Raw genomic sequence first — 72089 nt, forward strand, 5'->3', positions numbered from 1 at the left:
GTTTTTCATTTGTTAAAACTAGTCCCAATATTTTTATTTTTTTGAACAATTTAATTTTTTTAAGTGAGGCGAGCTTGTGGACTAGTTTTAAACACAGAAAAACTACGTTAAAAAAAAAGAAGAAATGAGAAAAACAAAGGGAGAAGCAGAAGAGAACGAAAAATATAAAAAAAATGAAAGTTAAAATAACATAAAAGAAAAAAATTAAATTACTCAAAATAAAAAATATAAGGATCAATTGCAGAATTTAACCTAAAATTTTCGTTTGAAATGAAGATTTAACGTGTCACGTCAGCTTACCGCTACATCATTGATGACAATTAACGGCTCAGTAACTAAAATGTTACAATACAATAACATAAATAATTAAAACATAACATTTCAAATATAAGTGATTAAAATATAATCTGAGGCAAATAAAAACTAATTATTTTAATAGTTTACCTTATTATTTAAGTTCTTGATTAATTTAATCGAACATCAACTCGATTAGAGAAATTATTTTTCTTTAATTTTAATATTGTAAATATTTTATATACTATTATTAATTTATTTCAAATTATAGATTTAATTATGTGATTTCTGTGTGGATAGAGATAGAATTGTCGTGTTCATAGAATTGATGGAATATGTTGGATGGTTTAATAGAAGGACAAACCGGACCCTTGGACAAGTTTAGTTAAAGAATCACCGAGTCAACCCCAAACCAAAATATCTCTCTCTATTCTGCAACTATCTAAAGTGGATATGGTTTTCACATGCACCTTCCCTTGTAATCCTGTATTTCAATTCCAAAGACTATTTACAAGGAGCCGTCTTCAACAACACCACTCAGCCCCTCCATTATCACCTTCCAATCTCAAGCCTTCTTCTTCTTCTTCCTCATCTCATCATTATAGCCATACTTTTTCTCTCATTCAAGACTCTGCTGTTATTGCATGCCTTCGTGCCAACAGGCAAACAAAACCCTTCTCTTTCACCATCTTCTTTTCATTTCTCCTATATTTTTAACTCGATTGCTTTCATTTCCATGTTTGGGATGATGGGTGTTCTCTTATTTTGTTTGAATTCTGTATCTGAAACTCTCTTTTTCCCATCTTTTTTCTTTGTAGTGCTGAGCAGGCTATGGAAGCTGCTCGTGCTGCGGTTAATGGTGGCATTGCAGTTGTAAGTCATAGCAAATTTTGATGTTGCTGTTGAGTAATGAACATTGCTTACTGCATATCTGGAACACAAAATGGGTTTTAAAACTTATGTAGAAACTGAATCCTGTATTTGGGTTTTATTAGCAATATGACTTATTTAAATATTTTCTTCTCTTGATTTGCAGCTGGAAATTGTGAGATCAACCCCTGGTGTTTTTGAGGTTGCTTAAAAATTCCTTTTTTTTTTCTTGATTTTCTGCCCAAATTTACCATATTGGATTGAGAATTTATGGTTTCTTTTCTCTGTTCTTCACAGGTCTTGCAGGCTCTGGCTAATGAATATCCAACTAAGGCCTTTGGTGTAATGATCTTACTAGTTGCATAATAATCACAGAATATATATGTTATTTGGACTAGGCTGTGAGTTTTGTATATGGGTACTGTTGAATTCTTTTAAAGTTTTTTTATCTGATTGGAGGATCTTTAGAGGGTTATATTTCCATACTCATATCCGGATATGCTTTAAACATGAATAAGGATCTTGAGTGTCAAATGTGGTCGAGAAAAGCTTTGTTGCTGCAGCTCTTCTTTTTCTTTGAAGTATTCGTATTTAACATCATTTGACACATTTTCGGATATGGGTGTGGAGATATGATCCTCCAAGAACCTGAAAAACTTTAAAAGTTGGAGATATCCGAGTCCGACATTTACCCCTATCTGACACTCCTACCGGAGTCTGAGTAACATAGTTCAAATGACCTTTTTGGATTATTTCTGAGGTGGATAGAAATCTTGCAGGTTGGGACGGTTTTAACTGCTGAGGATGCTAAAACTGCTATAAAGGCCGGAGCCAAGTTTCTTATGAGTCCTGCTACGGTGAATGTATATGCCCAGAATTCTTGAATCCTTTGTTCTGTCTTTTACTTCATTACTATGTTATTCTGGTTCTTCATCTTTCTTGAAATATGTGTCCGACAAATATCCGTACATAGGTATGAGGATATGATCCTCAAAGGACGCTTAGCACATAAAAAATGTTGGAAAAATTTTGAACATTTTCGTGCCTGACACTCGCATGTTATCATATGTTTAAAAAGCTCCATTATGCTATGCTGAACATTCATACATGTTATCAGGACATTCTAGATGATGTTCGAGACACTGATGTTCTATATATGCCTGGTGTAATGACCCCAACTGAAGTAAGAAACACCTCTTTCTCAGTTCAACCTTTTTTAGGCTTCGGTTTCTCAGTGAACCTCATTAGTTTATGCAATTATTTTTAACAGATGGCAACCAATAGATTCATATGATGTGTGTTCATACATACGTATGTACAAGAGGCACTAAATTGGTTGAAAATGTGGTTTTTCAGATATACTCTGCTCATAATGCTGGTGCCAAGATTGTCAAGGTGAGTTTCTTCTTGATATTTACTGATATTTAGGATCTCAATATTGATTGAAGGAATTATGGCCATCTAATACCAGTCCCTATTTTACTTTGATTCTTCATTGTCTTCAAAATACTCGTGTCCAACATATATTCCTTCATAAGTATGAAGATATGACCCTCTAGTAACTCTCCATATGCATGTGTATATATGTGTAGATATATTCATGTACGCATAGGTTCTTATGCGGTTTTTTACATTAATATGTTTAAACAGATTTATCCTGTTTCCGCATTAGGTGGCGTACGATACATATCAGCAATTAGGAAGCCTTTTTCTCACATCCCCATGGTTGCTTCCCAGGGCATAACTATAGGTCAGTACTTTTAGCTAACATGTTTGTGAGTTATTTCAAACATCTTCCCATTTGAAAATTGTATTTTAATTTGAAGTATTCGTGTTCAAAATCTATATTCAATACATTTTCATATGGGTATGAGGATATGACTGTTCAAGGATCTTCCAAATACGTTAAACTTTTTTGAAAAATTGAACACAACAATGAACTGAAGCATAGCATTTACGATAAAATTGTTTTGTACCATTTTTCAATATCATCCACGTAAGATATTTTCTTAAATTTGATACAGATTCAGTAGGTGACTATATCGCTCAGGGAGCTATATCAGTCGTTTTATCGGATGCCATTTTCGATAAGGAGGCGATGAGCCAAAACAACTTTGATGCCGTAAATCGACTTGCCACATCTGCAGCTTTGCAGGGCAAAACTGCTGTAGAAAGGTTAGCCTTTTCCTTAAGTTTATCTGTTCTTTATTACCTTTCTGCAAGTTCTTCTATATCATTACTGTTTCAGTGCTGCTTTTGCTTTGGCTTGTAGTAAATCCTATGTCAGAACCTGCATTTCTTCGATTTTTCATTTTCTTAAAGTATTAGTGTTCGACACTTGTATCTAACGCGAATATGGCTAGATTTTTTTGAAGTTCTTTTATGTATTTGGAAGATCTTTGGAGGCCATACCCCCATATCCATATGTTAGATACGAGAGTAGAACATGAATCCTTAAATGAAAATGAAAAGTCGGAATAACATAAGCTTCTAGCATATTTGATTTTCCGAAAAGAAGCAAAAAGTTCAATCTAGGGATAAAGAAACTTGAATGGATCAGTGGATTGTACTGGTTGAATTGAGAACTGAAAAACTCGGTCTAGTATAGTATACTAACCTTGGAAGTTGTTTACTCAAACTTGAGTGTAAGCATAGAATATGGGTATGTAACCGGCAGCAGCATGTTCAATCTTTCTAAAGTTTTTCTGTACGTTTAAAACGTCCTTCAAGGATCGTACCTATATCTGAATATACATTGATTCGATAAATGTTTCAAGAAAAATGAAGAGTTGGGATAAGAAACAGCCAACATACTCAAACAATTTCAAATGTTGTATTTGTTTAATGTGGTTGACTGATGTGGGATTACTGCAGGAAGAAAAGATAAAACATGACTGCAAAGGAATACTTACCGAACAAACAGGTAAAGCCGAGCTCTTCTTTCTGATGCCGATGTCTTTCATGTGCCCGATCTCCGAAGCACAGACATTTTTGCTATGGAGTGTTCAAGCGTCGGATACATGTTCGACTCGGAACGCAATTTTGATATAGTAAAATATGTATCATACATCCAAGGACTAATCAAAAAATTTAAAATAAAATCACTCATGATTTTCTTGTTTTTTGGCATTATAGGTTTTTTTTTCTTTCTTTTCTTTTCTTTTCTTTCTGTTATCAAACGTGAATAATTAGAAATGTTTATGGGTCGGGTTTATTAGTAGTATCGGTATCATAATTAATATTTTATATATAATTTTGATGATTTAATCATTTTTCCAATGATTTAGTGTGTGATTAATTCACGATATCGAATTCAATTAAGAAAATTATAATAATATAAATATGTCTTGACATGAAATAATTGAGTCATACAAATTAATTAGAGCTTAAACCTTCCTCATTTATTCGTTGCGAATAGAAATTATTACAGTAGTCTTTATGCATTATTATATTGTGGATCACATTTTTGGTCCTTTATTGAAAAATGGGCAAAATAGCCCTTCCATTAAAATTGTTAAATTTGTATCATTAAATGTTTATTTTGGTATTTTATTTATAATGCATAGTAATAAATTTAGTCTTCAACTTTTATACCCTTAATCAATTTGGTCCTTACTTTTTATTTGGAAAAAATTAGCCATCATCAAATAATTTAAAATTTATAAAAATCATCAAAAATTATAATTTTAAAAAATATATAAAAGTAAAATTTTTTTTAAAATATATGGAAATGCACTTAAGCTCACGTCCTTCCACAGTAATAATAATCTCAATGCCAATCAGTAATAATAATTAAAAAAAACTAAAACTTTGAAAAAGTCATTAAAAATAGACATGATCTCCATCATACCAAAGAAACCTTTATTATGTCTCTAGTTATAAGGAATACCCAAAGTGGGTGGCAATTTAAAATGGAATCGTTGACTTTGTTTTGAGAAAGAAAAAAGTTATTGAATTTATTTCTAACCTCTGATTTTGACCTCAAATTGTTTGAAAAGTATTACAACTATTTTGATATTTTTATAAAGTGTAAATTATTAAAATGGTCTTTTTTATTTGTCTTAGGTTACATTTTAGTCACTTGTGTTTGAAATGTTACGTTTTAGTCACTTATATTATCGTGTTATATAATTTTACAATCACCCAATTTGTCGTTAACGGTATAACGGTAAGCTAATATAGAATGTTAAATCATCATTTTAAACAAAAAATTTAGGTTAAATTATGCAATTGGTTTTGAACAATTTACTTTTTTTTTCTTTTGTGTTTTTTTAACTTTCCTTTTTTTTTCCATTCTCTTCTGTTTCTCCCTTTGTTTTCCTCCATTCTCTATTTCTTTTAACGTAGTTTTTTTTTATGTTTTCCATTTGTTAAAACTAGTCTCTATACTTTTATTTTTTTAAACAATTTAATTTTTTTGAGTAAGGCGAGCTTATGGACTAATTTTAACAAATGGAAAACATAGAAAAACTACATTAAATGAAATGAAGAAGGAAGGAAAACTGAGGGAGGAGCAAAAGAGAATGAAAAATAAAAAAAAATGCTCAAAATGGAAAATTATAGGGACCAATTGTAGAATTTAACATAGAATTTTCGTTTAAAATGATGATTTAACATGTCATGTCAGCTTACGGTTACATTGTTAATGACAATTGACGGCTCAGTGATTAAAATGTTACAACACGATAATATAAGTGACTAAAACGTAACATTTCAAACAAAAGGGACTAAAATATAACCAGAGGCAAACAAAACAAAAGTGACTATTTTGATATTTTACCATTTTATAATATAAATAAATTGAATGAATAATTTATTTTTTTAGTGATAGATTAAATAGAAAGTAAGAAATAACATATTATAAATTTGGTTTTATATAAATGAATCTCTCCCTGCATAATCTATGAATATTAAAGAGAATCCATTATTTTGTTTGGAAACCACAAGGAAAAGAAATGGAAATTACTGTACATGCTACCAAAATACAAGGAAAAGGGAAGGAAAGGTTCAGGAAAAGAGATGGTAATTCATCTTACATTATTAATTTCACCACAAATTAGGGGAAATAATTTAGTTTTAAAAAGTCATATTCATTAATAACATTTGAATATTTTCATTTAATTATTATATTATTTAAAAAATTAAATAAATAAATAAAATTATTCCTTTTCATTTACAATTCACAAAATCATCAAAACTTTCAAAACATTAACCTTATTAATTATTAACTCTATTAAAATTTAAACTTATTTAAATTAATTTTAATGGTATAGAACTAATTTCCTTCCTCCAAATCCTTTCTAGATGCTGCACTTATTCCATGTTCATACTTTACAACCTAAGTCTACAATCAATCAATAAATAATGTATTGACTTTGGCAAGCTTATAAATATACAAGCTTTGCACCTCCTTCCTATGCATTAATTACAATCATTTACTTTCTTTCCTTTTTCTTTAACCTTTTCTAAAGATGGATCTTATATTTTCGTTAATTAGTTTTTGGGTATCTTTTATATTTGTTTCATGATTTGGGTTTGAAATTCGTACTTATTCTTTCTAATAATCGTATTTTATATTTGTACTAATTAATTAAATCTTATTGATTGCGAATTCTCTTATGAGACTTTGTTGAATTATGAGCCTAGTTTCTCTCTTCTACTTGGCATCTCAAATTTGTGTACAAACTATGCAAATATAGTAAGCATACGAAGAGAGAACTAGGTTCATAATCTATCAAGTGTCATTTATTCGCCTGTCAAAAATTTACAATTTTCAAATTCAATCATAAGCGTACATTGATATTATTAAGAGGAGGAGCTGGAAATTTCAAAAAAAAATAAATTATAAGCGTTAAAATAAGTAATTATTTTTTAAATGTTCTTAAAGCATAACTTTGTGTTATCTAAATATTTATTTTTTTAATTTTACGGGGAAATGAAACTAAAAAGTGAATGGGAAAAATCATACTTTTGGTGGGTTTTTATTACAAATATTGGATGAAAAATAGTCTTTAAGAAAAGGAAAATAATAAAAAAATGAGTCCTAGAAAGAAGGAAAAGGAAGGTTCCATCAAGGGTCCCCCCCGCTTTACCTTAAGTGCAAAAACGCCTCCGCTAAGTAAATTCCGAAAACACTGATCTCATCTCTCTCATTTTCCTCTCTTTCAATATCCTCCGCCGTCCCAATGGCCCCACCGCCGTCTACGCCGTCGCTTGACTCCCAACAAATCCAACAGTTTCTCTCCTCCGTCCTCTCCCAACGCGGCCCTTCTTCCCTCCCTTACACCGAAGACTCCAAATGGTTGATCCGCCAACACCTCCTTTCCCTCACCTCCCGCTACCCTTCCCTCCAACCCAAAACCGCCACTTTTACCCACAACGATGGCCGCTCCGTCAACCTCCTCCAAGCCGACGGCACCATCCCCATGCCTTACCAAGGCGTCACTTACAACATCCCCATCATAATCTGGCTCATTGAATCTTACCCTCGTTACCCTCCCGTTGTCTACGTGAATCCCACGCGCGACATGATCATCAAACGCCCCCATCCCCACGTTTCTCCCTCGGGGTTAGTTTCGATCCCTTATTTGCAGAATTGGATTTACCCAAGCTCTAATCTTGTTGATTTGGTCGTTAATTTTTGCTCTGCTTTTTCCCATGATCCCCCGCTTTATTCCCAACGTCGCTCCAATCCTAACCCTAACCCGCCTAATTACGGGCAACAGCAGCAGCCACCGCCACCGAGGGTTGCTGCCGCGGGTTATCCGCCTTCGCCTTATGGCAGGGCACAGCCGTCTCAGACGGAGGATGCTGCGGAGGTTTACAGGAGGAATGCGGTGAATAAGTTGGTGGAGATGGTTCATGGAGATATAATTAAGATGAGAAAAGAAAGGGAAGCTGAAATGGAAGGGTTGTTTTCAGCTCAAGGAGTGTTGAGAAAGCGAGAGGAAGAGGTCAACAAAGGGTTGAAAGAAATGCAAGATGAAAAGGAAGCTTTGGAACAGCAATTGCAGGTTGTTTTGATGAGCACCGATGTGTTGGCTGGTTGGGTTAGAGAGAACGAAGGGAAAATTAAGAACTTGGGGAATAACAATGACAATGTCCACGTCGACGAGGTGTTTCATTGTGCCGATGTGCTATCCAAGCAAATGTTGGATTGCACGGCTGCGGATTTAGCCATCGAGGACGTCGTTTATTCGTTGGATAAAGCCCTGCAAGAAGGGGCGGTGCCATTTGATCAGTATTTGAGGAATGTGAGGTTGTTGTCAAGGGAGCAGTTCTTTCATAAGGCTACTGCTGCCAAAGTTAGGGCAGCTCAAATGCAGGCTCAGGTTGCTAGTATGGCTGCACGAGCACCGCATTCAAATTACGCCCCATGACTGGTTATTGATTTGTTTTTGTGATTTGTCTATAAGTGGATCATGTTTTCTGATATAGCTGCATTTTTTTTTGTCTACCTAATTGAATATATGTTTCCTTTTATCCTATTCATATGGGAAAATTTATTATTATGATGTGAATAATGTGCAGCCTTCTCCCATTCTCATAATGAATTTGGGCTCTTTAGTAGACTTGCATTGGTGAGGAAAACTGGAATAGAAGCAGACGTTGAAGAATGCTAAAAGAAGCATTTACTTTTTGTATTCTTATGTTATCTTATCTTTTGACATGCTTTCTATGTAAATGAATGATCCCTTATTTTGTTGTATCACTGGTTGTTTAACTTATCAGCTTTTTACTTCAATGCATCAAGTTCATGCTGTGTTACTTATGTTCGTGGGAGCTAAACTCTTTATCACCCAATTGCAGTGAGGTTTATTAGATATTGCCTTGAGACTTTGTTATCTTTTTTTTCTTTTAATGAGGATGGGGTATACTAACATTGCACTTTGAGCAGGGGGAAATTGCACCTACTGATCGAAGCAACATGCAAAGTAGAAAAACCCTTCAAGGTAACATGAAATCTGCAATAATGCATTTGTCCTTAATTCAGTGCTTGTAGTCATGGTATTTATATGATTCTTCTTCCAATGGGAGTAATATTCTAATGCCACCCTAAAAATTAGGTACTTACTTAGAGCAGAGAGATTGAGTCCTACTTGCATGGGCTAGGTTCATTCTAGGCCCATGTTTGGCATTCCTAGCCCGACTTAAAATATAAGACAAATTTTATTGTTGATATTTGTAAATAGTTTATCTAAATCCATTTAGACCCATTTATATATGTACACGTGTTATTTTACCTATAAAGGTTGAGGCTTTAGGATTTTGATGGCTTAGGGCACGTTTAGTTCGCTGTAATGAAATAAAAGTATAATGGAATAGAGGCGTAATAATAATTCAATTGTTTGGTTGAATGGAATGGAATAGAATTGTAATAGTATTTTTGTGTTTGGTTGAATGGAATGAAGTTGTAATAGCATAAGGAAAAAAATTAAAATGACTAAAATACCCTTAGCAAAAATTTTTTTAGGTAGATGATTATTGTTATTAAATTTTAATAAGATTATTAATATAAATAATAAATAATTTAATCATATTTTAACATAATTATTATTAAATGTAATTTAATAAGAATATATAATTTAATAAAATTCTTAATATTAAATATTTTTATATGAATTTACTAAAATCATAATATATAATACTATAAAATATAATTTAAAATAATTATTATTAAATATAATTTAATAAAATATATAATTTAATAAAATTCTTAAAATTAAATATTTTTATATGAATTTACAAAAATCATAATATATAATACTATAAAATAACTGTTATTAAATATAATTTAATAAAAATATATAATTTAATAAAATTCTTAATATTAAATATTCTTATATGAATTTACTAAAATCATAATATATAATACTATAAAATATAATTTTAAAAAATTATTATTAAATATAATTTAATAAAATTCAATATAATTATTCTTATATGAATTTACTAAAATCATAATATATAATACTATAAAACATAATCTACTTTATTATTTTTAAACTGCAATACATATTTAATGTGCTAAAATATCATTAGTGAAACAAATAATTTAATTATTCTACAATAAAAAAATATTAGTAGTAATAAATAACTTGAGAATTATATTTTGCATAAACATAATATTCATATATTAACAAAAGGTTACATGAAATTCTATGTCATAATTCATATGTTATACAGTTTTTCAACATCAAAAAGTTAGAACATTGTAATGACATACCATCCCAAATATTACAAACAGAAAAAGTTACGAAAATATCAACAGAACCATGATTTTTAATGGTCTGCAAGAAATTTTCTGACCCATTCCAACCGCACATCAGAAGGTAAACTAAAGAAAACGAGCATTTGAGTTGGATGATCTGGAATTTTGCTCAATGCTCGATAGCGCTCATCTACAGTTAAACATTCTATTTCACATAAGGTTGGATATAAATTTGTAGCTTTTTCTTGGATGATCTAGAATTCTTCTGACTTTTGTTGAACTACCACATCGGAGGCAATACTCCTACTGATTTGTTCGCCAATGGCCCGCATATTTTCCGCCAATAAGGTGGCAGATCATGAAATGAAGAAATATGATCATTTGCATCAAAAAAAAATTTCTTCTTTGAAGATGTGGAACTCCTTGGTTTCTATATGGTTGTGGTTCTGTAGTAGAAACATCCATGTTATCCAAAGAGACATCAGCTTCGCAGTCATAGAATTCGTTTCTTTCTTCATTAATATTTGTAGTAGGTACATCCTGAACATTTATTTCTTCAATAACATCAGCGGCTGTTTGAGCATCTTTTCCAGTCACTCGATCTCTTGTGTAAATGGCAGTTTGATCGTAGTAAGGGAAACTACGATGTCTGAATTGACCGGCTTCTTTATGACTCTAAAAATGAGGAAATCATATTAGTTATAAGTTTGGTAAAAATAAGATAATAAAGGCTTGAAATAATTCTTACATTTAAATAAGAGTTCCAAACTGCATCTTCAGCAACAACGAGCTGCCTATGCTCATCCTAACCAAAATCACTATTGTTTTGGCCATTAAACATGTTATACACGATTAACCAATCCCTTTTGAGTAACATAATCCTCGATTTAATATTAGGTCTAGCCTTTAACATTGCATTGGGTAAAGCATTTTCTAACATTTTTTTCAACTCGTTTAAATAATCGACTTGGAATCCTGTATCAGCATTAAAGGTTCCAACATTGTGCAAGTCCACCATACAGTAAACCAATGCTGCATCTTCTTCTGGAACTCATTTTCTTTTGGTTCCTCGAGAAGTTTGGGAAGAAACATTTGATTCTGAAACACCTAACATAATTTTCTTAAAAAAAACAAATTAAAATTAAGTTTAATATCATGAATCAAAAGGTAAACACTTTGTGTCTATTAAAATTAATAAATGCTTGACATAAAGTGTTGAACTTTTGATTCATGATATTGAACTTAATTTTAATAGACACAAAGTGTTCACCTTTTGATTCATGATATTAAACTTAATTTTAATTTGTTTTTTTAAGATAATTATGTTAGGTGTTTCAGAATCAAATGTTTCTTCCCAAACTTCTCGAGAAACCAAAAGGAAATGAGTTCCAGAAGAAGATGCAGCATTGGTTTCCTGTATGGTGGACTTGCACAATGTTGGAACCTTTCATGTTGATACGGGGTTCAAAGTCGATTATTTAAACGAGTTGGAAAAAATGTTAGAAAAGGCTTTACCCAATGCAATGTTGAAGGCTAGAACTAATATTGAATCGAGGATTAGGTTACTAAAAAGGGATTGGTCAATCGTGTATGACATGCTTAATGGCCAAAAAAATAGTGGTTTTGGTTGGGATGAGCATTGATAGTTCGTTGTTGCTGAAGATGCGGTTTGGAACTCTTCTTTAAATGTAAGAATTATTTCAAGTCTTTATTATCTTATTTTTACCAAACTTATAACTAATATGATTTCCTCATTTTTATAGAGTCATAAAGAAGCCGGTCAATTCAGACATCGTAGTTTCCCTTAATACGATCAACTTACTGCCATTTACGCAAGAGATCGAGCGACTGGGAAAGATGCTCAAACAGTCGCTGATGTTGTTGAAGAAATAAATGTTCAGGATGTACCTACTACAGATATTAATGAAGAAAGAAACGAATTCTATGACTGCGAAGCCGATGTCTCTTTGGATGACATAGATGTTTCTGTTACGGAACCGCAACCATATAGAAACCAAGGGGTTCCACATCTTTAAAGAAGGAAAAAAAGAATTTTGATGCAAATGATCATATTTCTTCTTCATTTCATGATGCTGCCACTTTATTGGCGGAAAATATGCGGGCCATTGGCGAACAAATCAGTAGGAGTATTGCCTCCGATGTGGTAATTTAACAAAAGTCAGAAGAATTCTAGATCATCCAAGAAAAAGTTACAAATTTATATCCAACCTTATGTGAAATAGAATGTTTAACTGTGGATGAGCGCTATCGAGCATTGAGCAAAATTCCAGATTATCCAACTCAAATGCTCGTTTTCTTTAGGTTACCTTCTGATGTGCGGTTGGAATGGGTCAGAAAATTTCTTGCTGACCATTAAAAATCATGGTTCTGTTGATGATATTTTCGTAACTTTTTCTGTTTGTAATATTTGGGATGGTATGTCATTACAATGTTCTAACTTTTTGATGTTGAAAAACTGTATAACATATGAATTATGACATAGAATTTCATGTAACCTTTTGTTAATATATGAATATTATGTTTATGCAAAATATAATTCTCAAGTTATTTATTACTACTAATATTTTTTTATTGTAGAATAATTAAATTATTTGTTTCACTAATGATATTTTAGCACATTAAATATGTATTGCAGTTTAAAAATAATAAAGTAGATTATATTTTATAGTATTATATATTATGATTTTAGTAAATTCATATAAGAATAATTATATTGAATTTTATTAAATTATATATTTTTATTAAATTATATTTAATAACAACTATTTTATAGTATTATATATTATGATTTTAGTAAATTCATATAAGAATATTTAATTTTAAGAATTTTATTAAATTATATATTTTTATTAAATTATATTTAATAATAATTATTTTAAATTATATTTTATAGTATTATATATTATGATTTTAGTAAATTCATATAAGAATATTTAATATTAAGAATTTTATTAAATTATATATTTTATTAAATTATATTTAATAATAATTATGTTAAAATATAATTAAATTATTTATTATTTATATTAATAATCTTATTAAAATTTAATAACAATAATCTACTTAAAAAAATTTTTGCTAAGGGTATTTTAGTCATTTTAGTTTTTTTTCCTTATGCTATTACAACTTCATTCCATTCAACCAAACACAATAATACTATTGACACCATTTTTTGATAAAACGGGGTCGACTTGGATTTTGAAAACAAAAACGAACATGGGAGTCGCCACCAATCTTTTTTGATGAGATGTGATCGGGTCACCTCGAAAAACGGTTGTTTTTAATAAACAGTTTAGATTTATTAAAACAATGCTTTTGGTCTGCAAAATTCAAAAAAACAGGTTCGAGAGTCGATTACGTACGAGGAAGGATTAGCACCCTCGTAACGCTCAAAAATTGGTACCTAGTTAATTAATTAGTGTCGAATATTGAAAACTCTGAAGAGTTTCTAAAAATACGATCCTTAAAAAAAACTTGTATAAATCAAATTACATATTAAGACCCTCTCATTTTGAAGAGAAAATGTTACACCCAATGAGTTAAAGCATGATATTTTACCTCTTCAAAAATAAGATTGTCCAAAAAATTCATGCAATAAAATTTAAAAGGATATTTAATTGTTTAAGTCAGATGAAAAAATCGCAGCCCAATACGTTAGGGTATAATTTCTCAAAATTCTAAACATTGAATATTGTCTTTATTATTTTTTTAGAAAAATTCTCATCTCGAGGAAACATGTCAAATCTAATGTGTTAGGACACAACGTATTGAATTCCCGATAATAAGCTTTTTATTTATGTTTTTTTTATTAAAGAGCATACTCAATTATTTAGATTTAACGAAGAAAATTAAAACTCAATACGTTAGGGCTCAATCCTCTCGAAGATCTCAAATATCGAGTATTGCCTTTATTTTCAAAATTTTCTTTTTTTTTTTATGAATTTGAGTAAAAAATGATGTAATGTTAAATTTGATATATGAATAAATTCCGCATTAATAATGACAATAATAAATACGACGATGTGAGCATAGATAACACGAGCAACCACAACAAAAATAAAGAGAAAAAAAATGACAAATCGATTACATATAAAATAACAAGTAAATAAACAAATAAAATTAAAACATTCTCAAAATAATAATAAAAAAAAGTAAGTAAATAAATAAATAAATAAAGAAAATGAATAAAAATATGAAAATATAAAAAAGATATATAATTATGTACATATATGTATGTATATAAAAATTATAAAAAATATATATATAAGTATGTATATATATATTCATGAAAATAAAAAATATGTATATAGATATATATATAGATATGTATATAAATTATAAAATATAAGAAAAAAATATATGAGTTTGTATGTATATATAAATAAGTTATAAAAATATATATACGTGCATATATATGTATATATATAAAGTATAAAAAGTATAAAAGTATGTATATGTACATATATATATAAATAAGTTATAAAAATATGTATGTGTATATGTATATATATTATAAAAATGTATGTATAATGTATATAAATTATGAAGTATAAAAAAGTGTAGGCGTATGTATATATATATGAATCAAAGATATGTATGTATATATATAACTAAATCTAAAATTAAAAAGGTATAAATGAATAACTAATAATAAACATGATAATAATAATAACAATATTAAAAATTATAATAGAAAAAATAATGATAACATTATTAAAATTAATTAATTTAATAGTAAAAATATAACAAAAAAGGGACTAATTTGAACTGAAAACAGAACTTTGGGGGGGGGGGGGCAAATTCGCAAATAAAATAAAAGAGGGGCAATTTTTCCTTCTTCCCCAAAACGACGTTGTTCCAGAAAGGACCAAATTGAAATCGCGACAATTTACAGGGTAAAATTAAGAAAATAAAAAAACTTAATTAAAAAAACATTAAAAAGCGGAAGGGCTAAAGATGTAATTAGCCATTCCGTCGAAAACACGCGGATCCTTCGGGCGGGTTGGGTCACACGCGGGTCGTCCTCCTAAATGGCGTCGTTTTGGCGCCTGGAACTATGGCCCAAAACGGCGCCGTTTTATACACCTATATAAATCCAATTTTTTTTTAAAAAAATTCATTTTCTACCTTATTCAAAAAAAAAATCAGAAAACACTCTCAACTCCTCTCTCCCTCTCTGGGCACCAGCCCAGAATTCGGCCGCCGGCGCCTATGCCGCTGTGCACGGCGGCGGGGAGTCCAAAAAAATCTTTTTTTTTTGCTCCGATGCAGCCCTCCGCCCCTCTAGCACTCCAACAACATCGAAAAGGTAAAAAAAAACTTCATTTTTCTTTTGTTATTTAATATTTCAAAAAAAATAAAAAAAAACAAAGAAAAAACAGAAATAAGAAAGCAACCTTTGAATCTTTGTTATTTTTTTGTGAATCATTTTCTTTTATTATTTTCCAATAAAAAATCCCCCTCTTACAGATTTTTCAATTGGCCTTATATAGCCGAAATAATAATACCAATAAAAATCTCTTTCTGCTATCCCTATTTGATGTTGCTTGTTGGTGTTTGTTGCAGGTACTGGCATACGGAGGAGACGTGACGTGACGGAGGTGTGCGACGGCGGTAGAAGTCAGAAGAGCTAGGGTTTCAGCTTTTCTGAAATCCTAGTTTGACTTTGTTTGTTGGGCTGGGGTGTTGGGCTTCTGGTTTTGGTCTAGGTTGATTTGAATTAGGCTTTGTAATTAAGTTTGGGTATTGGGTAGGTTTTGGGTTTTGGGCCTCGGGTCAAAAATGGGCTTGTACAAATACTATTACAATTCTATTTCATTTCAATTAACCAAACAATTGAATTACTATTACGCCTCTATTCCATTACACCTCTATTCCATTACAGCGAACCAAACGTGCCTATTTAAGTTCAATAATTATATATATTTATGAAATTTTTAAATATAAATAATTTAACATTTTTTAATATTTACATGATATAAAAAAGAAGTTATAAAATTGAAAAATGGGAAGTATGTATGTCATGGTAATTAAATGATGTAGCAAGCATGAATATTTGGTTACGATTATTTAAACCCATATTGTATTGCCAAGTTTGAATAGATTATTATGAATTATGGCAATTCATTATATTTTGTTGCCTAATTTGATTTGATGTCTTAACTAATCGATGCATTCGCCCTATTACATCAATGCTTGTTGCTTGGTTTTTATTTTTTAATAATTTTATTATATATTCTGATCATCTTTATTTTTTTTTGACATAATATTTAGAATTATTCATAGATTCTTCTCAACTTATAAATAGAAGGATAATGCGCTTCACCACATTTGAACCCATATATTTCTGTATTTACGTGAAAGTTGAGAAGCTTGTAAAAACTTGCAGGGCAAAGACAAAAATGTTGCTAGGCTGATTCAATGATTGCGACCAATTCCAAACCACTTTCATGGTAAAAAGTGTCGTTATATTAAAAAAGGAAGATGTGATTTTACATTAATACAAATTGGTTGGGTACGAATTAAAAAGTGGCTGTTAAACAATTCTAATCCAACATCTTACCTTTTTCGTACAAAGCAATTAAACAAAAGTTGGTCAAAGAAAGGTTAAATTCTATTCTTACTCTTCTACTTCCTGAAAGTTATGAATTTAATCTTTGTAAATTAATTTGATTAATTTTAGCTCGTGTGTTCTTTTAATCGGTCAATTTTAGTTTTTCTACTTTCAGATTCTGAAAAATGTAGTCTTGCCTTAAAAGGTTGTAGTTAAATTCAATTACTAATATTATACTATCCGTACAATTGTAGATTTAGTCAATATTTTTTAATTAGATTATTCTAAGTTTTATACTTTTTGAATTTTGAAATTTTTATCTTGATCCAAATGATATTCAGTGAGTAACATGCGAAAATAACAAGTTGATAGTGTTACACTTATCGCATCAGATTTTAGAAATAGCAACACTTAATGAATTTAGCAATTATCATTTGGTATGTATTAAAATTTTAAATTTTGAAAAAAGTAAAAAGACTAAAAATATCAAATTAAAGTATAGAGATTAAATTCACAATTTTCATAAAAGTGTAGGGACTAATAGTCAAATTTAACAATAAAAATAAACTATGTTAAGTTATTTTGCCTCGTTTAACTTGGAAAGGTTTTATCCTATCTTATGCGTAAAATTTGCCTTCGAACAAAAAGACTACTTCAGGTTGGATACGGATTAAATTGTTGAAAAAATAAATTTTGGGTAACATATAGAAAAATAAAAAATAATAGAAATTGTAATTTTGAAAGAAAGAAGGTTACTCTATCAGTCTGTTGCCAATTCTAGGAGTGACGTGGAAGATTGTGATAGGAGCTTCACTGTCTCCCGAGAAATTCCGGTTTCACTTTAGCAAAAATGTTACCAATTACTGAACTTTTCTCTACACGCGTTTGGTCTTCGAGAAAGTGCCTACACCCCGAGAAAATTTTTGACCCCATTCCCTTTTTTATTTTTATTTTTATTTTCCCTCGAGAAAAAAAATTAAAAAGAATGAATCGAAAGAAAAACAACAGCAAAAAGTTAAAAAAGAAAACCCTAACAAAAAAAATGAAGCTTCCCCAATGCACCGTCACATTTACTTAACGCCTACAGCATCTTCTTAAGGACGCCGTGTTTCATCCCACCCGCCGATCAGATCAGCCTCCTCACCGGCGATAGATTGTTACTTTCACTCTTGAATCACAATTCACTGGTTTCTTTCTTTTCCTCTCTCTTGTTATCTCTTTTATTTTTTTTATTTGATTGCTTATATCAAGTGTAAACCATTGAATGATACGAGTTTCTTTTTCTTTGGTGTTTTTGGTTGATTATTTTGTTTTTTTTTTGTTTTAACTTGTTGGTTGTTTAATTTTAATGGGATGAGAAATGGGTTTGTTTTATTTGATCAATATTAGTAAAGAAGCTGATGTTTGGGTTAGTCTCAGTGTAGACTCTTTTAGAGTAATTTAGAAATTAATTCGCTGAAAATCAATGCCAAATTGTTGATTTTTAAATGCTTGCACTTGTGTGAAAGTTAGGTGCTAAGCTTGGTTATAGGTTGTGGTTTGGCCATGCTGATTTTATTGGGGTCCGGGTCGAACCGGTGAATGCATGTCGAGAACTTAGATATTTGGATGGGTTGTTAGCTTTAACTAGTTAACAAAGTTCTAATACTGCTGAGCATTGGGATTTATAAACTTAGTTTTTCTAGAGATTGTAGTCAAGTTGATTTAATTTTCGTCCTCATGAATCTTATACTTGATTGTTCTTCAACTCAGTCCTTGTTTTCTGCAAATTTGGTGTTGGCTAACATCCATGGCATTGCTTTCATAGTATGATTGAGCATTGGTTTCAAAGTGTTCTCAAGTTACTCAAGTTCTTACTTCTAGTTAGTTGTCTTCTTCCCTATTTCTCTATCCCTCCATATTTTCTTTCAGTTTCCAGTATGATATGAATGCAGTGAGCTGGTTGTGATTAACGACACCAATCGAAATCCTTGGCTATCTATGGAATGCTTCTTGCATCAAACATGGTTTAGGCAGTGCTCTTCCCAAACCTGTTCAGCGCTGGATTGAGTGTTATGTATTGTGTATATGCGTTTGTTTTTATTTGAATTTCTGAATCTTTAGGAAGTATGTTTTGGTGTAATTAGGTTCTCATATATGTTCCAAGAACGTATTGTATTTGGAGCCTAATTGCTGATATAGTCCAAGAATTTGCCTTGTGCAGCTTTTTTTCATATATAACCTGACATAATGGTTAAACTTAAAACAATTTATCACGTTTTGTTCGAGTGCTTCTGTAATCTGGAATGTCTCTGTTTCTTTTAGGTCTATGTTCTTATAACATGAGGTTGCTGATTTCTATTTGTAAGAAAGGAAAAGATCTAGTCCCTTGGAAGATGTAATTACTATAGTGTTAAAAGTGTTTCTGTAGTTTTGATGAGTGGTATAGTTGATTATAGAGATAAGTCAACATTTAATCCCTAAAATTGGAAACTTTTTCCTACTTGGTCCCTGAACTTAGTAATTTTTTCCCCAATTTGGTCATTGAGATGATGTGGCACTTTAAGATTGTGCATGCCATCACCTAAAATTTTAGAAAAAAATATAAATTTTTATGTGATGACATGGCATAATATCGGAGTGTCATGTCATCACATGGACCAAAATTGGGAAAAGTTTCCAAGTTCCAAGACTAATGTGGACCAAGAAAAAGTTTAAGGGACTAAGTTGAGAAAATTTGTCAAATTAGGGACTAACTGTGGCTTTCTCCCTTGATTATATTCACTGTTTTGTTGGGGAATATTATTGCCAGCAGTTTTGGATTGTACTTGTGTGTATTTTCAGAGGTTGGGCAGGGCACGGTTGGTTAGGAGCTCCCTTCAGCTTGTTCTAACTCTTTTCATCATCCACTGTGAACACTCAAACTTGTAGAATCCTTGCCTTATACCACCATGAACATAGTAATCAAAGAGGGACGGTTAAGTGGTTGATTTGAGTTTCATCTATATGAAATGTTATGGTCTTTCCGTTTATTTTTTCCGAATGGTGAAATTTCAACCACATCTTATCTCTTTTAAGAAGTATGATTGTATAGGTTTTCTCTTATCTTTTATTGTTTCGTTTTAATGATCACAAGAATGAATCTGTTATCTTGTAAGATTACTAGATCTTAAGGGTTCATTTACTAAATGGTTAATGCCAGTCTTCGTATCCGTGATTGGGGGACAAGCCTCTGTTTGCTCGTGATTTCTAATTCTTTAATCACCCAATTTGTGAAGCTTGACACTCGTCATCCTTATCATTTGATCTGAGCCACCGTCATGCTTGGCCTTCTTATGCCTGACTGACCTAAGCTGCATGATGCATGGTTTATAGATTTCCTGCTTGTCTTCTTAGTTCTTTCTTTAATTGAATTAGGGTTGAATTTCTTTTCTGGGGCTTCATTCATTGCTATTTTACAAATTTATGGTTGTCGACCTGACATTGTGCAATTGTTCCGGTCATCATTACCATTTTATATATTTTTATGATTGGAACATCATGTGACTCTCCTCTTGACCTTTGTTGTGCCCTCTATTGTCTCTTAACACGGCGAAACAAAACAATTTATATCTTATTCTCTAACTCGATTTGAGAAGTGTTTGAATGATCTTTGCTTTTTCTTATTTGTTTAGATGATCGAGGCACCAAGTTGGTCCTCAATTTTACCCATATTTAATATCTGTTGAGCATTGCACCATAACATGACAATGCCATTCTGTTGTTTATCCTGGATTAGGAATGGAGCACCACGACATGCAGGTGCCTAGAAGGGGAGAGATGAAGCATAAAGGACGAAATGTAGTTTGGTCGGTTGCAATGGACAAGTGTCTCATTGAAGCTCTGGCCATTCAGGCTAAAAACGGGAATAAAATCGACAAATGTTTCAACGAGAATGCTTATACTGCCGCTTGTATTGCCGTGAATTCTCGTTTTGATCTGAACTTGAACAATCAAAAAGTTGTTAACCGCCTTAAGACAATTAAGAAAAGATACAAAGTAATGAGGGATATGCTAAGTGAAGAAGGATTTCGGTGGAATCCGAATACGAAGATGATTGAATGTGACAGTGAAGATCTTTGGAAAAGCTATGTTGCGGTCAGTGTGTACTGCATTCTTCCCATTGTTTTGCTTTCTTGTTCCGATACATACTTTTTAAGATTACTTGACATGTAACATCATTGAGCAGGCACATCCTGATGCAAAAGGGTTCCGAAGAAAACCAATCGAGATGTATGATGAACTAAAGATTGTTTGCGGAAATTACCAAGCACCTAGTCGTTGGGCAAAGATGAAGGATGGAAGTCATCCGGTTGCTTATAAGAATTTCGAAGAAGATTCTGCTTCTTTTGTATCACCGAGTTCAGATGGCCTAAGTGATACCGATGGAACACAGTCGTATACTGGGCCACCGGAGTATATGCAAGATGTTAGTCAAGAACCTCCTCCAATGGAGCCTCTCAGACAACTTCCAAAGCGGCCGCGTGCCTCGGATTCTCTTCAAGAGGCAATGCTGGCAGTGGCATCCAGCATTCGGCGGTTGGCCGATGCAATCGAGCAGAGTAAAACTACAGTCAATGCCACAGAATTGCTAGACGCTGTTATGGAGATCGATGGTCTGGAAGAAGCTAAACAGATGTATGCATTCGAGTATTTGAACGCTGACCCTATCAAAGCGAGAGCATTCATGACTTACAATGTTCGGATGAGGAAAACGTATTTGTTTAGGCAGTTTTGGTGGTGGAAATGACCAGACTGGATCGAAATTTCAAAGCTTTTTCAGTATATAATTGACAATAGTGTGGGGATATTTATGGATGATGACACATTAAAAAAACCTTGTTTCAATGATTCATGGAGGTTAAATGTACAGATTTCAGATGTTCACTGATTAAACATATATAGCCGTAAGGCTGAGTCATAGAGAATTGGACTGGATTGGCTGATTCAACTCGGTAGTTAGTCTGGGTTTGAAGATATAAAAGAACAGAACTTTAATGAACTGATAGATAGTTGATTTAAACAGAAAAAAGAAAAGGTTTGGAAAATTTAACCCACTTACTGTACGAAGGTTTGAAAAGAAAAATCCACCTGCTCATTTGGTTTGGAAAATAACCACTCATTCTACTAAGCTTTGATGAAACTTTCCTGTGGCACTTTACTAAGGTTTGATGAAAATTTTATTTTTACCTTTTATTAAGTTTTTTTTGAACTTTTATTAGTTAATTATTAGGTTTTCTTTTTCGAAATAATATGGAAAACAAAATTTATCAAAATAATATGAACAATTTTTAATTATCAGAATAATATAGACTGTGTATAGAAATCTTAAATCGACATGGTAGTTGACGATTTGGGGTGACTACAAGGCAATGATTATATTAGAAAGAGACATAAAATCCCTATAATCCTAATTGGCAGCCGACATGTCGATTTGGGTTCTTAATGGTTTGTCATTTCGAAATTTTGGAATGTTTTTATATATTTAAAAAATTTTAATTTTGAATTTTAAACTGTTTATATTTTATAATTTTTATTTTTAAAAAATATGATTTTTTATATTTTAAAAAATTATAATTTGAAAATTTTATGTTTTTTTAAATGTAAATATTTATTTTTTAAATTTTATTAAATTTATTTAGTACTTTTAAAGGATAAACATCGTTCCAAATCAAAATTTAATGGTTACAATAGTGGATTTGTATATATATAAATTTAACCCCTATTATAAATAATAGATATAATAATAAATTTAGCTTTCAACGTGTAAATCTTTAATCAACTTAGCACTTATATTTGTTTTAGTTAAATTTAACTCTTATTCTTTTAAAAGATACTCTTTTTGTCTTAGCCAATGTTTTATCTTCTTAGTCTTTTCTGTTAACGAGACAACAATGTTAATATTGTGTACTTTTTTCATCTACTAAATTTTTATCTCATTAGATTTTTTAATAAGATTTTAACAAAACATATAATGTGATTATGGATGTGTAAGGAGGAGTGTTATAAATAATATAAATTTTTATTTGTTCTTAAAAAGAAGAAATCAACACCTTTGAAGAGTCCTAATCTAAGCATGGGACTTTAAGATGAAGATAAATTTGAGACAATTGTTTTGACTACATTTAGAAGTAACCAGGGACGAAGCTAGAAAATATTTTTAGGGGGTCAAAATTAAATTATATATTTTTATAATAGTAAAAATGCAACTTCACCATTTTAATATCTATATATTTATAATTTTTAAAAGATTAAATTAATTTTTTATCATTTTAAGGAGGACCAAATTATAATTTTACCTTTACTAATTTAAAATTTTTTAAATTTTGAAGAGGCTTAAATGAAAAGTTTTCTATTTTAGGCGTTTACCCTGCCAACTCATCTTACTTTAAACAGACTAGAATATGAGCTATAATTGTAAACCTTGAAAAGTTCTATTTCAAGTATGCCTCTTGTTAAGATCAAGATAGGGATAATGGTATATCGTTTAACATTCAAATATATTAACATTTTATTGCTTGAAGTAGCCTATTTAAAAGCTTATTTCAACATGTTTACTTTCATGAAAAAAATAAAGGATTGGTGCGAGAACTAAAACTATTCGTAGGTTGGGTTATTCACCCAAGTTTGAAGGTTTATTTAAAAATTGAGAAGGATTAGACTAAATATGAGATCTGAAAAAATGGGTTTGAATAAATTTCAAGCATTAATCCTTATTTAACCAATTTAAAAAATTTAATCATTCGATTTATTTAATTGTTTAAACCCAAGTTGAGCATCTCCACTATAAATTAATAACTTCTGAAAACCCTAATATTTTTAAATATTAAAACACAATTGTGGAAACCCAAAAATGCAAAGGACAAGCCATAAAACAATCCTAAACACCACACCCCACATCAGAAGGATACAAAATTGATTAAAATAAACTCAAAATTAAGAGGAAAAAGGAAAAAGAAAAGGGAATGAAATTAGGATAAATTCAACCATTTCCCCCCTAAATCAATATTTTATCCAAAGTACCGTTAGCATTTTGAATTAGTGGTACGATGCCTTCTTGTGTCACGTTCATTAACTTTGTCCTATTTGATCACATCAACAAACTATAATATAGATTAGGGTAAAAGAGCTTCTTCCAGTATCAACCAAAAGAAGAAGAAATGAATTCACTCGAGAATCAGCTGAGTTCCTCGTACGCCATGTCCGAAGAAGAAGAAGCATTCGGTTATGCTTGGTATTTACGAAGCTCCCACATGTTTTCTTATGTTTTGGATGCCGCAGTTCAGCTCGGTGTCTTCGATATATTAACGAAGGCAGGTCCTGATGTGAAGCTTTCTTCGAACCAGATCGCGTCGGAGATTCGCGCGAAGAATCCTGACGCGCCTTCCCTTCTCGATCGCATGCTTCGGCTCCTCGCTTGCCATGGTTTAGTTACTTGCGTTTCGCGAAAGCTCGATGCCGGTGCGGGTAATGGAGAAGATGGTGAAAGAGTGTATGGGGTTACTTTGGCTGGTAAAGCTTTTGTTCATGACGAACATAATGGATCTTTGGCTGTTTTTACTAGCGACAGGGCCGACACTGAAGTCTGGTACGTTAAGTTCTAATACTCTCTTTCATAATTATTTGATTTTAATTTGGTTGAATTCTGATATCTAAAATTTAATTATAATATAAAAAATACAAATTATAATATGCATATAAAAGATTATTTAAAACCAAACTCAATTTATATTTTCCTAGATCTCCTATTTGAAAATTTACATGTTTGATAAAGTATAATTATATTAGTTATGTTCATGTATGCTTCTTAATTGTATGTTAAGTTGTAACTAAAAAAACAACTAACAACAATACACATAAAAATTATTTATGTAATTTGGAACATTTCTTATGTTTGTAAGATTTGCCTAAAAAGTAATTTATTATGAATCAATAATACAAGTTATAATTTATGTTAAACTCAACTAATATCAACCTTAAAAGCTTAGTTACAATTTGAACATGAAAATAGTTTGTTTACAAGCAAATTTCCCTTAAACAGATTCTTCTAATTAATGAACAAATAAGTAATCAATACCAACAACAATTCTCCAATATTCATAATCTTCCAACCAGTATGATAAAATTATGCCACTAACATTACACCTGAATTGGTCTCTGAAAGGCATAAAATATCTTCAACACTAAAATTTCTAAAGAAATCATATCTCTTTAAATATACCTTTTACTCCTCAAATAATGTCCTCACTTGACAGAAGTTCAACATAATCAAATCAAGGCAACTGTGGTTCAAAATTCTCATAAAGATGTAAGAAAAATAATTACAAGATTTGAGTCAAAATATGGACAAATTGTACAATCGTCTAGTTGCAAATAAAATATTGAATTACTAAAAATAATTATTGAACTTCCACATGCATATTTGAATCCTTTATTTTATATATAGGTTACGGTTCAAAGATCTGGTCCTTGAAGGTGGGAATCTCTTTGAGAAAGTGCATGGTATGCCAGCATATCAATATAAGAGCTTAAATCCAGAAAATGCGAAGAGATTTGACACCGCAATGACAAATCTTTCGAAGGTAATAGTGAAGAAAATACTTGAGAGATACAATGGATTCCAAGGGGTAACTACTTTGGTAGACGTTGGGGGTGGATATGGGGTTACTCTCAACATGATCATCTCCAAATACCCTTCCATTAAAGGCATTAACTATGACTTGCCTCATGTTGTACAACAAGCCCCATCTTTCCCTGGTAATTATATAACCCTACTTTAAACTCATGTGAGTTGATTTAAGTTGGCTCGTAAGTTGGTCTTTAGTATCATGCAGGCATTGAGCATGTAGGAGGAGATATGTTCTCAACTGTTCCCAAAGCAGATACCATAATGATGAAGGTAGATATGCATGGTTATATAGGAGTTAGATGGATTCAAAACTTTACGATTGTATCTATTTTAATTTGTTTGTGCTTTGTAGGAAGTTCTTCACAATTGGGATGATGAGCATTGCTTAAAACTCCTAAAAAACTGCTACGAAGCATTAGAAGAGAAAGGGAAAGTGATAGTAATAAGTTTCATTATGGTTGAGGAAGCAGAGGCAAGTAATGCAGCCAAGTTTATTTCTCAATTGGATCTCTATATGGCTACGCAATTTGGTGGAAAGCAAAGGACTGAAAAGCAGTTAAAGTCCATGGCCATGGATGCTGGGTTTTCAAGCTTTCAACTCAAGTGCCTTGTTTTCAATGTGGTTGCTGTCATGGAATTCTATAAATGATGAATTTAATTAGTACAATATTATTATTGTTATTAGGTTTAGAATTTGGATTAACTTTCATGGTGATTCGATGTGTCTGGTTAGGTTAAATAATTAATGGTAGTATTTATTTTTGGTATAATGATTTATTTGATACTCCAAATTTATGAAAAAGTTATTTTAATCATTTATTTATTTATTTTTATTTTTTAGCTCTTAAACTTGTGTTTTTTTATTAAATCACCCCAAAATAAAAGAATAAGTTAACTTTTTTAACTTTGCTGACGTTGAATACACATGGATTACTAAATGGGTGACTCGTCAACATTTAAATAATTTTTTTAAAATTTAAAAAATAATAAAAACTATTTTCAAAAATAAAAAATCATTAAAATTATTTAAAAAAATTATAAAAAATTAAAAATATATTTTTTAAATTTTAAAAAATTAATTAAATACTAATGTATCATTCACATGACAACCCAAGTATAAGAGTCTGTTTGATTGACGGAATTGATTTTCCGAAAAATCATTTCCAACTTTTCCAGCGTTTGATTGGCGGAAAACATTTTCCATTTGGAAAATGAACTCCAAAACAAGGGAAAAGGGGTTACATTTTAGGGAAAATGTCTTACCCTTTCAATTTCCGTAAGTGCTCTCCTCTCTATCGCCTCCTTCATTCCTTCCTTCATTTCCGGTAGAAAACTGCTTCTGTTTATCGATTTTCCAGTAACTTGTTTTTTTAATTATTCAATACTTGTTTTTTTAACACAATTACAAATAATTTATTTGATATTAGTTTTTTTCAATTTATAACGATTAATATTGTAGCTTAATAATTGAGTATTATTATAAATAAATCATTGCAATATAAGTAAAAATAATTTAAAATATAAAAATTTATTAATATATATTAATATATGTAAAAACAACTTTTCCGAAAAATATTTTCAAAAAATCTGCCAAGCAGCAGAAAATATTTTACACAGATTCAATCAAACACCAGAAAATATTTTCCAGTAAATCATTTTACAGAAAAGTAAAACATTTTCCAGAAATCATTTTACGGAAAATATTTTACTAGCAATCAAACAGACCCTAAATCTATCTATTTTGAGACAAATGACTAAAATAATCTAAAAAAATCATTACTTTTATTTTACGTAATGTTATGAACCGAATGATTGGACTTTGATGATAATTATCCTTTTTAGTTACAAATAGAAATGCATTCTTCTCACTAAAATAATTAAAAGGAGATTTACCGGAGTGATAAAAATTTTAATATTTATTAAAATGATTTATATTTAGAATAAAAATACAGGCTAATATTATTTTTAAAAAATAAAAATATAACTTGAAATTGATTTGAAAAGCTTTTACTTAAATACACTTAAAATCGTTTCGTCCTTGTTTGTCAATTTAAAATTTTAATCATTATTTGAGTACATAAAACTTTTTTTTAACCAATTTAAAAAGTTTAATCATTGGAGCACATTCGAAAGAAAATAGTTTTTATTTAATTATTTAAACCCAATTTGAGCATCTCCACTATAAATTAATAAATTCTAAAAACCCTAATATTTTTGAATATTAAAACTCAAATTGTGGAAACCCAAAAAATGCAAAGGACAAGCCATAAAACAATCCTAAACACCAAACCCCACATCGGAAGGATACAAAAATGATTAAAATAAACTCAAAACATGATAGGAAAAAGCTTATAAAAGAAAAGGAAAAAAAGAAGAAGAAGAAAAGAATAAAATGCTCAATGCTAAATCACCAAATCGGACAGACACAAAAATATTAAAACAAATCACAAAACACCACATCATTACAAAAGAAAGTTAGGGTAAATTACATCATTAGTCACTAAATTATGAGTAAATTTTCGTTTTAATTACTTAATTAAAAAGTTACAATTTGATAACTGAACTATTAGAAAATTTTTATTTAAGTCATTGAATTATTCACAAGATTTATTTAAGTCACTAAGATGTTATTTAAAAAAAATTGCTAGTAAGCCCCAAGTGACGATTTGATGATCTGTAGGTGGATAAGTACTCATTGAGAGTAGAACATACCTTAGAATAGAGGATGATAAATCTAATGAGTATCCACTAGGATACTCTAGCCAATTGCCTGGGTAAAATCTTATAACAGCTCTACACCTCGATGATGAATGGATAGGGAGGAAGATCGAACCCGGCTTATAGCAAGTGCAACGATGGCTAAAACTTATGCTTTCCTCGCCATACTTAGGTCTATAAATCCCACTAAGGGGATAGGGCCCCTTGGACATACCTTAAAGCTTTTGTAGTAGTCCACAAAAATGTAGTAATTGTCTAGCCTCCTTTTCTTGGGTGGCGCACTCAAAAGTGCTACAAATAATCTGTTCTCTTTGTTTCTTGGGAGGCCCCATCTGTTTCATCTCTATTTCTATAGAAGATTCAACCTCCTTTCTATGGTTGTTGTAACACTCCATACTTGGTCCGATTACTAAACCCGAGTTATAAGGTGCTACATGTAAATACAGAATATTTGATTACATTTCATAGTCCAAATATCAACTCCATATCAATTTATTCATATATAATCATATACGACACACAATTTATTTGTTTCGGGTTTATATCGAACTTACGAAAGATTAAAACCAACCTGATATTAATCAATGATTAAATTGAAACAAAAATAGAAAGATAGGAAAATTTTACAAACAGGGGTCACACGCCCATGGCCCCTGACTGTGTGAAGAGATTGTGGCTGTGTGGAATGGGTTACATGACCGTGTGAATAGCCATGTACACTCATCAAGGCCGTGTGGGTCAAAAGTGCAAATATTAAAAAATATGTCACATGGCCATGTCACTGAGCCATGCAACAGACTGTGATCATGTGCACAAAAATCACCTAAAATTTTACAGATCACATGATTGTGCTATATACCCGTGTATGACACATGGTCGTGTGTTAGGCTATGTGTACTTGGAAATACATTTCAATGCAAGCTTTGTTCGAGATGTGACCCAAATTCATGATAAAATAAAATACATGTGGCAAAATAGGGGGATTTACGAGGGCGTAGGTCGAGGGCCGAATAGAAGTCTACTTCCTCTGTTTGATGTTGATTAGAATAATGTGTTTTAACCTTACTACATTACTTCTATTTGACTTTGATTAGGATATGATTTTACAAACCTATAAATAGATGTAGTCTACTCCTTTTGTAATTATTCGATTTTGACATAGTGAATTATCTTATCCTCTGCCCATGGTTTTTTCCCGAAAGGGTTTCCACGTAAAAATCTGTGTGTTCTTTATTTTTCCTTCGTTGCCATTATCGTTATTCTATTTTTCACAAGCTTAACAATCCAAATTCACTTATGTCACAAGCAACCGTTTATACCATACTTCAACCAATTCAAAGACATCAATTTCATGACAATAACATCATTTATATCACCACCTAAGTGCTTAACCAATATGCCACATTTGACACCTCAATCCGATAATTCAAACTCAAACAAACATTCATATTCTAACCAGTCCAATATGTCTTTCAAGGCACCTCAAAACAAGTAGCATAACATACATCTTTTTACCATTTCAAGTACCTTAGAACCATGATTCAATATCAAGCATATAAACAAGCACAAAACCATACCAAAACCATTTAACCTACTAATCACATATAATTCTTTTACTAACTTATCTCAAACATATTACCTTATCAATATAAAATCCAAACACCAAACAAATCAACCAGACAACATTGCCATCAATTATATATACAAACATATATATAAGTTCTCAAAATGCAAATAAGATCAGAGTTAAGCAATGTTTAACCAAAGACTCCTTAGGTACATGCCATGACCTAAAAGTAAACTATCACCATTCTTGAGTGCAAGATTGTCGCTGGATGCAGAAGTTGACGATTGAATCAAAAGTACCTAGTCTGCGCACTGAAAACAAAATCGTACACTGAGTATAACTCAGTGGTACTTCTATAATCCAATAATTGAAATATAATATGAATCATTTTAAATGCATAAGTTAAAAATGAATAATGAAATGCAATTATCATGTCATCTATACCAATATACATATTATTTGTTCTTTAACATATCTTACTATATAATACATAACAAACCACTTCAGATATAATTTGGCATCTCAATCTCCAATTTCATGTATTCATTGAGCATGTTTATCATTGTTCAATTCATTTCGCAAATAGTAATTTTATTTCACATTTTTCTTCCATTGAACATCCATTTGCCATCTCAATATCAATCACCACATCTCAATTCATATCAATTTTTATCATGATTTCATTTATCAAAACACATGGTAGCATCAATCATCTCAATATTTATATATTCAATTTTATACTTTTATAACTATACACAATTTTCACATTATTCAATCTAGTCCTCATGAGCATCAATCGATTAAAATCACTCCCAAAACATCTCATTGTCACAAAGTGTTTCACCTTATGTTCTTACCATATACAAACAAGTCAATATGCAGCAATTTACAAAGTAGTTCAGATTATAAAATACAAACTGTAATCTCCAGCTATTTGTCGATAATTTTGTCTTTTCCTTACTTGCATCAAAGTACACTATTTTCCCATTCTAAATAGTTTAGTCCTTCATTGCTGAAATAAACATTTCATTAATTTCCATTCAATTCCATAGTATTTATTTCATACCATTAATCTATTGCCACCTGTTCAATATCTAATTTACATATAGATACTTCATATTTTTTAATTTAACCCTTTTGATGTCAAAACAATATTTAATAACAATTCGACTACAAAACAAAACAATATAACAAAAATATATTTTCAATTAATAAAGTAAGTCCCAAATGAACTTACCTAATTGGATCAACAAACAAATTGAAGCTTTAGGGATTAATCATCAATTTTGACTTTTCTGTGATTATCTTTCGAGTAGCTCAAATCTCGATCTATATAACAATTTATTTCAATTTATCAATTCAAACATCTTAAAATAGCTTATTATAATCATATATTAATTCAATTTTATTTTTCAGATTCTCCTAAAGTTTTGTATTTTATTCAATTTAGTCCCTAAAATCGAAATAACTATATCTTTCAAATTCAATCTTTATTTTACAATCAGATTTCAATTCCATCCCTGAATAGCCCTCTAAATTCAATAATTATAGAAATTTCTTACTAATTTCAAAATATTTTCATTTTAGGCCCTATACACAAAATTAATATTTTTTACTTTAAAAATCAGTCTTATTTTACATCTAAGCTCGCCATGCAACCATTTTAACACCAAAAGCTTTAACATTCAACAATGGAAACGTCTCAAGTCTCTAAAAGTTTTAAAAATCAACCCACAGGTTAGCTAGATTAAACTACAACGATATAAAAAACATAAAAATTACAAAAAACAGACTAAAATCGACTTACCAATCAAAGGGTTAAAGCTTGAAAACCCAACTCCTATTTCTTTCTTTAAGCTATGACCATGGGAAGAAGGTGAAGAGAAAATGAATTGAATTTCTCTTTTTCTTCCCACTAATATGTTTGTTTTATTATTTATTTTAACACATAATAATAATTATATTAATAATATTTTAACACATAAAAACTTTAAAACAAGGCACTAACCGTCCATTATCTTAATAAAGTGGTCTAATTATCCCTTAGACCCTTGAAATTTTTTTAATTAAGCCATTTTAGCTAATAAAAATCATAGTGATTAACTTTTACAATTTTTGCGATTTTCGTCATTTTTCCTTAATTAACTATCCAAACAGTAAAATTTCTGGATCAAATTTCAAATTACCTATAAAAAAACTTTTTATATATTTAATAATAATATTTATGGACTCAATTTACAGAACGAAGGCTCAATACCTCATTTTCCAAAACCACTTAACTTTAAGGTCAAACCACTTGACTTTAACTAACTGTTCAATTAGCAAAACTTACTAGATCAAATTTTAATAAAACATTATAATCAACTCGGATATATTAATAAATAATAGTTATAGACTTAACCATCAGAGAATGGGGTTTCAAAACCATCATTTTCAACACCATTGGAAATCGGGTCACTATAGTTATTTCCAACCATAATTGGCAGAGAAATGCAAAATAGAAAATGAAAATGTACACAAAAAGGTGAAATCTTACCCTAAATACCTTAACCTTGAAAGATAAAAGCAAGGATGAGGAACGAGTAGGGACGTGAGAGAGAGAGAGAGAGAGAGAGAGAGAGAGAGAGAGAGAGAGAGAGAGAGAGAGAGAGAGAGAGAGAGAGAGAGAGAGAGAGAGAGAGAGAGAGATGGGACACTTGAGTAATTTGAAGAACAATTGTAGGAAGAACACAAAAACACCTAGAAAGTTTGAAGTAACAAAATGGCCTGAAGGTTAAAGAAAATGTAACACCCCAAACCCAGCCTAGACATTATGGTCGAATTTGGCGATGTCACATGGAAAGGGATTTGAAGACAAGATTGTTGAGTTTAAAAAACTGTTACAGTAAGTTAACTTTTATTTAATTCGAAAAAAACTAGTTGATTTGTTTTAAAACTTGTCTCTTAGTGGAAACTTTTGTAAGCAATTAATTTAGGATAAATCGTTTCTATTTACGAAAAACCTTAGTTTTTAGAAAAAATTGTGTTTTGTGAAGTTGCAGTTTAAAAAAAAATCCATAAAAAAATAGTATAAAGTCCCAAAATTAAAGCCAACCAGTCTATAGTCCAGAAGATACATCAAAAACCCCAAATAAGTAATAAATTCTAGGCATTAATGGAAAATAGTCTGAAATTTACATGTGGCCACCGTCGAGTCCTCCATTGCACCGACCCGTCAAGTCTGGGGATTACCTGTATAGATTAAATATAGAAAGGGTGAGTTTTTGCAAACTCAGTGTATAATCCCCACAGAAAACATGCATACAGTTAATCAACATAATTTAGTTAGATACAATTTGGGGCCTGTGCCCATCACAGAATCAGTTTGGGCCTTAGCCCGTTCAGATACAGTCTCAGAAATACATTAGGGCATTGGCCCATATCATATAAAGTAAATCAGAATCCTACCGACTAGCCTCTACACACCATCTCCGTCTAACCCTACACACCATGTGGGGATTAAATCATCCCACCCATCCTTACACACTATGCTGTACTGAAATACTGCACATAATCAGAAGGTTGCAGCTGAGCTACCAGATAACAAGTTTAATAGCCTTTCAGACACTTCTTCCAAATATCATCAACCCACCCGATGCAATGCAACATACAAAATATGTCATGCCATTATGCAATTAATAGTACATACATTCAGATATCATAAGTCATGCTCGGTATAGAAATCAGTCAGATAGATCACACATATAAGGGTCTAAATAAAGCTTACCGACCCTATAGTAGGTCCACAGTCGACTTGGGCGACCAGTGCAACTTTACCGAACTTTTTAGAAAAATGGGCTCACAAGCCCATGTGGCCCACTCAGCCCAAATTGGCCTTGGCCGCGTGATCCATTTTTCATGTAACCTGTGCTAGCTAAATATTCATATATGTTTTCTCTATTTACTTATGTGTTCCTTCAAAGCTGTCTACTTGAGTCAGTGTTACTAAATTATTTATATCTTAAGCTACAGAATTTCGAATTAAAATCTGCTTGATGCTTTTGAAACTAGACTCCAATATATTTCTACCAGAAAAGTTTTAGAATTTTTGGTTCAGCCAATAAGTACAGTAAAATCTTCAAACTTATCCATGTTCTGCTGTTTAACAGCTTTGACCCTTCTTTGCTAAAAATTAATTATCTCTTCATACAAAATTAGGATGAAGTTTCCGTTTATTTATATTGAAAATAGACTCATTAATAATTTAAAAATGTAAATTTAACCTCTAATTATTTTTCTCCAATTTTTTATGATTTTCCAAAGTCAAAACAGGGGAACCCAAATTCATTCTGACCTTATCTCACAAAGTTTATTATATCTCACGGTTTACAATTCCATTGCTTACACCGTTTCTTCTATGAGAAACTAGACTCAATAAGCTGTAATTCAATATTTTGTTCATCTTATAATTAGATTTCCACAATTTATGAAAAATTTTCAAATTTAGCCTACTGTTGCTGTCCGAACAACAAGCAATTTTGGCTTTTCGTCGAATCCTTTTTTTTTTTGCGTTTCGGGTACACACCTGGTTTTATTTGATGCTAAAATAGTCCCCGAGCACTCCAAAGCCTATAATCAAGATACTCAACATCAATTTAACGGATTTACAAGTGAATTGATAACCAAGAACGAATAGAAACCCAACTTACCACCAACGATAACCCTCCGTTTAACTATTGTTAAGAAGAGAACATTGAATTCACCAGTCTGAGCCTTCTCGTACGCCCAAATTGCAGAGAAAAAACATTATCACTTCAGTCACTAAGAGATTCATGATAGAAACGAAGAGAAAAACTTACTGAAACTAAGCAAGCACTAACTGCGCGCTAAAATGAAGGAAAATAAATGGATTAGGGAAAAATCAAGAAGAATAAAAAGAAGAGAAAGATGCAAAAACTTAGAGAATTTCGGAAAGAGGAGAGGGAGAAGAATAGATGACAGAATTTTTTTGGAAAAGAGAGTTAAAATTTGGCTATGGGAAAAAAATAAAATAAAATCTTGATAACTCTCAAAATTCCTTAATCTTCTCTCCTAATTCCCACTACACATCCACTACTCAGAATCCCCCTATTACACAACTCTATCCCGAAATTTGAGTAAAAAAATAATACCCTTGCCTGCATGGGGATTTGAACACAAGACCTCCACCATAATAACACACCATTTAACCACCAGACCAGTAGGCCCATTCTAATGTAATTTACCCAACAATCAAATAAAAGCCTACTGAACAAGAGTAAGGCCTAATTTATTCAAAATACCAAAATTTTCCCAAGCGAAGGCTTGAAATTGGGACCTCCCAAACACTCCCAGAACACATAACCATGAAAGCAAACAAATATTTGTGTCATATTTTCACAATAATGAAATTAGAAATTTTAGGGCGTTACAGAAAAACATTATATATAGACCCCTTCCAAAATTGTGTGTTTCATTGCACAAACGATCCAACCCTTCACAACCAATACCACCCAGACACGTGTCCTATGAAACAATGTCCTTCATCATTGGCTTTGTTTCCATAAGAATAGTTGTTCAACTTTTTATTTAATTCAGAAGTTCTAAACCTTCAATGCAACCCTTCACCTCCAAAAGCGTCCTCAACATGTGCAAAAGACAACCTTTGGCATTCTAAACCACTTGCTAATTCATTTGTGGCTGGTGCCACCCATTAAGGCTAATAGCCTTGAGCTAGACTGCTTTGTAACATACCTCTCAACCAAGGGGTAATTGTTATACCCATACTCGATCTAAGACACGTGGTAATATGAGAAGTAGCCTAAGAGGCACCCATGGATAGCCATCTTTCTTGTACCATTCGATTGGCTATTCAACATTGGCTAACCATTGGACTTTCCATTAGGCCACCTATTGGATCCTTCATTAGGCCACCCGATTTTAGTGTCCAAATTTTGTCTCCCAAAGTGGAGACCACTAATGAACCATTGAGGCTTAATAACCTTGTACTATCTCAACAAAGAGAAAGTCAGAGTAGGACCATACAATACTACACTTGACGATGATCAACATATAATGGACCTACCACCTGTTTGACCACATGAGTAGGCCACCATTTGTATTGTCGATAACATGGCATTACCTAACATGGGGAACTTCCCCTTATATATGTTGGGAAAATTTCGGTTTGAAAACAGTTTTCTTGCACAGCAAAAAAATAAAATTTTGAAAACCAACCTAGTTTGTGATATTTATAGCAATAAACCTTAACTGAATTTGTATTTGTGTTTTTAGCTTAGCAGATGTTCATTGTTCCCAGCTTTCAACCAAACGATCTTTTTCACTATTCTTGTACCACGAACTTCTTCAAGTGTGGGTTCGAACCAATTGAATCGAAACACAAAACTAGAAAAAGTTTTCTCTCCTTTTAGGGTGAAAATGAAAATTCTCTTTTCTTAATAGAAACTGGTAAAATTGTTAGCCCAAATAATATATTTGATAGTTTAGAATAAATTCTCTATTTTTTGATAGAATAACAATGTCCTAAAGTTATGTAAATAGCTCTACCGGTGCCATCTATTTATAGGGAGGGAAGGTAGAACCTTTGTTGCATTGTAGATGTTATTTCAAATAGAAAAATAACTTCCTAGTTCAACTAGGAGAGGGAGAGGGGCTAATAGAGTGTGCTTCCCCTTATATGTATTATGATGGATATTTAGACTTCTCATACATCAGGTCCAATTACGAGTACTTCCTGGGCCTTTTGACCTAGTACTTTGTAATGTGATCCAACCCAATTCAATTTTTCTATTTCCCAAAATAAACTTTAATATTATATATTAAACAATTTTCTCATCCCTATTTTACCCCCAATAAAATTTTAATGATTTTATCCCTAGTAAAATTTCAAAAAAATATATTCAATATTTCATAACTCAACATATTCATTGTCACTGAATGAATTATTTTCATTTTTGGGTTTTAAAATAGCTCAAAAACATAAACTCATTCTTCCAATCATTTTTAAGTAGTCCATATAGAATAGCAAATGGATCATTTTCATTTCCATTTTTGGAAATCTACATTCATTTCCAAATGATTCCATTCTTCCATTTGGAAAAAAAAACCTTAATTATTCCTGAATGTTTTTCAATTCTATTTTTCTATTTATTCTGTTAATTTCTATTCAAAATCGTAATTCATTTTTGGTTTCAACGAGATAGCGAAGGAATCGTTTTGACATATGTAATTAGGGTTCAAATGATTTATAATTAAGTTCCAGCTTTTCACCTATTAATTATAAACTCATTTAGTCATGAAATCATTCCACTATAGTATCGTGACTGAGCTCTCTCTAATGACATACCATTACGAAAGCAACTACTCAATGCTTATCCAGTGACCTTGTCATAAGTGTGTTGCCCTCATAAGATATCCTTGATCTCTTTGGGATAATATCCGTTCTCCCAATATGATCCTATTTTATCCCATAATAACCATTACATCTTCTTTCATGAAAAGTCGATTGCTATCAAATAGTGATCAAGTCATCCATCACAAAGATGGATGACCCGTGACCACGTTTACTTTTCATCAACCATGTAATGTCAACGAGAAGATATCATTTACTCATGTTTTGGGCTATGAATTCCACTGTTGTGAATGACACTACATACTACAAAAGTTGTACACCTAATGCACCAAATTTCAGTTCATTATCTATTTGATCTCAAGCTTTTACTTACATCAAAGTGTATGAGTCACACATACATGGTCTGCCATCCACTTAGGATTTAGGTATGCCATACTATGAACATTACAAGTGAATAAATCTATAAATGGATTTAGGATCTATTCTGCTTGGGTCTTATCCAATGTATAGTCAGTCTAGTCAGTCACATCTATGTCTCTATCTTCTGGGAGTCATCCGCTCTGATGCCCAAGACAAGACATCTCCCCATTTGGACTTGATAGATGACATATTAGTCTTTTAATCAGTTTGCTCATTTTCGATTAGGCTAAGGCTATGTTTAGGTTCGTCCACTAATACAAGTTATCTTTTCGTATTACAATCTGACCGCATGATACCGCTTACTATTAGTTAAACATTAGACAATCAATGAGCAACATTTGCTTTCATTTTGCTTTGCGTACAAAACCCATTTGAGGAAAATAATACAAAGTATATTAATTGTAATCAATGAATTTGTTTTATTAACCAATCTGGTTGAAAAATTACAAGTGTATATTGTCGAAAATAATACACTTAGGACATCAGATCCAATAATATATACCCAGCACACGATGTAGGATGGTTCGTCTCTCTTTTTACTCTTTTAAGCCTTCCACCTTAAGCACTCTATAATCTTCTCTCCTTTCTTTTTTCTTTTTTGTCTCATTTTCTTCCTCTTCTTCCTATTTTGGCTTTACACCTATTACAGGTGAATTGACCTCTTTGTCACCACCACAAGGTCCTCTATATATACTCATTGTTGGACACTAGTATCGATAATTTGTCAAAAGATGGACCAAATTATCTAATGCTTCTAGTGGGGACATGCGGTAAGTGAATGGAAACACCGTATTTGTAACAGGAATAAGCTTTACACTATGAGAACTGTAGGAAGCTTGGGCATCAAACAAATGGAGTTGTTCAATAAATTTCTCTTAGTATACAAACGTGACTTATTATACAAAACCAGATTTCATGGTGGCATGCTCATAACGGTGAAGTACCATCGAAATAAGGAGTTTGAGGATGTAAGCCCAAAACCCTTAGGGTGTGTTTGGATGAGAAATTTATAGGAGAGATGTCATTTTTACGAAGGTTTTCAAAATTCTAAAAATGAATTTACTTGTTTGAGTAAATATATTGGAAAATTTCAAAATTTGTGGATAAATTTAAAAGGGAATTTTAGTAATTCAATTTCTTTTTTCAAACTCTACCTAAAGAGGTGGTTGTTCAAAGTTTCATTTAATTTTATTGGAATTAATACACATGGTCTCACTAAAAGATAAAAACTTATACTTCAAACATCATTTTTCTTAAAATTATATTTTATTAAAATCATTTATAATTTCTTACAAATATAATAATATCCACGTTGAGTATTTTTATATTATTTATTTTTAATTTAATTATTCTTCTTTTATAATTATTTTGTGATTTACAAAATTTCAATAACCTATTTTTTCCTAAATCAATTTTATATCCAAATAAAGTATTTGAATCTATAAATTCTAAAATACTATAGTTTTAAAAATTTTAATCTAAACACTCTTAGACCCTGGGAAGGTAAGATGTGCATGGGCACAACTTAAGTAAAGATATCCAAGCCAAGGGTGGCAACAATAGTTTAATTATATCGAGTGACCATAGTCAAGGATGGCGACAATAGTTTAATTATATTGCGTGACCATAGGATAGACAAGGGAATCGACGCTAGGAATTTGATTAGTGATATCATCATCGAATTACATCAATTATATGGCATATTAAATAATTGTGACTGGATAAAAATTAGAAACCGAGAAAAATAATGATGATTTAATCAATTAAATCGAATTTATAATTTTTTTAATCATAATTCAATCAATAATTTAATCTATTGAAATAGTGAGTTCAAAAGTTTGACCGCTAATCCAGTTTTTCTCTTATAAGATTTTGTCTTGTAATCTGGTAGGGCATGGAAGTATAAGTAATACAAAGGATTGTTTTGTTCGTCTGGCACTGCTTCGTCTTAATCAGAATGGTGTATGAAGATGTCAAATGTACCAATTTGGATATAGAATGGCGCAACATTATTCCAGGGCACACAATCGTTGACCGGAAGCTTCATCATGCTACGGATGACATCATGATACTGAGGAAATACACCCTTTCCTTTTGAGTCAATTAATTGTCTTCAAGCGTGGTGCTGGAATCTCGGACTTTGTCTTTCACTAACTTTGTCCTTTTAGTTGGCCTTTATATTTGATCACATCAACAGACTATAATATAAATGAGGGTAAAAGAGCTTCTTCCGGTATCAACCAAAAGAAGAAGAAATGAATTCACTCGTGAATCAGCTGAGTTCCTCGTACGCCATGTCCGAAGAAGAAGAAGCATTCGGTTATGCTTGGTATTTACGAAGCTCCCACATGTTTTCTTATGTTTTGGATGCCGCAGTTCAGCTCGGTGTCTTCGATATATTAACGAAGGCAGGTCCTGATGTGAAGCTTTCTTCGAACCAGATCGCGTCGGAGATTCGTGCGAAGAATCCCGACGCGCCTTCCCTTCTCGATCGCATGCTTCGGCTCCTTGCTTGCCATGGTTTAGTTACTTGCGTTTCGCGAAAGCTCGATGCCGGTGCGGGTAATGGAGAAGATGGTGAAAGAGTGTATGGGGTTACTTTGGCTGGTAAAGCTTTTGTTAATGACGAACATAATGGATCTTTGGCTGCTTTTACTAGCAACAAGGTTGACATTGAAGTCTGGTACGTTGAGTTCTAATACTCTCTTTCATAATTATTTGATTTTAATTTGGTTTGAATTCCAATATCTAAAATATTTTAGATATAATTATAATATACAAATTTAACTATAACCAAATTCAATTTATATTTTCTTAAATTGATTTAAAAATTTAAATGTTTGATAAAATAAAGTATAATTATATTAATAAGTTTAATAATTTGTTTAATGCTTTTTAATTGTATGTTAAGTTGTAGTTGAAAAAACAATTATGATAACAATACATGTAAGAATTATTTATATAATTCGGAACACTTATTACATTTGTAAGACTTACCTAAAGAGTAATTCGATATAAATTAACAATACAAATTATAATTTAAGTTGGCAAAATTTAATTCTATGATTTGAGTCAAAATATGGACAAAATGTACAATCCTCTAGTTGCAAACAAGTTGGATTATTAAAAATATTGATTGCAAAAAGAATTATTAAAGTATGTAAAATTGCTTTTTAACTTCCATATGTATACTTGAATCCTTTATTATATATAGGCTACGGTTCAAAGATCTGGTCCTTGAAGGTGGGAATCTCTTTGAGAAAGTGCATGGTATGCCAGCATATCAATATAAGAGCTTAAATCCAGAAAATGCGAAGAGACATGACACCGCAATGACAAATCTTTCGAAGATAATAATGAAGAAAATACTTGAGAGATACAATGGATTCCAAGGGGTAACTACTTTGGTAGACGTTGGGGGTGGATATGGGGTTACTCTCAACATGGTCATCTCCAAATACCCTTCCATTAAAGGCATTAACTATGAATTGCCTCATGTTGTACAACAGGCCCCATCTTTCCCTGGTAATTATATAACCCTACTTTAAACTCATGTGAATTGAATTAAGTTGGCTCTCAAGTTGATCTTTGATATCATGCAGACATTGAGCATGTAGGAGGAGATATGTTCTCAACTGTTCCCAAAGCAGATACCATAATGATGAAGGTAGATATGCATAGATGGATTCAAAACTTTACGATTGTATTACTGTTAATTTCTTTGTGTTTTATGATAGGAAGTGCTTCACAACTGGGATGATGAGCATTGCTTAAAACTCCTAAAAAACTGCTACGAAGCATTGGAAGAGAAAGGGAAGGTGATAGTAATAAGTTACATGATGTTTGAGGAAGCAGAGGGAAGCAATGCAGCTAAGTTTCTTTATCAAATGGATCTCTATATGGCTACGAAATTTGTTGCAAAGCAAAGGACTGAAAAGCAGTTCAAGTCCATGGCCATGGATGCTGGATTTTCAAGCTTTCAACTCAAGTGCCTTGTTTTCAATGTGGTGGCTGTTATGGAACTCCATAAATGATGAATTTAATTATTACAATATTATTATTGTTATTAGGTTTGGAATTTGGATTAACTTTCATGGTGATACGATGTGTCTGGTTAGGTTAAATAATCAAGGGTTTAGTGTTTGTTTTCGGCCTAATGACTTATTTGCCTTTCAAATTTATGAAAAAGTAATTTTGGTCCTTCATTTAATATTTTTTTGTCTTTTTTAGCTCTTAAACTTGCGTTTTTTTGTTATCACCTAAAAATAATGAAAAAGTTATTTTTTTTTACTTTGCTAACGTTGCATACACGTGAATTGCTAAATGAGTGACTCGTCAACATTTAATTAATTTTTTTAAATTTTAAAAATTCAAAAAATAATAAAAACTATTTTCTAAAATTAAATATCATTAAAATTATTTAAAAATATAAAAATTACAAATATCAATTTTTAATTTTTAATTTTTTTTAAAAATTTTAAAAAATAATTAATGCTAACAATAAAAACACAAAGACAAAGTGCTGATCTTTGAATAGGAAAAAAAGTGGATTTGCCAGATCCCAAATGAATTGGCTTATTCGAAAAAAGCCTTGTTTTTTGAAAGATCTATATCGTGCCTAGTATTACATGGTTCCATTCTGCAAGAACGCCGAATCATTCTCTTGAAGACATGTCAATCTACTTGTATATCCATCTATTTTGAAGTGAATGACTAATTTTTTTTTTTAAGTTGAAGAGCTAAAAACATCATTACACTTTTATTTTTCGTAATGTTATGAACTGAATGATTGGACTTTGATGATCATTATCCTTTTTATTTTGTTTTTAGTTGGTTTGATTTGATAAATTTATGTTTTTGTGGTTTCAATTTTTTTTTATAAAATCAAGGAATAAAAAAAGTCAAATTAGGTGTCTTTGAGTTAAATTGATTCATTCAATTATTAAGAAAAAATTAAAGATAAAAAAGGTAAACATTCATAAATAAAAACACGAAAAGTAGAAAAAAAAATTAGAAAAATTCATACTTACAAGAAATCATGAACAAAAAAATTAATAAAAAATCACTGTTTTCATTATTAAATCAGGGTAAGTAAAAATAGAATAAAAATTGAATTGTAGAATCACCCAAGAATTGAATTGAAAATGCCCAAAATCTTAATAAAAATGGCCAAAATTTTTGGATAAAGAAACCCAAACTTTGTTTTACAAGTCATTATTTTTTTTGGATAAAGTCTAAGTTCTCAAGTTCAACAAGCAATTTTCAATTCAACTTATATTAAGGTGTAAATGAAATATTAGCGTTTGTAAATTATTTAAATTTAATTATAAAAAATATTTTTATAAGTATCTTTTAAGTCGAATTTAAGCTTTATAATATTTGGCTAAAACAAAATACAACCCAATAGAAAAGAGTTATGTCTCCGATGACGGTTTTTGTGCTGAATATCCCGTTGTCAATGCATTGGAAGGGATTATGGGTGATGTTTAGGTTTCATGGGGAAGTTTTAGTTGCTTTTATACCAGCGAAAAGGAGTAAGGAAGGGAAAAGATTTGGATTTGTGAGATTCAGCAATATGGCGGATGCAAGTGTCACGGACCGCAGTTCAAAGCCCGTGACAAGCGCACCAAATGCATCCAATGGAGGTCTGTTGCTCAGATGGGGATCATTTGGCCTACGAGAACTGGCCCGATTCAAAGAGCTGTTGGACAGGCCTGTCACATTGAAGCCTGATGGGCCCGATAATGAAGATAGGACTAAGTAGTCTTAGAAGTTCTAATTGTACACAGCTTCTAATTCTGTAAAGTTAGAGTCCTAATTGAATACAGCTTTTAATTGTAGCCATCGGTTTTGGGGGAGCTCAACTATAACTAGAGAGCCTCCCCCTCATTTGTACTCACTCCTGAATTGTTTCATTATTCTTTGTGAATAAGAATTGAGAGCATTTACTCAAACTTTTCTCTCAAGCGTTCTTGCTTTTGTTCATCTTTCAAAGATCGTTCTTAATTCGTTCTTCCGCTGTTCTTCGTGAAAACTTTAAGGGAATTCTGTTGAATCCTTTATTGTTGCGAGTTGAGCTGACTTAGGCGTTTTTACGGTTGAATCCATTATCGGTGGAAGTTAGGCTGACTTAGGCGTTTTTAAGCCAAGAAACTGCCTAAGGCCGCACGGATGTGTGGGAAAACTCCAAGTCCATGACAAGTGGTATCCGAGCCAAGGTTTGAACCAAGTAATATTCGAGTTGTTGGTTCAAAGGCACCGTTGGGATGTCGAAAGAAGAGTTTGAACAAAGGTGAGCGAGGAAGTCTTTGAGGGAGACAATATCGGCAGTAGAGGAACGTGTGGGTAAACTCGAGGGATCCATGGCGGATGTAAAGGAGGCACTCGATGGGGTCGAGGATCGCATAGCAAACTGGGAGGAGCAGTCCAGAGACTATGTAAAGATGTCTCTTGATTCCACCATGGACAAGGTAAACGAGTTGTTTAATTCACACAGGGATAAGCTGTCGGAAAGGAATGATGCTCTCGAAGCCATGATGATGGCTTTGAAGGAGGAAACAATGGCCACGACGAAGGCTTTGAGCACAAGAATAGAGGAGCTCGAGGGAGAGCTGTCCTTGTGTCAAGCAGCCGTGGGGAAAGGAGTGGCAAATGCAGCACTCAGTAATGAGGATGTCCCAAAACCGAAAGAGTTTTTGGAGACAAGGTCTGCATGTGATGTGGACAATTTCTTGTGGAGAATGGAAAACTACTTCCGTGCCAAAGGCATCATGGAGGATGCGGTTAAGGTAAACACTGCTTCAATGTTTCTTACTGACATTGCGCTTTTATGGTGGCGAGGTAGGACCACAGATAAAAGGCAAGGTGAGATTGGGACGTGGCAAGAGTTCCAATGCGAGTTGAAGGGACAGTTTTACCCAGAATTTACCGAGGAAGAAGCTCGGGTAAAGTTGCAAGAGATAATGCAACGGGGCACAGTGAGGGAGTATGTTCAAGAGTTCAAGGAACTCATGCTCCAAATTTCAGATGTGACCGATGAAGAAGCATTGCTTGCTTTTCAAAAGGGATTGAAGCCGTGGGTCAGACAGGAGGTGGAACAAAGAGGTGTCCAAAAACTGTCGGAAGCCATGACGGTAGTTGAGTCCGTGGTGAAGCTTGGTCTAGGGAAAGACAAGCTTGGGTCTTCCAAGTCCGATGGAAGGGGCGTATGTGAAATGGATCACAAGGAAGATAGAGTTAATGGCAATGACAACGGCGACAATGGTGGTAATGGGAAACCACGAGTTGGGAAGAAGAAACCCAAGAGGAAAAGGGACAAGCTAAAATACTTTCTCTGCGACGGTCCACACATGTTGAATAAATGTCTGAAGAAATCCGCACTTAAGGAGAAGCCGGTGGGTAAGGCCTTGGTACTTGGTTCGAGCGCAAGGGGTGTCGAAGCCAAGGAGGCCGAAAGCGAGAAGAAGTCAGTGGAGTGCTTCTTGTGTCATGGTCCGCATAGGTTGCGGAAGTGTCCGAAGAAGTCTGTCATCGAGGGGAACGATGGAGCAGACAATGAGCCCAAGAAGCTTGGTTCGAGCAAGGGAAAAGTCGAAGCCAAGAGGGCAAAGAGGAGCAAAAAGAAGCAAGTTAAGTGCTTCTTGTGCCGTGGTCCGCATGAGTTGCGGAACTGTCCAAAGCAAGCCGGAGTCAAAAGAAACGCAACGTCTGAGCTTGGTGAGTCGTCGAAGGGGCTTCCACCCAAGGAAGAGGTGAGTTTGTCATCTAACTTAGCGGATAAAGTTGCAATGAAAACAGTGAAGCTGGGACCAATTAGGCTCAAGTTGAGTGAAGTATCAGAGTTAGCCGAGTCATCGACAAGGCTTCCACCTATGGGAAAGGTAGGTGGTGCATCAGACTTTAAAGGAAAAGAAGCGATGCATGTGGGACAGTTGACTAGAGTAAATGCGACGAGCAGGACGGCTCGAGTTAAGAAGCGACAGAAGCCGAGGCAAGAATCCCAAAGAAAGGGAAAGGCTAAGGCGACGAGACGAGACCGAGGCGAATCAAGTCAGTGCCATTCAGAAGTCGCAACGAGGGCGTTGCGAGAATGGGTGGATGCAAGTGTCACGGACCGCAGTTCAAAGCCCGTGACAAGCGCACCAAATGCATCCAATAGAGGTCTGTTGCTCAGATGGGGATCATTTGGCCTACGAGAACTGGCCCGATTCAAAGAGCTGTTGGACAGGCCTGTCACATTAAAGCCTGATGGGCCCGATAATGAAGATAGGACTAAATAGTCTTAGAAGTTCTAATTGTACACAGCTTCTAATTCTGTAAAGTTAGAGTCCTAATTGAATACAGCTTTTAATTGTAGCCATCGGTTTTGGGGGAGCTCAACTATAAATAGAGAGCCTCCCCCTCATTTTTACTCACTCCTGAATTGTTTCATTATTCTTTGTGAATAAGAATTGAGAGCATTTACTCAAACTTTTCTCTCAAGCGTTCTTGCTTTTGTTCATCTTTCAAAGATCGTTCTTAATTCGTTCTTCCGCTGTTCTTCGTGAAAACTTTAAGGAAATTCTGTTGAATCCTTTATTGTTGCGAGTTGAGCTGACTTAGGCGTTTTTACGGTTGAATCCATTATCGGTGGAAGTTAGGCTGACTTAGGCGTTTTTAAGCCAAGAAACTGCCTAAGGCCGCACGGATGTGTGGGAAAACTCCAAGTTCGTGACACAAGAAGGGTGATAAGTAGGTTAAATGGTTTTGTGATTATTGGAAATTGACTACGGGTGTGTTAGAACTATAATCAGTTAGTTAGTTAGTTAATGAATAAACTACTGCTTCTGTTGTTAAAGTTAGTTAGAGCAGTTTAACATTCATCTTCTATAAATAAACATCAATACTGTACTGAGGTTTCAAGATAGTTTTAATAAAGATTAGTATATTTCATATCTTAACATGGTATCAGAGGTTTATTGCTTCTTGTAGTTTTGTGAGTTTGATGGACTTGCCTTCCAGTCTGTCTGTTATGCAATCCGCTGCTCATACAATGGTGACGAATCTTGCTGATGAGATTGTTGATAGTCGTTTTTTTTTCAACCAAGAAGATTAGCGTATTGCTTGATGATAATAACTATTTGTTATGGCGTCAGCAGATTCTTTTGGCACTCAAAACCTACAGACTTCAGCATTTTCTTGAATTGAGCACGATTGCTCCGCCTCAACAGGTTATGGATCCAACTGGGGTTCTTTAGGAGAATCCGGAGTTTGCTAGGTTTGAGCAACAAGACTGTGCTCTAGCCTCCTGGCTGTTATCTTCTGTGAGTCCGAGGGTTTTGCCACATCTTATTGGTATGGATTCCAGTGCTCAAATCTGGAATGCCATTGTTACTCTATATGGCAGCAAGACTACATCTAGATTGATGTCTTACAGGAGAGCTTTACATGCACAACGGAAAGGAGATTTCTCTATGAAAGATTTTCTTATGAAAATCATTGCCATTCTTAATGGCTTGTCACCTGAATATGAATCAGTTATCACGATTATCACCCCCAGTCAGGTTCCATATACGGTTCAAGGAACCATTCTTCTTGATGCTAAAACACGACAGCAGGTTGTGGTATGCGAGGCTCCTAGTTCAGCAAATTTGGTATCTAGTCAAGTACCAAATACTGTGAATGAGAATGTATCCACACCAGACTATCGTCCCTCTTCTAATAACCGAGGACGTGAGCGTGGTCGTTCGTATGGATCAAGAGTGTAGTGTCAGTTGTGTGGGAAGTCTGGTCATCTTGTTGACCGGTGTTACCATCGCTCTGATGCGTCATATAAAAGTATAGGTTACAGACCTCCTCCGATCCCTCAAGCAAATCTGGGTATGTTTGGAGCAGGATATTCGACTCCATCTTGGATGGCTCCTGCACCTGTAGTGACTCAGAATGCTTCCTCAGGTTGGTATTGTCCACATACTCAAATTCCTAACTGGACTAATCTGTTTCTTCATACCTCTCCACAGCATGGTAACATGTCCCAGGTCTCCGCATCTTCTCCACCTCTACAGTCTCAGGCGTTTATTACAACTCTGGCAACGGTGGTGGATAATGCCTGGTATCTTGACTCCGGAGCCACTCATCATCTGACAAATTCGGGGGCGTTAATCAGTGAAACTCTACCGTAAAATGGTCCAAGTAAAGTTTATGTGGGTAATGGCTCAGCTCTTCGTGTTATGTCCATGGGCCAGTCGTCCTTAATTACTCGGTCGCGACCTTTGCTTATGAAGTCGTTGCTGCATGTTCCTGGCATAACTAAAAACCTACTTTCTGTTTCAAAATTTACCAAGGATAATAACGTGATTTTTGAGTTTTATCCTACACAGTGCCAAGTTTGTGATCTACAAACGAGAAAGGTTCTTCTTGCTGGCTCTGTAAGCGACGGATTATACAAACTGCATTCCAATGCTCCTGGATCAACAATGTCCTTAGCTCAATGTTTAACTGCCAGTACTATGATTCCGTTTGATGTTTAGCATTATAGATTAGGGCATCCTTATCATGCCACACTTAAGAAAGCATTGACTCAATGTAATATTTCGGTTGTTGAAAATAAACATTCTACTTGTTGTACTGCCTGTCATTTAGGAAAAGAACGCAAGCAACCTTTTTCTCATTCTGACTCTGAATATACTGCCCCACTACAACTCGTAGCTGCCGATGTTTGGGGACATGCTCTAGTCACATCCAATGGATTTCGCTACTACGTTGCATTTACAGATGCCTATTCGAGATATACATGGGTATATTTCCTACAAAGAAAGTCAGAGGTCCTTAGTGTGTTTCCTATTTTTCATAGACAGGCTGAACGACTTCTAGGGTGCAAGTTGAAAACTTTGCAAACCGATGGTGGTGGAGAATTTCAAGCTTTGAATGGTTATCTATTACAACATGGCATTATTCAATGTGTCACATGTCCATATACGTTGCAGCAAAATGGTTTGGTAGAGCGCAAACACAGGCAAATTGTCGAAGCTGGTCTTTCTATGATGGCCCATGCAGGTCTACCCATCACCTACTGGAATGATGCATTCTGTAGTGCTGTTTTCTTGGTGAACAGGTTGCCCACTTCTCCATTAGGAGTATCACCTTATGAAAAGTTGTTTCATTAGCGTCCCACCTACTCATTTCTACGGGTATTTGGATGTTTGTGTTTCCCTAATCTACGACCATTTAATACCTCCAAGTTATAGTATAGGTCCAGTCTCTGTGCGTTCCTAAGGTATTCCCCTAGTCATAAAGGTTATCGTTGTCAGGCAACTGATGGTCAGGTTTATATCTCGCACCATGTTACTTTTCATAAAGGAGTGTTTCCATTCAAACAGAGTCACTCTCAGTCGACAGCTCCTCAACCTATTATTTCCTCTTCTAGCTCCAAGTTGCTGGTTCTCCGTTTTGGACCAACTGTTTCAGTTCCATCCGTGTCTCATAATACTTCAGCTCGACAGCTCAGTCCAATGATCTCCTTCAATAATACTTCACTTTTTGGCAGTACCAACCCTGACCAAGGTTCTCGGTTAAGCACCAGTTTGCATCAGTCTTCTTCAACTGGTTCTTCTGTTCCTACTGAGTTTCGTCTGTTGCCTGTCAATTCACATGCCATGACTACCAGAAGCAAAGCGGGTATCTTTAAACCAAAAGTATATTTTAGTAGTGTTAGTCATGAGGTCACTGAGACTCCTACTAATATTCATGATGCCATGCAACATGGCTGCTGACAAACAGCTGTTCAGGAGGAGTTGCAGGCTCTTCTTCGCAACAAGACGTGGGACCTCTGTCCTCTACTTGAAAATCAAAAGATCATCGGATGCAAATGGCTCTTTAAAGTAAAAAAGCGAGCCGATGGCACTGTGGAGAGGCATAAGGCATGTTTAGTGGCCAAAGGGTTTTCTCAGCATCCTGGTTTTGATTTTCGAGACATATTTAGCCCCGTTGTTCAGGCAGCAACAATCAGAACTATTCTATCTGTTGCAGTTATGCATGGCTGGTCTCTGAGGCAAGTTGACGTGAATAACGCCTTTCTTAATGGCGATCTGACAGAGGAAATATATATGTCGCAACATCCTGGTTTTGAAGTTAAAGGAGCTAATGGGAAAACACTTGTATGTAGATTGACCAAAGCTCTCTATGGGCTGAAACAAGCCCCTCGTGCGTGGTTTCAGACGCTCAAGCAACATCTTGTTTGTCATCTTGGTTTTCGTGCTTCAAAAGCAAACCCATCCCTATTCATCCGCTCTTCTGTTGGACATCTGCTATTGCTTATGGCATATGTTGATGATATTGTAATTACAGGAAGTTCTGTTGAAGAGATAGATACAGTCGTTCGTTTACTACACGACAGATTTGCGCTCAAAGATATGGGGTAACTTAACTACTTCTTGGGGATAGAAGTACATCACATACCTCAGAGACTGTTTCTCAGTCAAAGAAAGTATGTTTTAGAGATTCTTCAAAGAACTGGAATGACTGGAGCTGCACCCACTCCAACGCCTATGGTGAGTAACCCAAAACTTGTTGCATCTGATGGTCATTCATTGTTTGCTGATGGTCAGCTATATCGAAGTACAGCTGGCATGCTTCAATACCTCTGTGTAACACGTCCTGACTTGGCTTTTTGCGTTAACAAACTAAGTCAATATATGAATTCTCCTAGTAATGATCATTGGAAAGCAGTAAAACGTGTTCTGAGGTACCTCATCGGGACTATGGATCATGGTTTATTTTTTTCAAGAGGACAATGTAAGTTGGTGGGTTACTCGGATGCTGATTGGGCTGCCTCAGTTGAAGATAGGCGGTCTACCAAGGGGTATGTGATTTATCTTGGCTCCAATCCAGTTGCATGGTGTTCCAAGAAGCAATCAGTTGTATCCAGGTCGTCTTCTAAGGCTGAGTATTGTAGTTTAGCTAATTATGTTGCTGAATTATTATGGATTAAGCAGTTGCTAGATGAAGTCGCGGTATCTCTATGTCAAACACTAGTTATCTGGTGTGACAACACTTCTACTGTGTCTATGGACGCCAATCCAACACATCATGCTCGCATGAAGCACGTTGAGATTGACCATCATTTCATACGAGAAAAAGTAACTGCAGGTGCTCTACAGGTGAATTTTGCTCCCTCTGCAAGACATATAGCTGATGTTCTCATAAAACCCATACCTCCAAAACAGTTTGCTGGTTTTCGACAGGATTTACAAGTTCAGCTGCGTGATCAAAGTTGAAAAAAAAATTCAAACGGAACCAGAAGAGTGTTAGAACTATAATCAGTTAGTTAGTTAGTTAATGAATAAACTACTGCTTCTTTTGTTAAAGTTAGTTAGAGTAGTTTAACATTCATCTTCTATAAATAAACATCAATACTGTATTGAGGTTTCAAGATAGTTTTAATAAAGATTAGTATATTTCATATCTTAACAGGGTGGACTTAGCAAAGTTCAAAGGAAGAAGTCAAATATGGAAGAAGAAAAGACGAGGAGAAGACAATGTGGTTATGGGGAGCAATGGAAAAATGGAAAAAAAGGAATATGAAAAATTAAAAGTTGATGATAGAGTGGAAAGAGGCGAATGTTCTTTGAAGAGTCAGTTTGGAATGACGAATACAGAGAATGACGACGTTAGAACATAGAAAAATTTTATTGCGGTTCAGGGACACGTTGAAGAGGAAAAGTTATGGAAATTACAAAGATGTGTGGTGGGTGAGACAGCTACCTGCTGCAATATTAAGAACCTATAAGAAAGAATCACAAAGGTAGGATTAGGGCAGATTAGAATCAGAAGAATCCAAGGTAGATTCTTCTTGGTCGACCTACCAGACGAGGAGCTGTTTGGGATTGTGAAGCAGAACGATTGGGGTCATTTGCGAGAGTTCGTTGTTTCAATCAAACCTTGGTTGGAATTTACAATGGTGGAAGAGAGGGTAGCATGGATAGATGTGGCTGGAGTTCCGTTAAATTGCTGGAATTACGAGTCTTTTAAAAGAATAGCAATGGTATGGGGTGATTTAATCTCACTGGGAAAGAACCCCGACAAGCCGAGTTGTTTTGCTAGTATACCAATGCTGGTGAGTATCATGAAACCAGAAAAGGTTGACGATCTGATTTGTTTTAGAGGTGGTGAGTTCCAGGTTTCCCATTAGAGTGGTAGAACAGGGGCTGTCTGAAGTTGAAGATGTGAGCAGGTCCTTGACGGGTAACTATAGCGGCGATGGGAAGAATATTGAGCAGGGTAGGGCTGAGTCTGTCGTGTCGAAATCTGAATCGGTTCTTGGCCTTAGGTTGGATAAGCTATCAGGTGGGGAACGTGGTTGGGAAGAGGAGGCAATCAATGCTATGTTCATTGAGAAACCAAACGACATAGTTGGAAGCCGGTTTCTACATCAGAACGTGTTTGGTTTGGAAGAAGAGTTATTTGGTGCAGTAAGGGCCGAAAATAAGGAGGGTGAAAGGGATTTCCATGGGTCAAGTAATCATGCTAGGGCTGATGTGATAAATATGGGCTTTTCTTTGGGTGAAATTCGAGTGGGCATTGAGATGGGAGTCCAAGAAGATAATAGAAATCAATTAACCCATAAGGCTGTGTTGGGCCATGAAGCAAATTTAGAAATTGTAAAAAATTTCATATAACGTAGCAGAAATGAGCATTTCTAAAATTCAAAGGGAAAAGTCGGATGAGGCAAAAGAGGGCAGCATTCTAGAAGGAGAAAGTGATATAGTGGAGAATCATTTAGTATTGCCGAATCGCAAGAACCGGAAATCAAATGGTTGGAAGTTCCGATCCATGCTTGACATTCAGGACAAAGTTCTTTCGATAAAAGAGTAGAGGAAGAGAGATAGGGCAATGAGAAAACAAAGAGGAAAAGGAAAAGTGGACAGAGAAGATACGGTCGTGAATGCGTCGTTGTCGGATTTGGATATCAGCAATAGGAAAAGGCTGATACTCAGAGAGGCAAGGAAAGCTTCGGAAATTGGCAAAAAACTCAAGTTTAGTGTTCCGGGAGATGATTGAGAAGTGGTGGAGGATATTATGCGACTTGAAGAAAGGCAATGATGAAGTTTTAATGATCCGGTAGACGTCTGATAGGGGTCTAGGGGTTTATTGTCGGAAGTGAAAAAAAAGTTCTCTTAAAAGGATGATTTGTAGAACTAGAACAAATGTATGTTTTATATAAGAATCTAAACGAGGAATTTCTTTGGCATATGATTGCCCTTTGTCGATGCAAGAGTGGAACTTACATCTTAATTACCTTGGGATTTCGTTAGGTACTGATCCTAGAAAAATTGCTACTTGGGAACCTATTGTGGGAACATTTAGAAAGAGGTTGGTAGGTTGGAAGTGTAAGACGTTGTCTTTTGCTGCAAGAGTAGTGCTAATTAACTTAGTTCTGTCTTCCCTTCCTATCTATTTTATGTCCTTATTTCAAGCACCGGCTACTGTGATTAACAGCATCAACAGAACCAGAAGACAGTTCTTATGAGGAGGATTAGAAAATACAAGAAAAATTGCGAGGGTAGGATGGGATAGAGTGTGTCTATCGAGAAAGTTGGGAGGAGCTGGTGTGGTTAATCCCAAGGTAAAAAATCGCGCTCTTATGGCAAAATGGGGTTGGAGATTCACTATGGAAAAGAATGCTTTGTGGAGGAAGGTGATAAAATCAAAGTATGGTTTGTCAAAGTAAAATTCGAGATTGAAGATAACCAAGACAAAGGAAATGTCAGTAGTTTGGTGTGGTATTGTGGAAAATTCCAAAAGTGAGAAGGTGTCTAAATGGATTGGGCAGAATTGTTTTAGATGGGTGCTTGGAAATGGGAAACGGTGTTATTTTAGGAGGATGTTTGGTGCCGGAACCGGTCACTACAAGTGGAATTTCCAGGACTCTTCAGACTAGCAACGATTAAGAATAGTTTGGTTTATGAAGTTGCTACGAATAATAGATTTGAAGAGGTACAGTGGGATAGAGATTTTTTGAGAAAGTTGTTAGATAGAGAGAGTTGCATGGTGGATATATTGAAGTCGTTGGTGGGGACTTTAGAATTGAACGCGGATGTGGAGGATCGGATATTCTGGATTCATGATAGTGGAGGGAGTTCTCAGTGAAGAAGTTATCATACTTGCTATCTGTTGATGGAATGGGCGCTATTGATTTTCCGTTCAATAGAGTTTGGAAATTGAAGGTTCCATTAAGAGTGTGTAATTTTATGTGGATGTTAGTGATTAATCGTGTACCAATGGAAGATTTTCTGATTAGGTGAGGGATACAGCTGGATCTGTTATCTAGTGGCTGTCCATGGTGTGATTGAGTTACAAAAAATGTTAATCATTTGTTTTTTCTATGTCCTTTTATTAATAGTTTTTGGTCTTGTTTTTTTAATTGGTGAAGTTTTGATTGGAATAATGTGGCGAATTTTGTTGAGTTCTTTACTTTGTGCTGGAACATGCCCTGATTGGTCTGCAAAAAAGTTTATGGTTAGTGGTGATTGCGACGTCTTGTTGGTATTTGTGGCTATCTCAGAATGGTAAAGTGTTTGAAAGGTTGGTTACAACTTTGACGCTTTATTGTTTCATTCTAAAATGAGAGCGTTAATGTGGGCAAGAGCTGTTCATAATGAATGAATCTTCTTGAAAAGTGATTGGTGGAGCTGGCCGGTGAAGTGTTGTGTGGGTGGAAGATCGATAAGGACTCGGGACTTAGTTTGGGATCCTTCTCCCATGGGTAGGATAAAATTCAATGTGGCAGGGGTTGTTATGAATGAGATAACGGCTTGTGGAGGAGTGTTGAGGGATGATAAGGGGGTGGTTTCAGCTTTATTTTCTGGTAGATGTGCAACAGGGGGCTTGGAAATGGCAGTTCTAATGGCAATTAAAGAGGCTGCAGAGATGGTTATAGAGTTGAGTCAGAAGGAGCAAGTCCCTTTAATCATAAAATGCAATTCGATTACTATTTCAGATTGGTTGAAATATAGTCGTCTTCGGCTGTGGTCGTTTAGGAATTTGTTCGCGAATATTGAAGGAAGTTTAAGGTGAATGGCTGAGGTTCGGATTGAAATCACAAATCGAGGTAAGAATGGAATGGTGGAAGCCTTGGCTAAAGTAGGTTTGTCGAGGAATACCTTGTTTAGAGCATATTGATAATCTGTTTTGGGGTTTGTTAATTTTTTGGTTGTTTGTGCTATATTTTGGTATAGTTTGGCTACTTTTGATTCCTTGTTTGAACCGGTATGGGTTGGGTGATCCCAATGCCTTTTCTTGTAATCAATTGACTGAGTAAAAAAAGAAAAAAAGAAAAAAGAGAGGCTAAAATGACTTGTGAGTGTAATCGAACTTTCTTTTTTTAATATATATATTTAAATATATTTATTAAATTATATTATTGTTCTTAATATATATTATTAATCATAAGCTTAACTATTTAGTCAAATTAGAGCTTAAATTTGAATACATGCAAACTTAATCGAGGTTCGGTACGAAAATTTAAATTAAATAATAATACATATTAGCTGGTGGTTAAATGCATTGAATGCACTTTAACCCCACACCACCCAAACGGCAACACTTTAGAATTGGATATTGGACTGAGCTTAAAAACAGGCCTAAATAAACTAAGAAAACCAAAGATTTAGGCTCCCTTGATTTGGGCTTGAACTTGGACTTTAACTCTAATTATGGACTCAGATTTGGAATTTTAATTAAAAAATGAGAACTTTTTTGATCTCTTTTCTTTCACACTTCTTTGAAATCCCAAATAATAAATAAATAATTTTAATTTCACACTCTTTTAGTAGAGAGTTTGCTAGCTAGTGGAGTTACTTCTAGTAGGCTGGTAGAGTTACATTTAATTAGTTGTCTCCAACGAAATTAGAAAATATGAATTCAACATATCCAAAGGTCTCAAAATACGCCTCCTGATTAAATGGTTAAGTACGCGAATTATGGTACGCCGATTCTATTAGTATTTATGGGCCCACCAAGTTCAGTACAAGGAGTTCTGCATGACGATATGAATGCCTATACAAGGGGTTGACTGTTCAATGTAATCACTTAGTGCATTTCTTTTCTACTAAAAAAAATTGAACTAGTAGGGGAATTGGTCAAATCATTTATTCACGATTCAACCAGTTTGATTGAATAAATTATTAAAAATAAAAAATTTAAAAAATATAAAAATGGTTCAACTGGTTTGACTATTGGTTTGGTTGATCCGATCGATTCACAAGTCAACCAATCTGACCTTTTATTTTGAATTGGTACCCCAACCAATTCTCAATCCAATTAGTCCTACCATCCGATTCGGTCCAGTTCTACAGACAGTGAAGAAGCTTCATGCATTTAATTTAATACATTATAAATATTCAAAAATTTTATTTATATCATAATTTCCAAAATTTAAATTTATAAACCCCTGAATTTTAATTTATAATTTCCATAATTAAGCCACCAATTTGATGGTCAATCAGTTCGATCAGTTTGACTAGTATGATCCGACCAATCTGCCCGATTCTATTAAAGAAATCATTAAAAATATATTAAAAAACTTTGGTTCAACCGATTAAACCGCCCAATCAATCAGTTTGTACAATTTCTGGGTCAACCGGTCTAATGCCTTTCTCCAAACCGGTATCCTAGTAAGTTCCTGATTCAACTGGTCGATCTAGCTCGATTCAAACAATAATGTTCAAAATCTTCCTATATAATTAAATATTAAAAATAAAATGTTTTTAAAACTTAGAATTAGTTGAATGCTAAATTAGAATTAGTTGAATGCTAAATCTAAATTTGAATTATTCAAACAATGAATTTGAATTAATTGAAATCTTAGGTTTGACTGAAAATTGTTTTCGAAAAATAATTTTTGAAAAATGGCTTACTTTTCTGAAAAAGTTAATATTTTCTGTTGTTTGGTAGATTTTCTGAAAATATTTCATAAAAACTGCTATAAATGAAACAAACATACATTTAAGAATTTATTGTCTTTTCATTGTTTAATTGAGTTTATTTTATATCTATTAAATTTATATTTTACATTGTTTTTGCATATATTGCAATGATTTATTTATAAATAAATACATCAAATTAAATATTAAGAACCAGTGCCAAAGATAAGATTCAAAAAGAAAACAATCAACTACAAAAAGAAATTCCCTGATTTAAGAAAGTAGATTACACAAGAATATGTATATCTGGTTTTAGGGGACCTTTCTGCATCAGTTGAAATAACCATGTTGGCTGCCGACCATAGTTTGGACCTTAACATGATTGAACAGCCAATAAATGATTATAGAAAAAAATATAAACACTAGGACTGCCATTGTTATGCGAGTTGCAACTCCTTGAAAGGACAATCTCCTAGCACCAGTTTTAACATTACAGAAAGGGTTCAATTTCATTTGTATCAGAATAATCTCAAGTATTGTAGTAGTTAATAAAATTTATGCGGTTGTAACACCTCTAACCCGTGTCCATCGTTGGATTAGGGTTATGGAGCATTACCATGCAAATCCGAACAATTAATATTAAAACATATCAGTAATGTCATTTAACAACAATTACTTAAAACTCATTATAACCTTAGAATACATGTACATTTGGGCCTTAAATTGGGCCTTTGAGGCCCTAAAATCAGTTAGAAATGATCCAGGACTAAATTGAAACAAATAAAAAAATTAGGAAAAGGTTAAAAAAATTTAAAATAGGGGTCACACGGTTGTGTGGCCAGCCCGTGTGACATAGCCCAGACTGTGTAACAATCGAACAAAGGGACACATAGTCGTGTCCCAGCCCATGTCTTAAACCATGTAACTCGCTGAGTTAGGTCACATAGGTGTGTCGCAGACCTTGATCTAGATCGTATAACTCAATGAGTTAGGTCACACGGTTGTGTCACAGGTCGTGTGCCAGATCGTGTAACTCTTTGCCTTGTGACACACAGCCGTGTCGCAGACCGTGTGCTAGGCTGTGTAACTCACTGACTTGCTACACATAGCCGTGTCTTAGGCCATGTGAAATTTACACAAAAAATAACAATACACGACCCTGTAGCGAAGCTGTGTGTGTCACACGACCATATGACAGTCCGTGTGCTCCATAATTTGGCCCAAAAATAAAGCCATTTCAAAACCAAAATTTACCCAACCAAACATTCCATTTCTGCATACATTCAAAAGACTTAAACACCTTTCAATCATATAAAAACATACCAATTCGATCAATCTATTTCATCTAACCAATATGCCATTCAAAGGCACCACATTTATACCAAAACATCATTAATCATAACAAAGCAATGTAGCCACATCTCAAGCACAAAACCTAGTTATTTTAACTACCAAATGGCATCACTTATAACCATTTACATATCATCACAAACATACCAAAAAGGATCATATGTTACAAGTACCTAAAAGTGGCCAAAATGATTTAAATTTGTCAAGGTATTAAAACTCTATCAAACAAAACATAAACTCTAAAAGCATATATATACCAAATTGACCATTAACACATTCAAGAATTGCCATTATAAAAGGTCCTCTACATGCCATTTATAACCTTAGCAAACAATAATTCAAAACTACCGAAATGATTGCTGGTAGTGTGATAGATCTCCGACAAGCTTTCAACCGACTGAGCTTCTGATAATCTATGAAACAAAGGAAAGTAACTACGTAAGCAACTAGTGCTTAGTAAGTTCGTATAAACTCAAAAATCACTTACCATTCTTAAGCACAATTTATAGAATAAGCATAACATCATTACCAAGACCATAGGCTGAATAAAATCCTATATAAGTACCATCAAACTCACAAGTTAGTAACTTCATACATGATACATATAAGTTCAACCATATCATAAGTAGATTTTCAAGTACACATCATTTATTCAATTGACCTTTCCATAAGATCATGAACTAATACCCAAAACAGTTATGAAACCCTAGTGTCGCCACCGTCGCGTCAGTGCAAGTGGCACACCTGCCACCATCCCATCCGCACCGCCATGCCCACTTGCCGCCTTAGCTACCTGCAACACGCAACAGCCAATCAAAAAAACAAAACGAAAACGAAATAGAAAGTTAGAATCAGCTATAAAAGCCGAATAGGATTGATGTATCGGGTTCTGCCTTTTTTTTACAAAAAAATAAAATAAAAGTAAGAACCATTGTAGGTTTTTTCTTTCTTTCTTTCGGCTTTATAGATCTTTTTTTTCTTTTGATTTTTTTCTTTTACATGTATATATAAACGGAAACAGTAAGTAAAAGAGAGGAGGAACCCATCGGAGTCGAACTGCGCCTTTGACGTCGGAGGCTCCTTCTCTGGCGTCCAAATCGGTTGTTGAGAGGACTGAGGGTCCTTTTTCTTTTGTTTTTTGGTGTTTTGAGACCAGATTTGGGCTAAAGGGGGTCGAGATCTAAAAAATTAAGTCTTTTTGACTTTGCCGGCCACTGTGCGCTGCGGCGCTGACGCCGGCGATCAAAATCCGGCACGGTGGCCATCGGTTGGAGCTTTAGACTGGAGGGGAAGGGTTTTTGAGAGAAAGTTAGTTTTTTTAAAAGGGGAAGCAGAAAATGAAGTTTTTAAAAAAAATTTGATTTATAAAGGCATATAAAATGGCACCATTTTGGGCCCTAGCTCCAGGCGCCAAAACGATGCCGTTTAGGAGGCCGAACAGAGATCCGACCCAGATGCCCTCAGATCCGCTTGTTTTTCTGCGGAAGGGCTAATTGCACTTTTAGCCCTTCTGCTTTTTAGTGATTTTTCAATTAAGCATTTTTGTTGTTTTCAATTGCACCCCGTAATTTGTTACGTTTTCATTTTGGTCCTTGATGGAACTGTGGGTTTTGGGGAACAGGGAATATTGCTTGTTTGGTCCCTCCCAGTTATTCGTGCATCCAATTAGGTCCTATTTTTTTAATTTATTTCAAATTTGACCCCAAATTTTGTTTTAAAAATTTAATTTGTTCCTTTTTCGTTATTTTGGTTATTTTATTAATAAATTTATTATTATTATTATCATTATTGTCGAAATCATTTTTATAAAATTTGAAAAACGGGGATCGACTTTGAAAATGAAAAAGGGAGTCGCCACCGATCTTTTATTGAGGTGAGATCGGACCACCTTGAAAATAATTTTAGGTCTACGAATTTTGAGAAAACAGGTTCAGGAGTCAGTTTTGCACGAGGAAGGGTTAGCACCCTCGTGACGCCCAAAATTGGTACCGAATTGATTGTTTAATGTCTTAATGTCGAAATTTTGAAAAGATTTTAAAATAAGATCCTTTGAAATTTAAATTTGAATAAACCAAATTGAATAGCAAGATGTACTCATTTTGAAAAAAATAGATTGTCACACTCAGTGAGTTAGAGCGCAACAATTCAATTGTCAAAATTCGAATTTTTAAAAAAAATCATGCATTTTGAGATGGTTGTTCAGTCATTTAAGTCAAACGAGAAATCAGAATCCAGTAAGTTAGGTTTTGATTTCTCGAAGTTCTTAAACATTAAACATTGCCTTTATTTTAAAATCGAGATAACAAAATGTCGTATCCAGTAAGTTAGGATCCAACCTTTTGAAATCTTAAGAACTCTATTTTAACAATTGTATGGTTTTAGTAAAATGAACACTTGATTATCTAAATTCGTCGAGAAGAATTGAAGCCCAGTTAGTTAGGGCACAATTTTCTCGAGAATCGTGAGTACCAAGTTTTTTTTGGAAATTATGAAGTAAAATGATTGTAGTGTTTTAGTAAGATACAATTTTTAAAACAAATATAGCATAATTAATATATAATAAAGATAAATGGTAATCCAAACACATATTAATAAGTAACAAGCAAGCAATAGATAAATAAAAATAAGAATAGCAACAATAGCTTTGATCATATTATACAAATATCAATATCACTATTCAAAAACTCAAAAGAATTAATAATTAATTTTAAATGATATACTAAAAAAAATCAGAGAATAAATTATGATCAATAAATTATATGTACAAAAGTCTTAAAATAAACCATATATATGAGTTTGTGGTAGATTCAAAATAAATTTAATAAAATTAAACACTATATAAATAATATTATTTAGGTGAATTTTGAAGCCAATATTATACAAAAAGAAAATTAAGATATGTAAAATAATGCACATATATTAATTTAAAACAAGTAATATATATAGGGAGTGAAAAACCTCATGTAAATAATAATGTACAATAATATGTAAAAGGTTAATGAGTAAAATAAAATAGAGATTTTAAAAGAAATGAAGTATATACATAGAAAATAAGTAAAAATATATAATTTGAAATTAATAGCATATTACGGATGTACATATGTATAGTAACAATAATTTAATAAAAATTGCATATATACATGAAATGGGATTATGAAAATATTATTGTATAAATCTTCAAAGTTAGAGGTATATAAAAATGGAATTTATGGATATATTGTAAAATAAAATCATAAAAATGTATGCAAATTAGTCATAAAGAATATTTACAATAATGCATAATAAAATAAAATAATACATGATAAAAGCATTACAAAATAATACATAGTAAAATAAAAGTAAATAAATAGATATAAATTAATACGATAATAATACCTATATTAATAATAGTAATAATAATATTATAAATTAAAAGAAGACAAGGACAATTTCAAAAATAAAACAAAATCTCAGGGACGACTTTGAAATAAGTGTGAAGACAACCAAATCGAGAACCACTACACATTAGAGGGACCATTGTTTCAATTTAGACGCACAAATCCAGGCCTTCAAACCCAATCAATGAAAACGACGCCGTTCAAACATGTATTTAATTGGAATTGGAACCAGATATGAGGTAATAATTAAAAAATCAAAGAAAAACTGAATTGAAACGAAAAGGAATGCAAAATGGGTCATTGCACAAATAAACCATTGAGTAAAAAATGCGTAGATCCTTCCCTCGGGTCGGGTCACCGCGCGGGTCGTAGGCCTCTAAACGGTGCCGTTTTGAAACCATTGCCTCGGTATCAAACGACGTCGTTTCTTTCAGCAAATAAAGGCTAGATTAAGCCCTAAAAAAAACTAAACCTAAATGCTTTATTTAAGACCGCAGAAGAGAGGTGAACGCCGCCTCTTCCTTTCCTTTTTTCTCTGCCATTTCAAACCCCAGGCCTTTGCCCATTCGACTCCAACTCGTGCAGAAGAGAAGAAGGCTTCATCGGCGCACCCACGAAGGTAAGTATTTTTTGCGTCGCTCTGTGCAACGATTGTTCAAAAAGGATCTCCAAACCTTCACTCCAACTCTGATTGCGACGGAGAGAGCAAAGATCTGGCCACAAGGTACTTTCCTCCCCTTTTCCTTTTATTGTGTTTCTACTCAAATAAAGAACTCAACAATCATAGAAACAAAACCAAAAGAAAAAAAAAGAAACCCAGATGTGAAGCAAAATTTCAATCACCTTTCAATATTTTTTTCAATATTTTTCTTTGTACTGATATTGTGTGTAGAGGAAAAAGAACCCCTTTTACAGATTCAAAAACGACTTTATATAGCCGGATCCAGAAAAAAATAAATCCAAATACATTTTTTTTCTCTGCCCTTTCTGCAATTTTTTGCTCCTTTTTGCCTGCTGCTTTGTTCGTTTGTTTGTCCTTTGCAGGTGTCGTATGAAGGCTAGCTGGGACGTGGCACGTACGGATGTGCGCGGGCGCGCGCGTACGGAGGCTTGCGTGAGTGCAAAGTGGCTCGGCACGCGCAGAGGATGGCTTTGGTGGCTGCGGCGCTCGTGCTAGGGCTGAATGCCTAGGGTTTCTGGCATTTTCTTCAAATCGGGCCATCGTGTATTGGGCCTGGGGTTTTGGGTATTTTAGGCTGAATTAGGTTTGGGTTAATCTGTATTGGGCCTAGAGTTTGTAAATGGACATTTAAAATGGACTATTTATTATTATATTTTTTTATATTTTTGTTTATTTATTTCTGATTTGGGCCGGGCAAATTTGTGTTATTACAATTATTATTATTATTACTATTATTATTTGCTCATTTATACTTTTTTAAATTTTATATTTAATTATATATACATATATATATGCATATCTTTCATTTGTATATATACATACTTCTATACTTTATATACTTTATAATTTATATATACGTTATACATATATTTTTATAATATATATACATATATACATATACGTGTACATATTTTTATAACTTATTTATATATATGTATATATACATACTTATATATTCTATATATTTTATAATTTATATACATATCTATATATATACATCTATATACATTTTTTCTCTCATGAATATATATACATACTTATATATTTTTTATAATTTTTATATACATATACATGTATATACATACTTACATAAAATTTTATATTTAATAATTTAAAAAATATATTTTTTTCATATTTTCATAATTTTATGTATATACATATATATTTCCCTTATATGTACATACATATTTTTATATTTTATAATTTTTTTTATCTATTTTCTTTATTGTTATTATTATTTTACTTGATGTTCATTTATTTATTTATTTATATGTCCATATTTTTTAATGTCTCAGTTTTTTTTTTATTTACTTGTTATTGTATATACATGATTGATTTGTTCTTTTTTTTTTCGTTTTTCCTCATATTATTTTTATTCATATTATCATATTTATTATTCTATTATGCATATTAACACCATATTTCAAAAAAAGAAAATTTTTCTAAATAAGGCAATGTTTTGCGTTTGGAAGTTCGAGAAAACGTGCCCTAATGTGCTGGGTTTCGATTTTTTTTGTTCGAACAAATAGCCAAATATCCTTTTAAAATTTTAAAGTAAGGAAATGTTTTGCATTTGGAAATTCGAGAAAACATGCCCTAATGTGCTGGGTTTCGATTTTTCCGTCCGACCATATAGCCAAATATCATTTTAAAATTTCAAAGTAAGGCAATGTTTTGCGTTTGGAAATTCGAGAAAACGTGCCCTAATATGCTGGGTTTCGATTTCTCGTTTAGCCAAATAGCCAAATACCCTCTTAAAGTTTCAAAGTATGGGTTTTGGAAACCATAAGGTGATCTTGGTTTCGAGAGTTTAAAGTATCGTATCCTAATGTGCTGGATGTGATATTCTTTCGGAACAAGAGAATCTTAAATTCCAACCCATATTGTTCGAAATTTTTTAGGATCGTATTTTTAAAATTCTTCAAAGTTTTCAATCTTCGACACTAAAGACACTAAATAATCAACTAGGTACCAATTTTTGGCGTTACGAGGGTGCTAATCCTTCCTCGTACGTAACTGACTCCCGAACCTATTTTTCTGAATTTCATGGACCAAAATAGTTTTTTAATAAAACCAAATCATTTATTAAAAACAACCACTTTTTGAGGTGACCCGATCACACCTCATTAAAAAAGATTGGTGGTAACTCCCGTATTCATTTTCTTTTTCAAAATCCAAGTCGACCCTGTTTTCACAAAAAAATGGTGTCTGCAGAAATGTAGGTGATTTTTTATTAGGTTTTTTTTGGAAAATGGTATGGTTGTTGTCTTATTTTTAATTTGGTATAGTTTAAATAGCCAAAATCAAAGGGTTTACGACCATAATATAGGGTTGTTGTTTTATTTTTAACAGTAGCAGTGGTTGAAAATTGTTAGTGTTATTGATTTTCGATGTGATAGTGGGATATAAGATGTAGGGACCGAACTGCATGGAAAACCAATAATTCCAAGCAAAAAGGCTTTTGAAATATATTTGAATATCGAAAAGGGTGGATGCTTACTATGTTGTGTTGTTTACTTTTAGTAATGTCTTAGTGTTTATTGTTGTATTCAAAGAAGTGGTCTCTATGTTGTAGTGAATTTTGTTTTTCTATTGGTTTTTGCTAAGTAAATTGTTTATTTTTGCTTGTAGATGTCATGGGATGAGGAATATTACCTTATTTTGCACGTGGGTTGGCACTTCGTAAAGGATCCATATGTTAGATTTGTAGGTGAGGAAGTGATTAGGTTTAAAGGGGACCCAAACACAATATCCTATTTTGAATTATGTATAATAGTAAAAATTGGGTTAGGGTTTCACACTGTCATGTTAATATATTTTCATGAGCTTGGTACAGTAAGGTTGTAAAATAATCTAAGGGTGATTTATGATGACACTACCATAATAGCTATGCTGAACTTTTAGGTTAAGGTTAAGGAGATTAACTTGTAACACCCTGAATAATTTCTGTCTATTTTTGTGAAATCTGACATAACTATGTATCTGCTTCAGTGTTTTGGATGTGTTTATGAGGTTTTGGGTTCAAGTATCCTTTTGGAAATTTTTTTTATTTTTGATCCAAGCCTCATCCCTATTAGGTGGGCTATATAAAATTGTCTGTTATCTTATATTAGAATGAGTCTGCTGGTTTAAGTGGTAAGGAGTTAGTGTGTTGGAGGTCTTGTGCTCGAATCCTTGTGTGAGCATGAGTGTAAATTTTTGCTTTGGGTGTCTGATAGAGGTTTGGAGGAACCAAAATTCTGAGGTGGTAGAGAGTTAGTGGTTTAGTGGGGAGTGGGAGAAAAAGTAGGGACAGATTTTCTGAATTTCAATTTTAGTTTTTCTCTTTTTCCAAAATTTTCTTTCTCTGATGTTTTTTTTTCTTTTTCTGTTTTCCCACTTTCAATTTTCGTTTCATTCTTTCGATTTTTGTCGAAATTTATCTTTCAATTTACAATACTTTAACGTTTTGATTCCTTCGTGTTGCTATATAGGTAAGGGGTTCGTTGTGTTTTAGGGTAGTTTTGATTTATACTTTAGTCTCTGTTGGTGTACGAGGTTAATTCGTTACACCATTTTGCTAGGTGTTCTTCAGGAAAATCGAAACTCTTCGATTACGTAACTAAGTTTAGAGGTTGTCGTCGTCGAGGGTAAGTTTTCCAAACGTTTTAGTGTTGTTTTTCTTTTGAAGGTGCACGTTTGGCTACGTGAATTTGAATAAGAATTTGTTTGGATTTGCAAACTCACTTTGATTGTAGGTGTTTTGTGATAATTTTAGGTTCTATTCACTCTGAAGGGTGCATTTGCTTTGAAAACGAACCAGGTGTGTACTCCTAACACGAAAAATTGAGTTTCGATAAAAGCTAAAAATGGAGTTTGTTGACGGCACACGGGCGTGTGGCCAGCTGTGTGCGAGACATGACCGTGTAACTAATAAAGGTGTGGCTATGTACAAGACATGATTCTGTGACAGTGTGAGTGTGGCTGTGAGGGCCACAAGGGCTAGGCCAGATGGGGAATGTGGGTTTTGGGCCAGGCTGTGTGGACCACACGGGCAAGGCCAATCTAGGCGTGTGGGCCTACACGGGCAAGCCACATGGGCCTATGGGCCCAGAATTTTGAAACTTCCCCTAGGGTCAGACGAGTCATTCTGATTGATTGTGGGCCTACTGTAGAGTCGGTAAGGGCTAACCAAACCCTATTTCATATGATTTGGTATTCTGATAGCCTGATCTGAGTAGGATACTGATATATATGTCTGATTCTTTTTAAGTATATATCTATCTATATATGAGCATGTTAAGAATGTTTAATCTAATATTTCTGCATCTGTACTTTATATCTGTGATTGGGGTGGGAATTGTAAATGTAGAGGAAGTGATCTGTATGGTGATTCTTCACCTATATTCTAGCAGCTTGACTGCATATTATCTGTTATTTGTCCTATCGACACTATATAGTGTGTAGGAATATGTGAGTGTTTTTAACCCCACATTGTGTGATGGGATGGTCGAAGATGGTGTGTAGAGGATGGGGGTAGGATTTTGTATATCTGATATGTGTATCTGATTCTAATATCTATATCTATTATGGACTTAGGTCCGAATCAGTATCAGATTGTATATAAAACATTATGTATGTTGCATGGCTATTTCTGTTGGGTTACACACTGAGTTCACGAAAACTCACATATGTTGTCTGTCCTGTTCATGTAATCTACAAACTTAGGCGGGTCGGTGCGACGAAGGCTCAGCGGTGACCACTCGACCAAGAACTATTTTATTTAGTAATTAATGGTTTAATTTTAATGTTTGGTTTTGCTTAAGAGTTTGTAATTTTTGGGACTATCTGGACGGTTTGGTTTAAACTTTTGGATTCAGATTTTGTTTTGCTATTTTTCTGCAATGTCAACAAAAACACTTTACGCAACAAATGGGTTTTTGAAAACACGAGCTTGGTTTTTGTTTTAAATGATTTCCAAACTTTCACTGTGAAATAAATGGTTGATTTTAAGGAACAACTTATAATGGTTTCAGTAATGAATAAGTTTTATAATATTTGGACGTTTTATCAAATAAATAAACATGGTTTATCAAATAATCGTCAATTTCAAAACCTTTCTTTGTAACACTCCTGGATTTGGTCACAATGTCTAGGTCGTGTTTGGGGTGTTACATAACCTATATGTTGAACATGAGGTGGATAACCCTATCATTGTAGATGATATATTACTATGATTGCTGGGGAGAGTGATGTTGGTGGAGTAGAAACTGATGGGGTGGGTTATGTTGAAGGGGTACAAGTTGATGGGGAGGGTGATGTTGAAGGAAAATGAAATGATGATGAGGGTGATGTAGAAGGGGTACAAGTTGATAGGAAGGGTGATGTTGAAGGAGTAGAAGGTGATGTGGAAAGTGATGTAGAAGGGGTACAAGCTGATGAGGTGGGTAATGTAGATGGGGTACAAGCTGTTGGGGAGGGTGATGTAGAAGGGGTACAAACTGTTGGGGAGGGTGATGTTGAAGGGTAGAAGGTGACGAGGACAGTGTGACTGCTACGTAGTTTGAGGCAGATGAGTGTGGTGGTAAGGAAAGTGGTGGACAGATGAATTTAAGATCAACTGTTGGAGAATATATTGATAGTGGTTTTGGGTCATCTACTGGTGATGAAAATGCTACTGATTTTGCAACATCAGTTGAAGTGGACAATGTTGCTGCTGTAGGTAGTGGAGAAGAGGAGTCTAAGGCAGTGTTAGATGGGAATGAGACTGAGGTATGAGACTCAGATGAACATGGAAACTTGGTTAGGTTAAATAAAGATGAAGAACATGAAGACGGTGAGAGAAGGAGAAAAAAGTTTCCCTTATACAATTACTGAATGGATTCGTTAAAATATAGTTTGAGAACGTTATTTAAGGATAGAAAATTGTATTCAAAATTAGTCCAAATAATGTAGAAGACAACTGAAGTTTCTTAAGAATGAACCGAAATGGGTTACTGTGAAGGGCCTTGCTTCCCCTAACTGTCCATGGAGAATTTTTGCTAGCACAAAAAAAGGAAGTTATGTAATGGGTGGAAGCAAAATTATGGTTCATTGGTGAAAGCTAAGTTTGATGCCAACAAGAAAGACTATGTAGAGTAGTAATTGATATGGAATGATTGAAATGGATGTGAGATTGGAACGGAAATTATCAATATGCAGTGGACCTAAGTTAAAGGATATAAAGTTGTAGAAGTTGGCAGATTAGTGGGATTCCATGTGCCCATGCATGTGCTGCCATGTATCACCTAGGGCTTCAACCAGATGACTATTTGCATGAATGTTATCACATAAAAACTTATAAGAAAGCTTACTCATTTCCAATGCAGCCCATAAATGAGCTACATGATTGGGCAAAAACTAGTATTGAGCCAATGCTACCTCTTATTGAAAGGAAGATGTCTAAGAGGCCTAAAAAGAATAGGAGGATGACAAAGATGAACCAAAGAAATTGAAGCCTGACCACTTGAGTAGGAAAGGTCTAATCATGACATATACCCAATGTGGCCAACATGGCCATAACAAGCGGTCTTGCACACAAGGAAACGAACATACTAAACAGGTACAATGCTATTCTTCACTTATGTATATTGAGTAAATTTATTTTGTCTAACCACTTCCGTTATGGTCCATGTTTTGCAACAAGATTCACAACTACCCAAACAAAAGGGGAAATCTCCCATTAAAAATTCAACTGCCTTAGATAAATCTAAAGGAAAGCAAACCAAGAAAGGATTGTTACATGGAATAGGGTTGTATACAAACTTGAATACTGGGAATCAAACATTTTATGTGAATTTTCTTCCTTTTACTATTGATCTCCCAACCAACAACAATGTATGTTGTTTTGATAAAATTAAAACACTCTTGCAATCTAGTAGAACCATAATGAGCATGGTGACAAGTTCATGTAAGGATGGTAGTGGACAATCTTCGTCAACATCCAAGTCTCCAAAAAATAAGAGGACGGCTCCTCTCCATCATCTGGGAACACAAGAATCAGTTGTAGGAAACATGAGTAAATCGTCGAAGAAATAGTTGCCAATTGTTATAATCTCCCCTACTTTGTCACATTTTGAGCTTATAACCTTCTATTTTTGGAATACACCAAGGGTGAATGTTATTTTGTTGTATTAATAACTAAGATGTTGGTTTTCTTTTTTTGGTTGATATAGCTAGGTATAGCTTACTTACAGTAGTATGTTATATTTGTTACATCAAACTTGTTTTTGGCTGGTATAGCATGAATGGTGTAAGGTTAAATCATTACTTATGGAAAGCTTTTGTAAAATAAATTTTATCCTAATTGCAATGGAGAAATCATATGATTAAATGAGGGATATTTTCTAGCCTTATGTTTCTTTTCATTGCATTATTTACTAAACTAAATTAAATTAAATAAGCAACAACCAAAATTGGTCATTAGTTCCAAGCATAATGTATATCAAGGTTCCAAATTACATAAACAACATAACATGGAGGTATGTTCAAAAATTTTACATTCAATCAACATTTCTAACTGCTAGCTGCATATACTTCTTATCACTACTACCAACAAAGAAACCTATGGTGATGCATAACATGGAGCAAGAAAATAATATCTTACACATTGACTTCTCCTTCTTGATAACTTTCATTTTTTGCTTCATGGTCATCATTTTGTTCCTTAATGCTAGTTCCCCTTCAATACCACAAACTGGTCTACCTCCTTCAAACTTAGTGTCAACAGTACTACTGCCACCATTATGGCTACCATTAAATGCAACCAAATCCATAACTTTCTTTCTAAGTGCTAAATTCCCCTTTGAAAGATTTCGTTCATTGTCATGCAATTGACACAGTAATTCAGTTGCACAGTTACACATTTGCCTATCGTACCACTTGAAGAAACCATAACCACCACCCTACAAATAAACCCTGAATGAGTAACAACAAAAAAATTTAAATCATAAACCCTTAACCTAGGAAAATTTTTTGAAATCATCCAAATTAAACTGAAGTGGCAAATAAAATTCTTCTTCACTTACAATAAATCTAAACAACCATAAAATCTTCTACATGGATTTAAATCACTCCATAAAGTGTCTCTTAGAGCTAACTTTTTGCAGTGACATTTTACTGCTTCCCCATCATACACATAGGGTGTTTGAGTTGGTGATACGTTCTCGACCCCCAGGGTATTAGAGAACTGTCATGATATGTACGCATATAGCATTGAATCTCTTACTTATCAATACGAACCCTATGACATGTCAACTATACTTGTGACTTTATCCAACAACGTTAATAGGGAAATATCTCATTATTAAGTATCGATGTCATCAAGCAAACATATATAAATACAATCAATTCAGTAAATGATCACAACTCACATTTTTAGGTATATACGTACCTTTCAAGCATAATGCCATAGGCAGTTTTCCATTTTCGAACATTTAACGAATTAATATAAACATATAATATTATCTACCGAACTTGAATTGTGAGAGCACAAACCAGATTAACTATTCGTCAATGGTTTTTCCTTTCCTTTTACTTTTTGATGTCTTGACTTCATCTTTAGCTATATACGATAAATTCGAATTCGAAAAACTCGTTAGATATATAATCCAAACATAGAAATATGATAATTAAACATGAATGCATTTTATTCATTTTAGTCCTTAATAGTCTCAGCCTTCGAAATGTTCGTATCTCACAATTCACCCGATCAAATTTAAATCCAGTTTTATAAATATAGAGACCTCTTACAATCATTATTTATTATTAAATCTAAAAGTTTTCATCCCTTACAATTTAATCCTTAATAAAACACAATTTATCAAACAATTCAAACTTAATTCAAACTTGATTCACTATCATTTACCACATTTCTATCATGTTTTTAGCTAAAATCAAACATGCATGTAATTAAACTCTAAATATTCAAGATTCTCAAAACTTTCTACAAGAGAGCTTGGATTAAAAATTGATTATTTAACAAATCTAGCACTTGGGGGTTTTATTAATCCACTTCTATAAACTAATATTTCCTCAAAATTTTAAATAAATACTAACCTTCCTTGACACAAATAGGGTCGGCAACCGTGGGTATAAAACTTAAAATTTTTCCCTTGGCCGAATGGAGATGAAAAAGGAAATGATATTTCTCTTTCCTTCCACCATCTAATTATCAATATTAGCTTTAGTTAATAAAAATAATGAATAATCAATAGTTAAAAGTATGATATACAGATAGCTTAATGGAGTTTGACCGCCATCATCATTTTAATTATCTAAACCAACTTAATATTGGTTTAATTGTTATCACATCCTTGGAATAATTATCACTTAAGGCCCCACTAAATTTTAAATCAATTCTCATTTGTTTTGGTTACTAAAAAATTTTAGTCTATGTACTATTTTTAATAACCAATTTAACTTAGTATCACTTAATAATTTGACCCTAAATTTCCATACTTGATACGAAAATATTTGATTCTAATTTTTGATTAATTTAATTTAATAAATTCGATCCTAAAACTGAATTTTTAGACACCATCAAAATTCAGATCATTATGGTACAATTGCCTCTGTTGTTCGTGAAGTCTATCATTATCAGTCTCTTGGGAAAGTAGAGCTTCATTGATCAGATTTCCAGTACTGCGGTGAGCATTTTGTAATTCCTTATCTAGCAATTCTACATTAGAAGGCATCCATTCCCTTGGATTTTCTCAAATATTTGAAAACTCGGATGGGAAGATATAGTGGCCTCCGAGTCTGCTTGATGTAATGGGCTTTGAACTTCACCTGTTTCCATGTTCTGTTCTTACTAAAAGCTATATTGAAGGTCCATAAATGGATTCGACGATGATGTACGAGCCTGATACTTGGGAGTATAATCAATATAAGTGGAACACAGTTGTCCTTTAATACTTGATTCGCACATAGTGCAATGAAAATAGGTCTCTTGATTATGAAACCCCAATTCATAGCCACATTGAGAATTAATATCCTCCATTTGGTTTGAAACCATTCTTTCCAACTCCTGATATTGATATGAACAATTAAATCTCGAGTGCCCTATAATCCTACAATGCATGCACAACGTGCA

At 33.4% G+C, this 72089-nt stretch overlaps 6 protein-coding genes and 1 long non-coding RNA gene across 8 annotated transcripts; all 7 read left to right on the forward strand.

The window, feature by feature from the left end:
* Window positions 1-663: 663 nt before the first annotated feature.
* LOC121222497 (KHG/KDPG aldolase) lies at window positions 664-4426 on the forward strand. Of its 2 annotated transcripts, none has more exons than XM_041103396.1 (10): window positions 664-956; window positions 1123-1167; window positions 1331-1366; window positions 1462-1506; window positions 1944-2027; window positions 2282-2347; window positions 2521-2559; window positions 2815-2914; window positions 3189-3339; window positions 4039-4426. In XM_041103396.1, the coding sequence occupies exons 1-10, from the start codon at window positions 939-941 to the stop codon at window positions 4049-4051; spliced, it is 597 nt and encodes a 198-aa protein (XP_040959330.1). In that variant the 5' UTR covers window positions 664-938; the 3' UTR covers window positions 4052-4426. The 2 variants fall into 2 exon arrangements, with proteins under 2 accessions (XP_040959330.1, XP_040959329.1); XM_041103395.1 differs by having other exon boundaries at window positions 665-956; window positions 1113-1167.
* Window positions 4427-7184: 2758 nt separating this feature from the next.
* Window positions 7185-9414, forward strand: LOC121222498 (protein ELC-like). The gene has a single exon (XM_041103397.1). The coding sequence runs from the start codon at window positions 7350-7352 to the stop codon at window positions 8541-8543; it is 1194 nt and encodes a 397-aa protein (XP_040959331.1). The 5' UTR covers window positions 7185-7349; the 3' UTR covers window positions 8544-9414.
* Window positions 9415-11639: 2225 nt separating this feature from the next.
* Window positions 11640-12927, forward strand: LOC121222499 (uncharacterized). The gene is made up of 2 exons (XR_005919801.1): window positions 11640-12063; window positions 12139-12927. It is a non-coding gene; the product is annotated as an uncharacterized lncRNA (long non-coding RNA).
* A 4892-nt stretch (window positions 12928-17819) lies between these two features.
* On the forward strand, window positions 17820-21865 carry LOC107915193 (uncharacterized). The gene is made up of 3 exons (XM_016844352.2): window positions 17820-18136; window positions 20707-21065; window positions 21157-21865. The coding sequence occupies exons 2-3, from the start codon at window positions 20709-20711 to the stop codon at window positions 21715-21717; spliced, it is 918 nt and encodes a 305-aa protein (XP_016699841.1). The 5' UTR covers window positions 17820-18136; window positions 20707-20708; the 3' UTR covers window positions 21718-21865.
* A 2232-nt stretch (window positions 21866-24097) lies between these two features.
* Window positions 24098-26363, forward strand: LOC121222500 (caffeic acid 3-O-methyltransferase). The gene is made up of 4 exons (XM_041103398.1): window positions 24098-24555; window positions 25414-25724; window positions 25802-25866; window positions 25949-26363. Exons 1-4 carry the CDS (start codon window positions 24128-24130, stop codon window positions 26243-26245), a joined length of 1101 nt encoding a protein of 366 aa, XP_040959332.1. The 5' UTR covers window positions 24098-24127; the 3' UTR covers window positions 26246-26363.
* A 13534-nt stretch (window positions 26364-39897) lies between these two features.
* Window positions 39898-41880, forward strand: LOC107915194 (caffeic acid 3-O-methyltransferase). Its single transcript, XM_041103399.1, has 4 exons — window positions 39898-40353; window positions 40885-41195; window positions 41273-41337; window positions 41408-41880. The coding sequence occupies exons 1-4, from the start codon at window positions 39926-39928 to the stop codon at window positions 41702-41704; spliced, it is 1101 nt and encodes a 366-aa protein (XP_040959333.1). The 5' UTR covers window positions 39898-39925; the 3' UTR covers window positions 41705-41880.
* An 8284-nt stretch (window positions 41881-50164) lies between these two features.
* LOC121222099 (secreted RxLR effector protein 161-like) lies at window positions 50165-50923 on the forward strand. Its single transcript, XM_041102005.1, has one exon. The coding sequence runs from the start codon at window positions 50165-50167 to the stop codon at window positions 50921-50923; it is 759 nt and encodes a 252-aa protein (XP_040957939.1).
* Window positions 50924-72089: the final 21166 nt, after the last annotated feature.

Source organism: Gossypium hirsutum, chromosome D10 (assembly GCF_007990345.1).
Source record: "Gossypium hirsutum isolate 1008001.06 chromosome D10, Gossypium_hirsutum_v2.1, whole genome shotgun sequence".
In the NCBI taxonomy this organism is placed as follows: domain Eukaryota; kingdom Viridiplantae; phylum Streptophyta; class Magnoliopsida; order Malvales; family Malvaceae; genus Gossypium; species Gossypium hirsutum.

What these genes read in the sequence shown, in the direction of transcription:
- LOC121222500 (XM_041103398.1), top strand. Translation starts at nt 24,128, where the DNA reads ATGAATTCACTCGAGAATCAGCTGAGTTCCTCGTACGCCATGTCCGAA. An exon ending in ACAAGCCCCATCTTTCCCTG is followed by an intron (nt 25,725 to 25,801) that starts GTAATTATATAA and finishes AGTATCATGCAG; the next exon opens with GCATTGAGCATGTAGGAGGA. An exon ending in CAGATACCATAATGATGAAG is followed by an intron (nt 25,867 to 25,948) that starts GTAGATATGCAT and finishes TGTGCTTTGTAG; the next exon opens with GAAGTTCTTCACAATTGGGA.
- LOC121222099 (XM_041102005.1), top strand. Translation starts at nt 50,165, where the DNA reads ATGACTGGAGCTGCACCCACTCCAACGCCTATGGTGAGTAACCCAAAA.
- LOC107915193 (XM_016844352.2), top strand. Translation starts at nt 20,709, where the DNA reads ATGGAGCACCACGACATGCAGGTGCCTAGAAGGGGAGAGATGAAGCAT. An exon ending in TTTGGAAAAGCTATGTTGCG is followed by an intron (nt 21,066 to 21,156) that starts GTCAGTGTGTAC and finishes ATCATTGAGCAG; the next exon opens with GCACATCCTGATGCAAAAGG.
- LOC107915194 (XM_041103399.1), top strand. Translation starts at nt 39,926, where the DNA reads ATGAATTCACTCGTGAATCAGCTGAGTTCCTCGTACGCCATGTCCGAA. An exon ending in ACAGGCCCCATCTTTCCCTG is followed by an intron (nt 41,196 to 41,272) that starts GTAATTATATAA and finishes GATATCATGCAG; the next exon opens with ACATTGAGCATGTAGGAGGA. An exon ending in CAGATACCATAATGATGAAG is followed by an intron (nt 41,338 to 41,407) that starts GTAGATATGCAT and finishes GTTTTATGATAG; the next exon opens with GAAGTGCTTCACAACTGGGA.
- LOC121222498 (XM_041103397.1), top strand. Translation starts at nt 7,350, where the DNA reads ATGGCCCCACCGCCGTCTACGCCGTCGCTTGACTCCCAACAAATCCAA.
- LOC121222497 (XM_041103395.1), top strand. Translation starts at nt 748, where the DNA reads ATGGTTTTCACATGCACCTTCCCTTGTAATCCTGTATTTCAATTCCAA. An exon ending in ATCCAACTAAGGCCTTTGGT is followed by an intron (nt 1,507 to 1,943) that starts GTAATGATCTTA and finishes GAAATCTTGCAG; the next exon opens with GTTGGGACGGTTTTAACTGC. An exon ending in CTGGTGCCAAGATTGTCAAG is followed by an intron (nt 2,560 to 2,814) that starts GTGAGTTTCTTC and finishes ATGTTTAAACAG; the next exon opens with ATTTATCCTGTTTCCGCATT.